The 71,815-nt window shown below is 44.9% G+C and overlaps 1 long non-coding RNA gene across 1 annotated transcript, besides 5 other annotated features; it reads left to right on the top strand.

Annotated features, from left to right (window-relative positions):
* Positions 1 to 250: 250 nt before the first annotated feature.
* LOC105377051 (uncharacterized) lies at positions 251 to 1,801 on the top strand. The gene is made up of 3 exons (XR_940777.3): positions 251 to 305; positions 791 to 848; positions 1,486 to 1,801. It is a non-coding gene; the product is annotated as an uncharacterized LOC105377051 (long non-coding RNA).
* Positions 27,729 to 28,023: an enhancer, noted in NCBI's record as "tiled region #6245; HepG2 Activating DNase unmatched - State 8:EnhW, and K562 Activating non-DNase unmatched - State 21:Repr". NCBI's record gives its function as "activates a minimal TATA promoter and a strong SV40 promoter by Sharpr-MPRA in HepG2 cells, with weaker activation in K562 cells {active_cell/tissue: HepG2 | K562}" and the evidence as "EXISTENCE:reporter gene assay evidence [ECO:0000049][PMID:27701403]".
* Positions 27,729 to 28,083: a biological region, named in NCBI's record as "Sharpr-MPRA regulatory regions 3209 and 6245".
* Positions 27,789 to 28,083: an enhancer, noted in NCBI's record as "tiled region #3209; HepG2 Activating DNase matched - State 8:EnhW". NCBI's record gives its function as "activates a minimal TATA promoter and a strong SV40 promoter by Sharpr-MPRA in HepG2 cells {active_cell/tissue: HepG2}" and the evidence as "EXISTENCE:reporter gene assay evidence [ECO:0000049][PMID:27701403]".
* Positions 28,790 to 28,849: an enhancer, noted in NCBI's record as "active region_19751". NCBI's record gives its function as "activates an Ori minimal core promoter by ATAC-STARR-seq in GM12878 lymphoblastoid cells {active_cell/tissue: GM12878}" and the evidence as "EXISTENCE:reporter gene assay evidence [ECO:0000049][PMID:35858748]".
* Positions 30,482 to 30,531: an enhancer, noted in NCBI's record as "active region_19752". NCBI's record gives its function as "activates an Ori minimal core promoter by ATAC-STARR-seq in GM12878 lymphoblastoid cells {active_cell/tissue: GM12878}" and the evidence as "EXISTENCE:reporter gene assay evidence [ECO:0000049][PMID:35858748]".

The raw sequence follows: 71,815 nt of genomic DNA on the forward strand, positions 1-71,815 counted from the left end.
CAAGGGGACAAATGGAAGGTTTTGGAGTCACGCAGACACAAATTCAAATCCTGTCTCAGAGATTTGTTGCTGAACCTCTCAGAGCCTCAGTCTCCTTGTCTGTAAAATGGAACTAATGCCCATCTCATGGATTATTGAGAAGACTCAATGGCTACTGTTAGGATTTTGTACAAGGGCAGTTACCTGGGAAACCATGATTCATTCATATAGAAGTGCAAGATTCTGAATTGTTATTGTTCTACTCAACTTCATTTTATCTGAACCCGATTACTCAGCTGGGACATCACTCTCATGTAGAAACTGCTGTGAGTGTCTCATCCCATACCCTCCTGGGCCACCTCTGAGTTTGCCTGCAGATGGGGAATAGAGAACCCTACATGCTGCTGGTTTTCCTCCCCAAGCATGTATATTCTTTGCTCTTCTATATGAGGTGTTTTTTCACCATTGTGGGTGTTTGCTCTATCAAGAAATGAAGGGGAGATTATCCCCTGGGCTACTCTCATCCAACAAGGAAGAGAATCAGTGGACAAATGCTGCATCTTCCCTGTCTTCCAATGGAACAGTTGTGTTCTTCATGGTTTCTCAGGGGTCTGCCACAGAATTGAGCCCCAGCTGCTCACAGTGGTTACCCACTCATGAGCATATATCTGCTGGTTTTTCTCCTTTTCCTGTCTCACTTCCCTACCTCCAAACTTGGGAGTCTTACTACTTCCTGGGCTTTACCCAAGAATAGGGGTCCAGATGCTATCTATCCCCAGATTCTCTCAAACCTGTCTTATTGTTGTCCCAGAACTCACCAGGGATGCAGGAGGCTGGATGCAGGACTCCCCAGCTCATGGACCAAGCAGGTCTGTAGAATCTTTCCTGCTCTGTTGCTCTTTCCTGCAGCCAGGGAAATCTCTAGTTTTAGAATCAGGATGATTTGCTCTTACATTATTGTTCTTCCAAATCTATTATCTTTTTCATATTCTTGCTGAGTTCTATTGGGTCTAAAACATTAAAAGTCAGGAAAAAATATCCTTTTTCTCTAATCTACACTGCTTCCCTGAGGCAAAGAAATGCAAAAATAAGCTAAACAAAGCCTGGCTGATTAAATAAGAGTAAGGGTTGGGGAAAGGGCTGAGTATAGGAAAATATGATAAGAAAAACTCAGTCGGTATTTCAGAATATTAACCCACCTCATAGAGACAAGAAAAGTGAGGTACAAAGAGATCAAATGTCATGGTCAAGGCTCACACAGTTAATAAAAGAGCTGGGACCAGGTCCCAATGATGTGCTACATTTAGCCAAAAGTGTGGCTTTCAGAAAGTGCGTTGAAATCCACAATACCACATAGAATTAGGGTCCCCGAAGAGTAAGGTCTTCAGTACTTGCTGCATTAAATCAAATTCTGTCTTGCAGATCTTCAGTGTCTGCTGCATTAAATCAAATTCTGTCTTGCGGGTCTTCAGTTCCTGCTGCATTAAATCAAATTCTGTCTTGCAGAGACTAACATTGGCAGGGATCCAAAAAAAGTCTTTGCAGCACAGGACTATCCATTGTGAACGGCAACCACAGTCAGCAAGGCTCTGTTCCTTTAACGTGAAGACATTTTCCTTGTGGCGCTTGGTATTGCACATTTGATCTGTGTTCCATGCACAGCTTAGGCACTGAAAAGTAACCAGCTAACTTAGAGATTTCACCAACAGGTCCAGAACCATCTCCAGCTTCAGCTTGCCTTGATTTAGCCTGCAGGGTCTGTGCTCAGTCACCGAGCCAACCTTCGAAGTTGCGGAACGGGAAATAAGGGTCATGGAGTCTGAATGCATATTGTATACTGGATTTTTCTTTGGCTTGCTAATGTATTCAGATCAGAAATGAATAATGATTCTGTGCAGCAAGGTTACCAGTCCTTTCAATCTTTTTGAGCATTATTTTTGTTCTTCACCTCTGAAGACAGCACAGAGAGGATGGGTTCAGAGGAAATAAATGTTCCCTATACTCCTGGGTGTGCTCTCGTGTTCAGCCTTGTGGCCTGCCCCTCTCTCTGGGTGTCAGATGTCCGTATTCACTGCAGCCCTGTGCAGCTGCGTGAGACACTGGGTGACTTGCAAAAAATCCATGACGCGGAATCCATAGACAAATAGCAATGGTAAATTTATGAGCTAGGTTTCTTATGCGTCGTTATTTCAAGCCACTAGAATCGTATAATATTGCCTTCCCTGACAAGGCTCTAATACCCACTTGGCACAATCCCTCTGTTACGCCTTTTCTTGTAGGAAGAAAAAGAAGAAACAGTAGATGATGCTAACAAGCAGCATGTGAGTCACTGTGTGACCTTGGGAGCGATTCAAGGTCTGAGCATCTTCAAGTGCTGCGGGATAAGGCCAACCGTGCCATGTGGGTGATGTCATGGGGTGGGGGAGGTGTCAAGGGATGCAACCCTTCTGGCCTTGCAGTTTTCTGCTCCATAGAGGCCTGACAGGGCTGTCCCTACAATAACTCCTGGGCTCTGAGCCACTTCCCCAGATCCCAGCCGCTCCCCCGGCCTTGCCAGCTGAGACTTTTGGAACAGGTCCGGACTGGGTTTCACTGTTTTCAGATTTCCAAGGGGAGCTAGGAGTGTATTACAGCTTCATGAGATCAGCCTCAGAAGGTCCGTGAGGGATGCGTTTGCATCTGGGGAAATTACACAAAGGAGGCCCTCTGCCGTCAGGAGGGGATTGTTCTGGTAAAGGAGCGTCTCCCACCCCAGGCAGCTCCCAGCTGACTGCTCTAATGGACAGTGGTGGTTGGGTGCACAAGCATTGTAAATGAGCTTATAAGCCAACGTTCATTTCTTTTTACTTTGAAATCTGTGAGATGGCAGCAGGTCCGTTTCCTTAATGGTATTTATTTTAGAGATAATCAAATGTATTTGAAAGGTGTGATCCCACAGCAATAAAGGTGTAGGGAGGCAGCCCTGAAAACTGAAGGAGACCATGATATCCATCAGCTCTACTGTGCACACCAGATGTACTGCCCAGGTACCCCCTCAGCAGTGGAGCACTTTTCCTGCAGCTGCAAAGAGCACTATCAGCAGCTCTTTCAGGAAAGCACTTCAGCTCAAGAAAACTGCCTTATCCAATGCCACACCTGCTTCCAACTCAGATGGGCCTCCTGGGTCAACCCAGAGGTAAAAAGGCCTTGGTCTTTTGCCCCAACTTAGGGCTCTAAATCTCTAAAGCTGAGGTCTTTATTGGTATTGCACTGCAGTTCAGTTCAACTTCTCCTGCTCAATCCTGCCTGCATCCCTTTCCTTCCACAGGTATTGATCCCAAGAACCCTCCCTAATACACCTCTTGCAAATGATTCTCTGTCTCAGAGTTTGTTGTGTTGCTCTCTGCCAGCCCCCTCAGTTTCCATTCCTCCTGTCCATCAGCACCTCGAGTTTATTTGGGAGTTGCCTGTCCCACATTGTGACAGAGTCTTGGAGGGGCTGTAAACCAGTCCACTGTCAGCCCAGGGCCAACTGCATGGCATGAGCCAATCACACTTTCTCTGGGCCTTTGCAGCTTGGCTGAGACACATAAGACAATGAATGGGGCTTGCCCATTCCAGGGACGCACCTAGACTGGACAGCCAGGTTGTTCTTCTCTCCTGTTCCCACATCCAATTATCTTACTTCCCAGCCACACTGAGAGATATCTTATGTCCCTGCAACAATTTCCCATTTTGCTTGTCAGCCAGATTAGGTTTTTGTTGTTTTAATGGAATCCGGATCTGAACACAGACTTGGGCAGGGGCAGGAAGGGGAGAACAGCCAAAAAGAGGAGGCCTCTGAAGCCGGGCCCTGCAGTGGGAGAAGGAGCTGGCAGGGGAAAGAAGGGCTGAGGGTCCTCCAGGGAGAGGAGCAGCATGTGCAGAGGCCTGGGGCTGACAGGAAGCCAGGCATGGTTCAGAAGTGCAAGCAGAGGATGAACAAAAAGGTTTCCTGTGCTTCTAAATAGGACCCCAGGGTCTGTTTGCTGAAACACCAGAGCACGAGGTATATGCAGAGCATGGCGTCCGTGGGTTTTTCTAGGCAGTACCTTTGAGTTTCCAGAAAGAAGATGTTGTGAGCCAACAGCTGAGGACCAGCCTTGGCCCACACTCCTTAGAAGCTGTGACTGCAACTGTTCACTCTCAGGGAGGCACAGTCATTTGTGTTCTCATTCCCATAGGGTGGAGGTGATGGTGGGGAAAAGGGTGGAGAAAGCAAGGCTGAAACAGAGTGTGAGGTGCTGGGATGGGAGGGCGTCGATGTGGGAATAAATGTTCAGGCAGGCAGGATGGCTGTTAGGCAGCACATGGTCTCCAGGGCCGAAACAGGGAAGAGGCCTGAAATACGGGCAGCCCTGTAGTTAACAAGGATGGTGGAATCTACAGGGATAGAGGACCATCAGGTATCAGAGGGCATAGGGATGGGGGGATGCCCCAGCCTACATTATCACAAGAGAAAGGAAGAGGAGTCATGGTGGCCACAGCCCTTCTTCTTCTGGAAATCCTTCCCTGCCTCAGAGATGCTCCTCACCCGAATTCCCGCAGCAGCGTCCGTTTACTGCCTGCTGCCCTCGCCTGGAATCTTAGGAAACTACCACCACTGCAACCACAGGCGTGTTCTTCAAAGAGTGAGTCAGCCATTGGCCAAGGCAGGAATCCAATGGAAGGGTGTCAGAGCTGGAAGGAACCGGAGGGATCATTTTTGTACAGCCACTCCATTTTACAAATAAAGAAACTGAGGCCCAGGAAGGGGTCTTAGGCCACATTAGTGGACTTGAGCTTCCTAATCTACAGTCACAGATGATCTCTGTGGCTCAAATTTCATCCAAACCTGGGAAATAGAGGATACCCCTACGAGCACACTCTTGTAGTTTAGGTACAGGTGTTACAGAAACGTGTCCACAGTCAACCACTAATGTAGCTGTTTATAATTCCAAACATGCTGAATTACAGAGCCCTTAAGGAAGGATTAAAAGACAAATAAAGAGAGACTTGGTTCCTTATCTCTCAGGGCAAATCTCCAATCATTGATACTCCTAGATTCAAGATATGCAGGGAGAAGGGATGGAACAGAAGCGCCTGAATGTCTTGTTGCTGGGTTCCACATGCTTTTGGTAACCAAGCTAATGTCCAGAAGCATGAGGTCTGAAAGCCCACCTGGATCCAAGCAGCTATGGTTCTCTTCTATTCTCAGGCATGAACCCAGGCTTTCTCTTTTGAAATCCAGCTACGCAAGGAAGTCTCTGACTCTCAGGAAGTGCCTGGATTGTCTTGTACATAAAATGAAGTATTCATCTTCTACGGGATGCTGAAGGTGAAACAAGATCCTATTTCTAGCCATCCTCTTCCTTTGGAAGAGCCAAAGTACTGGACGTGCATCAGGCCAGTAGGAATATACCTTCTTTCTGAAATGGTGATTATAAATTATAGACAGCAACAACAGCCCCAAAGTGGCAGGTGTTGACAGGAGTAAAAAGGGAGGAAATAAGAGCTCTCTGTGTTTAAATGCTGAGTTGGGAGCTTTGGGTACCACCTACCAGGTTGTAAAAATCTGTAGGAGAAACTTTGAAACCACAAATATACCTCATTGCCCCCATTAAGAACCCACTATGGTAAGGTGTGTCCTCCAGGCTGAGATACAGCAGGAATCCAGGAACTGGTCCATGAGCACGTGTGGGTAGTGTGAGGGGGCAGGGCAAGGGTGCCTGCCAAGAGTGGGCCTAGGGCAGGAGGAGGGGGTGAAGCACAGACAAAACCTGTGAAAGCCAGACTACTGAGGGAGTAGCTTCATGTCTTCACGATGACAGCTGTAAAATGCAGAGGTGTGGCAAAGCCTGCTCTCCCATCACTGAACCTTTTTCTTTCTCTTCTTGGGTCCACAGCTAGACCACACTTCCCAGCCTCCCGTGCAGCTGGATGTGGTCATGTGACTGACTTCCAGCCAATGGAACGGGAGCATGAAAGCCTTCTGTGCATGACCCTTTCTTTATTCCCCATCTGTCTGCTCAAGGTCAATGTGCATCGGGATGATCTTGGGTGACCTTGGAAGCTACATGATGAAGGTGGCAGAGCTTCTCTCAGCCTGGGTCTCTGAATGACTGGTTTGAGCTGATATCCCCATCTACTTTGTTCCCTTTCTCCAGCCAAGGGAACAAAGAACAACCTAGAAACATTTTGTACTGTTACATAAGTAAAAATATATTCCTTCACTGTGTAAAGGCACTGAAATTTGGGGTGTTACATGGTATAGCACATAGTAATGCACTAATATGAAGAGCAAGCCTCTGAATCCCTTAAAATTGCTTTGAGAACTAATAGAGAATGATCATGGTAGCATCATTAGCCATTTGTGCAACCCTCTGTAGCGAATCAGGGGCATCTTTAAACTAGTAAGGATACAAGTAGAGGAGATGTCATTATTCCTGGTTTCACAGCTGAGTATGTTGAGGCTTAAAGAGATTCAGTAACTTGCACAGGCTGGCACACCTGGTAAGTCCTTTGTCAAAACTCACATTTCTAGAAAGACTGTTGAGTACTGTGTGGGAAAGGACCTTCTTAAATCTCACATAAGAGACCATGTCAACACTCCACCCATATTGCGGTCGTTCCCTTTACCATTCCCACCCCAACAGGCAGCATTTGTGTCTTTATCTGAGGGCTGCCCGCAGCCTGCTGGAGTTCACTCTGCCTGTGCTTATGGAGGGCTGGAAATGCCTGGAATTTACAGCCCTCTAGGGATGCACTTGACCAAGGATGACAATGCAGGGGTACATGCTCCAGCCTCACCCTGACCAAGATACTCTGGGGTGTGACCTGCACTGTCGCCAGGGTTCCCTGCAAGATGTAGCCAAGGGGAAGCCTTCAGGGCACTTTGCCTGACACTGCACCCTTGCATGGCCTCCTCCTAGCTGGTCACACCCACCCTCCCACTCCCCTACTGGTTTTCTTTCCTAATCAACCACTTTTCTTTTAGTGCTTGCCTTGGGGATAGAAACCTACCCTAAGATATTTAGAGTCCATCTCACTTCTTTTTCTAAGTGAGGAAGCTGATGGGCAGAGAGGAAGGGACTTGCTGGAGGTCACAGAGGAGAAGGGGGCTAGAGCCCAGGTCCCTCAGTGTCATCCACTGCTGCTCTGACAGCGGACGCCTACTGCAATAACTAAAGAAGAAGTCAGGATTCTGACTGGAGTCAAACTGACTGAATACCCAACCAGCCCTTACCTGGACTCCTGAAGCTCTGATACGTACCCATCGTACTGTAAGAACAGGCAGACGTTCAACTAACATATATTTATTGAGCATGTTTTGGTGCCAGGTAGTGTTCTGGGTGCTGGAGAATCAAGGTGAACAGATGGTTCATGTCCCTGCCTATCATTAAGGAGAGAGGGAGAGAGAGACACCATGATATGAGGGAGTGATAAATGCTAAGAAGAAAAATAAACAGGGATCAGGGGTTTGACAGTGACACGGGATGCTGTGTTATATAGGGGGTCAGGGATAGCGCTCTGAGGAGTTGACACAAGAAGATGAGATAAAATGAAAGTGAATGTTTCTCTCTAGGTTCCCCCTCTGGCAGTAGGACAGTGTGGCGTCTGGTTGGCACTCAGTGGCCATCATCGGTGGGCAGCTGGCTCTGCTTGGAGGGGCTTCCTCTGGGTCCATGCCTTGTGCAGTGTTGTCACAGAGCTTGGAGGACTGGCTGGCTCTTGCTGCAAGAGGGCAAGGGACACAGGCTAGCAGCAAGGGGGCTGTGGCTTGTGACTGTGTCCACAGAGCCTGTACCCACCCCCAACCCCAGAATGGTCTTCCAGTCCCCAAAGGACAGAATCGGAGTTGTCTTCAGCCATTTCAGACACGCCATTATCTTGAAAAGAAGGAGATCTGGAGTTATGCATCAGATATTCTCCCCAAGACTTCAGATAGCACATACGTGCCAAGTTTAAGGCAGAAATCTTCCCTTCTTAAACTGTAACTATCTGAAAACCCTGTGAGAGCTCAAAGCTTGAGACTGTAGGTTTTGCAGTCAGGCAAATATTGGCCCTGCCCCAATGCTATGTGCTCTAGGGTTCCTCACAGGCCCTCTCTAAACTCAGACCTGAAAGATGATGCCAGTCTGAAGGAACAGATAGCCAGGGCAAAGCCCCTAGCAAAGAAACATGCTCAGGTTTTCAGGGACCATTTGTGAAAGGGGTAATTAAGGTGCTCCCTCCTCGGCCTGCTCTGATGTCATTGTGACCAGCTGTACCTCCTGCTTCCCCTGCAGCCACCCATGGCCCCACACATGGCTTGCCGCATCTGGAGGTCATGCAGCAAGCCCAGTGCTTCTTGGGAGAGACGCACCTGGCCCTACCCCAGGGGCTGTGTCACCTCCCAGGCAAGGCTCTCTCTCCCACAACCAAGACACGGTGTTCCCTACTCTGCTTTAACTCCCACTGTGACTGGTTTTGTCGGGGGAGAGAGGATGCTTTACAAAATACTTATCTTTATGCTTTGATTTTACAGCAGCAAAGAAAGTCACCTTTGGGCTCATCTTCCAAAGACAACCTTCCAAATTCTTGAGTGTATTTCATTATTGCCTTTTTTATAATAAATATTTTTCCATGGTTGAGAAATCACATTTTTTCCTCTTCCTACCAATTCATTTATTTTCTTGGCCTGCCACTTCCCATAAAAGGTGCAACATATGGTAGAGGAATTTTCCTCCACCTGGGGTTTTGGAAATAATTCAGAATGGTTCTTTGGCTTTTGCTGGCTAGAAGAATGTGTGTTTTCTTTTATGAAATCTGCTACTTAGAATCAAGGGTCATAAAACCGAATATAATCTGGGAAGACAGATTAATTTTTGTTATAGTAAAAACTGCTTCTCACAAAGGAATGCTGAAACATGGACACATGCGCTTCCGGAACCCAAAATGTTCACAGTAATTATGTCACGGTGCCTTTTCTTCCTTTTTTCCTTATTTGTATTTTTTCAGTCTTTTTTTTTTTTTTTTTTTGACGGAGTCTCGAACTGTTGCCCGGGCTGGAGTGCAAAAGCACGATCTCAGCTCACTGCAAACTCTGCCTCCCGGGTTCAAGCACTTCTCCTGCTTCAGCCTCCCAAGTAGCTGGGATTACAGGCACCCACCACCATGCTCATTTTTTGTATTTTTTTTTTTTTTTTTAGTAGAGATGGGGTTTCACTATGTTGGCCAGGCTGGTCTCGAACTCCTGACCACATGATCTGCCCTCCTTGGCCTCTCAAAGTGCTGGGAATACAGGCGTGAGCCACTGCCTCCGGCCCAGTCTTTCTACAAAACATGTCATACTTGTATAATAAAAATATTTTTAAAATTCACTAAAATAAGGGGGGAAAACAAATAAAAGGCAAATCCAGTTAAGTGTACTATATCTGGTATGTTACAGGATGATAATAGATGTTTCGTGAAGAACTAGTCCAGTGATGAAATAAGTTGGGAAACATTGAGTTAAACAAAGCTAATTGGATTTATTCCCTGCAGGACTTCTCAGAGCCTTTAATATCCTGGTGGGCCTTATGATCTTTAAGAGGGTGCTATACCTAGTGATGTTACCAGGCTTATCTCATCTCTGAATCCCCATTCTGAGGAATATCTCTCCAGACTGATTATCTGTGGAACACTCTGGAAAACCCTGTTGCCAAGCTCTGACCATGTGCAGAATCAGGGAAATGCTCAGGTCTCATTAGGCCAAGTTCTAATATGATCTGCAGAGTTGAATGAAGCCTTGTTAGGTTGGGAAATTTGAGACCACATCAGCTATTAAATGAGAAACACTGCTGAGATCTCACTGGCAAATTAAGACATGTGGCCAGGTCAATTATGGATTTTCCAATTACAAGATTTGGAAAGGTAGAAAGACATTCCTGGGCATTTGGTTAGTAGGATCACTGAGCTTTTGGTTCAGCACGGATGATAAGACTTGGATAAACAGAGGGAATTCCCTGAACCCCAAGGGAATGAAATATTGTGTTAGCTTATTTTGTGTTGTTATAAAGGAATACCTGAGACTGGGTAATTTATAAAGAAAAGAAGTTTATTTGACTCACAGTTCTGCAGACTGTACAAGAAGCATGGAGCCCACATCTGCTTGGTTTCTGATGAGGCGTCAAGAAGCTTTTAGTCATGGCAGGAGGGAAGGGAAGCCAGCATGTCACAGGGCGAGAGAGTGAGCAAGAGAGGGAGGAAGAGGTGCCAGCCTCCTTTAAATAGCCAGCTCTCCTGTGAACTAAGATTGAGAACTCATTCATTACCATGGGGAGGGCACCAAGCCATTCATCAGGGATCTGCCCCCTTGACCCCAACACCTTCCACTAGGCCCCACCTCTAACACTGCGGATTACATTTCAACATGAGATTTGGAGGGGACAAACATCCAAACCATATTAAATATACTTGCAAATAAAACAGTCCAAAGAAGCATAAAAGGGATAATGGAGAGTGGGATCAGTGGACAGATCAGGGCTCCCTATATGCACTCAAGCCTCACCAGCACAAGGGCTGGGCCTCCAACTGCCAAATCTGCATCTCTTTGCCTGAGGGCTCCCTCTGGCCATTGGAGCCCGCAATGAGCAGCAGGCCAGAAATGCATAAGCACTGATGTGCGGCAGCTTGAAACCAGTGACTGGTGGGAACTGGCGAACAAACACCCCAGAGCATCCCACCTTGTAGGCAGGATGGTCCTGATGTGCACTGGCTGCAATGGCTCCCGGAATTCCTCAAAGGCTAAATCTCCAGATGCCCATAGTGGCCCCTGGTTTGATAACACACCGTTGGTTGCCTGCCTTCCTGTCTCTGTCTTACTTTCCCTAGGAAACAAGGTAAGTTCTGCAGGAGTTTCTACTCTGGCTAGAAAGCCTGATTTCCTGGGTTTTCATGATTCTTCAAGGCGAGATTTGTACCACTGCAGTGAGTTAAGAACAGTTTCATTTTATTTCTGACAGAGGGCAGCATTTCGTTTTCTTTCACAGAGAGATGTATTCCTGGGCTTGCAAATGACTCTAGCTCAAAATAAAGAAAAACAAATTGAAATAAGGATTTTAATCACTGTGAAGGGAATGAAAGGCTGTGTCAGCGTTTCCATGGTAAGTGCCGTCTTTCAGGGATTTATCATCCCAGCTGTAAAAATATGCTTTATGCTAGGATTTGGCAAGAGCAACCCTCAGTCACTTAAAACCTATATATTATTAAAGATTCTACTTTCAGTCAAGTCAGAAACGTGACTCTGTATAAATGCCACAGAATGCTCCTCTGACCCTTGTGACTGCCAACTGCTGCCTGCCACATTCCCTGCCAAACCAGCTCAGCACTGAGAAGTGGCAAAGGCACAGCAGCTGGACCTCCCCAGAGGATGCTTTGCGTTCTGGAAATGGTTCCGCTGAGGAAGAGGGCCTGGTTCTTTGTGGAGGCTAAGTGCGGCCTTTTGGGGTCTCCTGCCTAGGGGTCTGTAGGTGGCTGTTCTCTGAGCACTGGCTCACTTGCTCCCTCTCCCGCATCCCAGGTCCCAGGGCTACTCAAGGGGAAGGGGATGTGTCAGCACAGCCACACATCACCCTTGGCCCCTTGGCTCGGGATGCCGAAGCCACTGCAGACAGCATAAGTGGAAGAAACTCAGGTTGAGCTGACAGGAAGTGTTAGACTTGTGCTGATTTTACCTGGCAACCCGAACTCCCGTGGTGTGAGGGGAAGAAAGGCAGCTAGGTCAAGTTAGCAGCCAAAAGAGAAAGCAAAACAGGGCTCAGTCTGAATTTTTATGTCACATCACATAAAAGCCACCTCTGCTTGGCTTTAAATAAGACCAAATTTGCAGAAACTGGTATGTCCTTTATTCGAAATAGGGTTGTGGAGGTGGGGCGGGGGGCTCTTTATGATAAGAGCAGAATGTCACTTTTTACGACCCAAGATGAATCCTTAGTGTGGTGCCAGTGGTGTTTATCAGGTCTTAGGCATTAGCAATTTAATCTTTCCCCTAACACAGCAAGTGGTGCATACTCTGATTTCCATTTTCAAAATGAACAAATCGACACCCAGAGCTTAAGGAATTCACCCTTATGAAGGTCTCATGGAGAGTCAATAAGGAGCAGGCACTTAAAGGCATATCTTTCTGACTCTAAGTCATGGGGCTCCATATATTGCACTTGGGAGCAGGCACAAATTCTTCTCCCAGGAAACAGTGCAGGAGCAGGGTTCCAGGGTTCCACCAGCCCATCTCCTCACCCATCCCCAGGTGGTGGGCATCCTGGCACAGTGCTCAGTGTGCCCCAGCCCTAGCAGATTTCCTGCTGTTGAGATAGACAATGGCTGCAGAGGGCAGGGCTAGGAGCAGTGGCTAAACTCTAAAGCGTTTTGATTGCTAACATTTTTTGAGTGGTTACTGTCTATCAGTCACAGTTGGAAGCACTGTATATCTGTTACCTCTCTTAGAACCACTCCCAGCAACTGTCTGAGGTAGGTAATAGCATTGTCCCCATTTTATAGGTGAGGAAACTGAGGAGCAGAGAGCTTAAATAACTTGCCCAAGGTCACATAGCCAGTAGAAAGTGGAGGTGGGATTCAAGCTCAGGCAGCTTGACTCCCCAGACCAAACTGAGGACTGGTGTCCTGTGTGGGTAGCAGGAGGTGAGGGTTGAGGAGGGTGCACTTCACCAACCTCTGAATATTCACGCAGGGGCTAGGTGTTCATTGGTAACCCAATCATAAGTGGCTGGGCTGGACAGGACTTCAAGCCAGCCAGTCCCGCCTCTCATCTTCCTGTTGACCGTGTTGATTCTGTAAGAGGCAAGGGCTGCCCGAGGGTATCCTCCTGTTCTCTAGGATGCGACACTCTAGGCAGAGCCAGAGTGGGATCCTGAGTCTCCTGGGCCCCCTGTTCCTGCAGGAGACACGATCTTGTGATGGAGTCTCCCATGAGCAGGGTAAGGCAAGTTCCTCCTGTACTTTGTCCCCATGGTGACTCAGGTGAGATGGCCCCTGAAAAGCTGTGACTGGGAGAGTTACATTCAAAGTCTGGGCAGGGCTCCTGCAGGCTATCCTGCACCCCTCGGACAAGCCAGGTTGACTTCCCTCCTCCATCTCTCAGTCTGGAGAAGGAAAGAGATAACAAATAGCTGGGGGTGAGATGGACGTAATTAGCGGTTCTAGAGTGCATCATAAAGCAGAAAAACCGATTCCTGTTAGGCTGGGAGTGCCGTCTGTGCTACCCCAGGAAAATGGGATCACACAAGCAATTGTACAAGGCAATAACACCCCTGATGCTGAAGCTGTAACATCTGTTACACCAAGACATTTTGGTTATGACTTCATCATGCATTTCTGAGTTGGTCTGAGACAGTTTTTCATTGGCACTTAGATATATTGGTTTATAAGGCAATAGTGGAATTGAACCTTTCAAAGAGTTCAGGCTCTTCATGGGGGATGTGGTGGGGGAGAATGAGGGAGATGGGAGGAGACAGGAATAGAGAAAAGCTATAATATAAACAAAAGAAGAGCAAATAGTGGCAAATATTGGAAAAGATATTTATTCTCACTAGTAATCAAGGACATGATAATTCAAACAAAAAATGATTCTTTTGCATATCAGACCAGCAAAGACGTAAAAGAATGATCAAACCCAATTCTGGAAAGGAGTTGAGCGTGTTATTGAAGGGACCACACTGTTATTACATTGCTGGGGTATAAAAATTTCAAGCATTATCTCCTTGATCCAGCATGAAAAATTTATTTAAGAGTAATCAGACAAATGCTTAAAGGACATGTGTACAAGAATGTCTACAGTGGTATTGTTAGACTAACAAAAAAGGATAAACTGCTGAATGTAAATTAATAGAGGACCAGAATGGCAGAGTGAGAACCTTCATAAATCTGTTTCTTCATAAAAGCAATGAAAACACTGGCAAAAAATTGTTAAAATTAACTTTTTCTTAACTCCAAAAATCAACCAAAAGCTTGCAACAATACAAGTTTACTTAAGAAGAACTACTGAACCTCCATAAGAGTAGCAATTTATGGCTTTACTTTGTTTTACTTTTTTAAAGACAGGGTCTCACTCTGTCACCCAGGCTGAAGGGCAGTGGTGCAATCATGGCTCACTGTAACCTCAAACTCCTAGGCTCAAGCAATCCCCCCACCTCAGCCTCCCAGGGAGCTGGGACTACAGGCCCATGCCACCACACTTGACTAATTTTTTTAATTTAATTTTGTTTTTATAGAGATGAGGTCTTGCTATATTGCCCAGGTTGGTCAGTTTATGGCTTTGCGACCTGACCTACTCCCAACAATCACTGCCTAGCTCTACTGTAACTACAAAAACTGGCAGCCTTGGAGCTACCAGCTGGGGTTTAGAACATCTAAAAAAAATCCCATCCCTAAAGCATCCACACTAAAGAGCAGGCCAAAAATTTAAAAGAAAGATTTAGGAAATGAGATGTCCATAACACATTTTGAAAAGTTTTGACAGATCCCTGGCAATCCAGAAAACCACATGCATATCCAGAACTATGCACATGCCTAGGAAAAAAAATGAAAGGGCCTCATCTCTCATCTCTGGCTTACCTCGAAGCTCTGCACAAGCAAAACAGGAAAGCTACGGCTGAGGGGTAAACTGCTTGTGTATTGGAAGCATGCCTCAACACACACACAGTCCCTTGGGAAGGATAGAAGACTTATTGGTTCAAGGAATTTAAACTAACTTCTGACCAATAATTAACTGACAACTAAGCTACTGAGTAGAAACTTCAGTGGCCACACACTACAAGGAATACAGACTTCAGAGAAGTAATCCGGGAAGGTCACTCAGTAAACAGTAATAACAACAATAAATCCTGGGAAGAGAATAAATCTGATTTTCAGACTATCACATCATATTATCTAAAATGTCTAGTTTTCAACAAAAATTATAAGACATGAAAGAAATGGAAAAGTATAGTTAATATCCAGGGAAAAAAGCAATTGGCAGAAACTATTCATAAAGGAGGCCTTATATTGGATCACCAAATGAAGACTTTAAATCAGCTATTATAAACATGTTCAAAGAACCATGTCTTAAGGAATAAAGAAAAATATTACAATGTCCTGCCCCAAATAGGTAATTTCAATAAAAAGACAAATATTATAAAAAAGAACCAGGTGGAAATTCTGGAGTCAAAAAGTACAATAGCTGAAATGAAAAATTCATTAGAGAGGCTCAACAGCAGGTTTTAGCTAGCAGAAGAATGAGTAAATTTGAAGATAAGTCCATTGAGACTATCCATTCTGATCAAGAGACCGAAAAAAGAATAAAGAGAAATGAACAGAGCTTCAAAAACCAGTAGGAGTCCATCAAGTGTACCAATATATGTATAATAGAATCCCAGAAGGAGAGAAGAAAAAAAGTGCAAAACACTATTTGAAGAAATCATGGCTAAAAACTCAAATTTGATGAAAAACTTTTAATCTACACATCCAAGAAGCCCAATAAACTCCAAGCAAGACAAATTCAAGTCAATATACACCAAGACGTAACACAGACAAATCTTGGAAACCGGAAAAAAAAAGGGATTCTTAATAAGACGAATAACGGACTTCTCATCAGAAATGAAGGTCAGAAGGCAGCACAATAACATATTCAAAATGCTGAAAGTAAAAAACTGTCAATTAGGAATTCTATAATCATCAACACTATTTTTCAAAAATGAAGTCAAAATTAAGATATTCCAAATTAACAAAAAGTGACAGAATTTATCACTAGCAGACCTGCCCTACAGAAAAATGAAATAATTCCTTGTCCATTTTTTTCACTATTAACCTTGATATCGTTTGGATTTATATCCCCACCCAAATCTCATGTCTAATTGCAATCCCCAGTGTTGGAGGAGGGGCCTGGTGGGAGGTGATTGGATCATGGGGGTAGACATCCCACTTGCTGTTCTTGTAATAGTGACTGAGTTCTCCAGCAAAAGAAACCACCACCAGAGTGAACAGGCAACCTACAGAATGGGAGAAAATTTTTGCAACCTACTCATCTGACAAAGGGCTAATATCCAGAATCTACAATGAACTCAAACAAATTTACAAGAAAAAAACAAACAACCCCATCAAAAAGTGGGCAAAGGATATGAACAGACACTTCTCAAAAGAAGACATTTATGCAGCCAAAAAACACATGAAAAAATGCTCACCATCACTGGCCATCAGAGAAATGCAAATCAAAACCACAATGAGATACCATCTCACACCAGTTAGAATGGCGATCATTAAAAAGTCAGGAAACAACAGGTGCTGGAGAGGATGTGGAGAAATAGGAACACTTTTACAGTGTTGGTGGGACTGTAAACTAGTTCAACCATTGTGGAAGTCGGTGTGGCAATTCCTCAGGGATCTAGAACTAGAAATACCATTTGACCCAGCCATCCCATTACTGGGTATATACCCAAAGGATTATAAATCATGCTGCTATAAAGACACATGCACACGTGTGTTTACTGCGGCACTATTCACAATAGCAAAGACTTGGAACCAACCCAAATGTCCAACAATGATAGACTGGATTAAGAAAATGTGGCACATATACACCATGGAATACTATGCAGCCATAAAAAATGGTGAGTTCATGTCCTTTGTAGGGACATGGATGAAGCTGGAAACCATCATTCTCAGCAAACTATCACAAGAACAAAAAACCAAACACCGCATGTTCTCACTCATAGGTGGGAGTTGAACAATGAGAACACATGGACACAGGAAGGGGAACATCACACACCGGGGACTGTTGTGGGGTTGGGGGAGAGGGGAGGGATAACATTAGGAGATATACCTAATGCTAAATGACGAGTTAATGGGTGCAGCACATCAACATGGCACATGTATACATATGTAAGAAACCTGCACGTTGTGCATGTGTACCCTAAAACTTAAAGTATAATAATTTAAAAAAAAATAGTGATTGAGTTCTCACGCGATCTGGTTGTTTAAAGGTGTGTAGCATCTCCCTGTTTGCTCTCTTCCTCCTGCTTGACCATGTAAGATATGTCTGCTTCCTCTTTGCCTTCTGCCATGATTGTAAGTTTCCTGAGGCCCCCCAGTAGTGCTTACCGTACAGTCTGTGGAACTGAGTCAATTAAACCTCTTTTCTTTATAAATTACCCAGTCTCAGGTATTTCTTTATAGCAGTGTGAGAATGACTAATACAAATCCTCCCAAATATGAAGAGAATTTGCAATTGACTGGGGACAGTACAGTGAGAATACATTTCCCAAGGGCTATGACTTAACTTGCTCACAGCCATCCTTCCCTGCTCTCCAATCCAGCCGTATATAGGCCTTTCTGCTTTGGACCACTTTGCTCACAGTACGTAGATGCTCTGAGAGCCCTCTGGGAACCTTTGGTAATGCTTTCCTAGAGCTTCTTGGGATATTGTACTTATACCTTGCAGAAACTTTAGAAACTACCTGGGTATGATGCCAGCTTCCCCCTTCCTAGCTGTGTGACTTTGAGCAAGTTACCTAATCTTTCTGTGCCTGTTTCCTATCTCACCAGCAGGAAGTCAAGGAATACTCAGCTCCCAGGTAGCACTCTCCTGTGCTAGCTGCACAGCCCTTCGGGGAGCAGAGGGAAAGGCCAACTGTGTCCAGATAGGGGCTAAGGGATGGGGGACTGAAGGGTCTCTTTGGTGAATGAATCCCTATTCTCCTTGAGGCATTCACCCATACCCTGCATCCTCCTTGACTTCTTCTTGTTTAGCCTCTGCAAGGCACTTCCCGATGGCCCCACCTACCTCCATCCAGCCCCCTTCCAGTTTGGTGGCCACCAGCCCCAGTGAAAGTGGAGCTAGGAAAGAGGAAGAAGGGAAGAGATCCTTAAACAGTGGTGGCTCTTACCGTGCAAAGGCCAGGTGCTGGTCAAGTTCATGCCCTGCACCTTGATTTTTTGTTTTTAATTTTTTACTGCTTACTAAAAATAAAATAAAACAATAAAATTAAAATAAGATTCTTTAGGCCTTGTGGTTGCCCTATAACTTTTCCTGTTACTTCTCCAAATGAGCTCTCCTCTTCCCTTCCCAGCCTACTTTGCCTCATCCACTCTGCCAGAACCTTGCCTCAATGACCTTTCATAGTGCTGGCCCTGGCTGACCATTGCACTGGGCCTGCCTTAATTCCAGAAGCTTTTCTCTCTGTCTCTTTGCCATTGAGTTGGTTTCTTTAAATATTCTCATCCTTATGCTTCCTAATACCCTGAGGTCATTGGCCCCCTGGGCCAGTGGCCTCAGAGTTTCCAGCGAGAGCTACCTCCAGCCCTTCTTATGGGCTGGGCATACAAGAAACACTCAGCTCCTGGCATCCTGGACTGGCATGTGGTGAAGGTTCAGACTGCCTCCCTGGAGTAGATTTGCTGGAGATTTCTTATTAAGAAGTTGTCAAATAGGAAAAGGAAGTTGTAAGAACAACACCCCAACTGAGGAAGATATTAAATTTCCGGAATTTGGCCCAGAATAAGGACCAGACATTTTCTCCCACAGTAGTTTATACCTGACAGATCTCAGAAAGAGGAATATATCTTGTAGCGACTCTGGAGCTAGAGGCAGGGGCTCAGGACCCTTCATTAAAATACCCCCAAGGATGAAAAAAGATTCTTTTCTGAACATTTCTAGGGGCTTTATAAATAATAGTGAATCTTCACAGAAGGCTTCACAGAAAGGCAGGTAGGAAGGGGGCTTCTTTCTTTGGAAATAGAGATACCAAGCTGGGAAGTGATTTATCTGAGAGCATGAAATGCCAGTGGCCGTGAAAGGGAATGGCTTCCCAAGCACCTGATTGAATCCACAATTTTTTGATGCTGACAAACCACTTATTTGAAAAAACGCTGACTCACACCATTTATCAAACACCTTTATAGGCTGGGTCCTGGTGAAGATGCTTGACACAATTTGTCCATACGGCATTCTTAAATGTTGGTTCCATTACCATCCCCGATTCACTGATGAGGAGACTGAGGTTCAGAGTGGTTCCCTAACTCAGGTTACACAACTGGCAAGTGAAGGAACTGAGATTGTAACCCAGCCATCTCCCTGCCAAAGCCACCGCCCTCCCTCTGTTCTACTACTCAGTCTAGCAAACAGTTTGTAAATATGTATCAACACCTTTAAGAATATTCCTGCTTTTTGATCCAGTAACCCTACTTCTGGCAACTTATTCTCATGAAATAATTCTAAATGTAGAATAAGTGTTTTACACTTCAACATAGCTAAGGACACAATGATGTTTGCCTCTTTTCTTCCCCAAATCTCACGGAAACGACAGAGGAAATACAAAAATAAAAATTGAGTGGTAGTGGTTGTGGACAGTCAGGAGTAGGGTCAATGTCTAGGAGATTAAGGAACTTCTGGGAAACAGGAAAGAACAGACTGATGATGAAGTGAAACAGAGGCTGTCATGCTGCAGAGCTGAATGCAAATCATCACAGAGTGAATCCTCCCTGCCCAGAATTCCAGAAGGAAGCAATAAGCGCTAGGAGAAAGGGCGAGTTAGGGGTGGTCTGCAGGATGGTTGTGCTAGTTCCCTTCCGCTGTCCATAACGGTTCCCCTGTACACACACAGGAACCCGAGGCTAGCTCCTATATAAGAAGCTACATTCCCTGCCACAGCAATAGCATTCTCACGTGGAGTAAGGAAATGTCCTCCAGCCACCAACACTCTTCAGTCCATATGTTCATCTACAAACATCAACAGACAGGCAGGAATTGCCAGATATTTCAGAAAAGCCAGAGCCTGAAAGAAGCACCAAACACAAAAATAGAACTGACTCTGAGAAAGTAGAATTTATACCTAAAACATAAGAAACTTTTAAGTAACTAAAATGAATATGCCAGAGAGAGTTAAGAGAATAGCACATCCATTTAAAAGTAAATAAAGTCTCTATGAAAAAGAGACAATCAGAATCCTTGGAAATTAAAACCAGGACTGCCATTAAAAAAAAAAAAAAAAAAAAAAAAAAAAAAAACTCAAGAAATGAGCTGACTAGACAAATGAAAACCAAATTAGTAAACTGGAAGATCAAGCTAAAGGATTCTTCCCAAATGTATTAGGAAAGAAAATAAAGAGATGCCATCTTGTTTAAAGTTAAGTGATATGAAGTATAGAAGCAAACATTGATATATGTTTCTTATAGGATTTCCAGAGGAGAGAACCAGAGAATGAATAGAAGGAAATAAAAAGGATACAGTAGAAGAAAATGTCCTAGTGCTAAAGAAAGATGTCAGATAGAAAAGGACCCATTGAGAGCTGAGAAAGAATACAAGGCAAGCTTCTAAAATTCATTTTTTAAAGGCAATAAATCTAATAGGAAAATGGATAAAGAGCACAGAAAATTTACGTAAGAGAATATGAATATGGTTAACAAATAGGTGAAAAGAGCTCAATCTTACATATTATTAGATAAATGCAAATTATACTTTTCACCCATCAAATTGACACAAAAGAAATGTGCCCTAAAATCCAGTGTTGTCTATGATATGATAAATCAGCAATTTCATAAATGTCATTTGTTACAGCCTTCCAGTGGGCATCTTGGCAGCCGCTATAAATAAAAAATTTAAATGCAATTTAGCATTAACATTTCTAGGAGTTGGGTGCGGTGACTCATGCCTGTAATCCCAGCACTTTGGGTGGATCACTTGAGGTCAGGAATTGGAGACCAGCCTGGCCAACATGGCAAAACTCTGTCTCTACAAAAAGACAAAAAATTAGCCGAGCATTATAGTGAGTGCCTGTAGTCCCAGCTGCTTGGGATATTGAGCCAGGAGAGTTGCTTGAACCCGAGAGGCGAAGGTTGGAGTGAGCCAAGATTGCACCACTGCACTCCAGCCTGGGCGACAGAGCAAGGCTCTATATTAAAGGAAAAACAAAACAAAACAAAACATTACTAGGAATCCATTCTGCAGAAATATTCACCCATATCCACAAAGATGTGGCCAGGCACGGTGGCTCATGCCTGTAATCCCAGCACTTTGGGAGGCCAAGGCAGGTGGATCGCTTGAGCCCAAGAATTCAAGACCAACCTGGGCAACATGGCAAAACCCCAACTCTACTAAAAATACAAAAATTAGCCCAGTGTGGTGGTGCACACCTATAGTCCCAGCTACTTGGGAGGCTGAGGCATGAGAATTCCTTGAGCCCAGGAGGCAGAGGTTATAGTGAGCCAAGATCATATCACTGCACTTCAGCCTGGATAACAGAGTGAGACTCTGCCTCAAAAAAAAAAGAAAAAAAATGTAGGTACAAGGGTATTCATTGGACCATTGTTTGTAACAGTGATAATTGGAAATCACGTGAGTGTTCATGAACAGAAAAATAATTAAATACATTATGAGGTGTGTATTTGTACATGCACACATTATGGACTTCTATGCAACCATCAGAAATAATGAGGTAGAATGATGTTTATATTCTAATATGAAAAGATTTTGAAGACAAAGTGAAAAAAATCAGTGTTGAAGTGTGGGTCTACTTTGATTTTTCTTGCCAGTGTTTCTTCAGTTCAGGGTAGTTTCCTTTTATTATTTCTTTGATTATTATTTTTTTCCTACTGAGAATCCTATTAGATGAATGTTCAAACTTCTAGACCTATGTCTATTAATTATCTTCTCACACCCTTTACATCTTTGTCCATTTGTGTGCCCTTTCTGGTAAAAACTTCAACCAGACTTTACAAGTTATCACTTGCTCTTCAGCAGTTTCATCTCAACTCTTAAGGTTTTTAAAAGTTTGAATAGTCAAACTTTTGTTTCTACTCCCTCTAATTGTTTCTAGTTTCATATCAGCCTACTTTTATATGGATGTAATGTCCTCCTTATTTCCTCTGGGGATATTAACTGCACTGCTTTTAAAGTCTTCTTCAGTTTGCTCTGTTAACCCTGTTTCCCTGAGAGTTGGGTCCAACTTGCCTGTTGGACCAGGGGCCTGCCTTTTGGGATGCTGCCTCTTAAATATTTTGCTCTCCTACCTCTCTTCACCCTCACTTTGAAACTGCCTTTATAAAAATTATATCACTGAGAAAATTATGGCAGTGGGGAAGATTTGATCTAGCCAGCCTTTAGTTTTTAAGCAGCTGAGCTAACTTTGGAAGACATTTAGTTTATAGTTTAAATGATAATAGCCCTTCCGCAAAACTCAATCACCTTTATAAAGCAAATGGAAGGCCACCAGGCTAGGAGGAGAAGAGGAGCCTGAATTCTGCTAAGGCAAGCTAGTTGGGTTGCATGTGGCCCAGGAAGGCTTTGAACGTGGCCCAATATAAATTATAAACTTCCTTAAAACAGTATGAGATTTTTTTTGTGACTTTTTTTTTTTTTTTTGCTCCTCAGCTATTGTTAGTGTTAGTGTATTTTATGTGTGGCCCAAGACAACTCCTCTTCTTTCAATGTGGCCCAGGGAAACCAAAAGATTGGACACCCCTGTGCTAAGGTGTAGATTGCCACCCATTATTCTGGAGGGCACAATATATGCAACTTCCCCAATTACTCCTGCAAATAATATCACTATTGTAGATTGGCCTTTTGAGATATCTTTTCAGGTTTTTTGCATATCTGATACTGATGGCTCCTGTGGCCCCACCCAGAAGCAACTTAGCACAAGAGAACAGCTTCAACTCCTCATTATTTCATCTCCAACCCAACCAAACAGCAGCAAGCACCCATTGCATAGCCACCCCAACCCCTTCCCCAAGACTACCTTTGAAAAACTCCTAACCTATGAATCTTGAGGAGATTGATTTGAGTAATAATTCCATCTCCCAGGTGGCATGACCAGCCTCACATCAATTAATCCTCTTTCTTCACTGCAATGCCATGCTCTTTATTTGTGCAGCAGGCAGGAAACTCATCAGGTGGTTACAACTTCACCAAATAATTTAAAATGTGATGATTCTAACAATTGTCTGGGATGTGGGGAAATGGGTTCTCTGTACTATTCTATGGGAGGGTAAATTGGTACAGTCATTTTGGAGGGCAATTTGGCAATATCTATAAAATTTAAATATGCATCACCTTTAATTTAATCATCCATATTGTGGTTCTGAACTATAGAGATATGCTCATCTGTGTACACAAAGACATTTACTACAAATTTGTTTGCAAATATGAAAATTGGAAACACTCTAAATGGTCATCAGTTAGCGAATGGTCAGATCAATATTAAGAAATTCCATGGCCTAGTTGAAAACAGAGTTACTGACATGTACTGATGTAAAAAGAGCTCTAAGACATCACGTTTTTTAAAAAGCTGCAGAAAAATACATACAATGTGCTACATTAAAAAAAACACACACAAAACAAAACCTGTATTTTCATAGGTACTTACACTGTGAATAAACTCATAGGAAGAAGTGGAGGTTGAAGTCCAGACTGATAATAGCTGTTATTTCTGGGCAGCCAATCAGATGTCAGGGAGATTTATTATTTTAAATGCTAATAAGTGTAGATTAATTCATAAAATTAAAAATCAAAAATATTTTAAAGATAAGCAAATGAGAGAGGGAGCTGTATTCAGGGCCTTCAGGACATGTAGCAGCAACAGGTTTTTGCTTAGAAAGCAAGTCCCCAGAGTCTGGCTTGAGCTCAGTGTTTGGGGATTTCAGATCCCTGCATCAATCAGATATCTGCTTGGGAACTGGTGGGGGTAGGGGCAGGTGCATGGTGGCCCTGCAGAGTGTACAGACACAGAGTACAGAGCTGGGGGTGGAGCAGGATGTCTAGTGTCCAAGGGGTTGAGAACTGTTTCCCAAAACCCCGCTTCTACCAGGGCTCTCAGGAAGAAGAGAAACTTCTAACTAGACTTAGAGAGAGATTTTCATGTATTTATCAGGACACTGAAAAAACATTTATCGAAATTCTCATCCTTCATAATAAGCTACAGAAAAGGGAGTCCCACAGTCAGAAGAGTTGAAAGATGCTGTATACTATGGATAATAGAGCACACATTATGGTACCAAAGGCTTGAAATCCATAGTTCAGATACCTGCCTAACTCAGCACTTATTTATTTGATAAAGGACCCCCTCTAGTAAAAGCAAAGTAACATCCTAGGAAACTACTTTAGGAAACACTGTGTTGCCTCTTCCCATTTTTTTCCACATACTAATGAACATAAATGAGACAAGGAAAGGAGGTTTGCACAGCTGCTTGAAAAGAGAAAGGAGTAGCAGGGATAAATGTTGCCTGTCTCAAATATTGATTCTTACCTCAGTCCTCCTAAAGGAGCTGTTTCCACTGTGAGTTTAGATTCAAACAACACCACTGGGGGGGCCCTGCTGACTTGGTGTGACAAGGAGTTAGGGAGCATGGCATTCTCCTCCTGCCCAGAGGTACATGGAGTAGCTTTGGTACAATGAGGACTCACAGGCTAAGGCCACTGGAGCACCTGGAAGAACACAGCCAATGTCCTGGGGGCAGTGCCGACACTCCCCAGAGGCTCTGGAAACAGCAGCTGAGGTGGGGTTCTGGCCTCAGAGCAGGAGACAAAGACACAAGAGTCCGGGACAAAGATCATTAAACTCATCTCTGGAAACGTCTCAGTGAGCTACGAGGGGGCATAGAGGTTTTCATGGCGAGAGAAGCAAGGGCAATGAAATATACATTGTTCATTAGCATGAACTCACTGTATCCGCTGAGTGGTGGAGGGTGGGCATCTGGTTGTTTAGAAAAAGCTAGCTATAGGTCTTTCTGCATTCTAGGGCCCTTCTGCCTGATATCGTAGCCACTAGCCACATGTGGCTACAGAACACTAGAAAAGCGGTTTGTGCGAAGGGGGATGTGCTGTTAAGTGCAAACTACGCACCAAATTTAAAATAGCTCATGATCTGCCAGAATGAAAATATCTCATTATAATTTTCTTTTGCATAAACATTGAAAAGATAACATTTTGTATGTATTGGGTTAAGTAGAATATATTAAAATTAATCTCACCTCTTCCTTTTAATGTTTTAAACATAGCTAGTGGAATATCTAGCATTACTTCTATGGCCCATGTTATGTTTCCAGTGGATAATGTGGATAGGGGTTTAGCAGGAATCAGCTAGAGAGAAAACAGCCCTTTGGTTTGAGAGAGCAAGTTAATTGCTGGGTGTGGTGGTGTACCCCTCTAATCTCAGCTACTCAGGAGGTGGAGGCAGGAAGAATGCTTGAGGCCAGGAGTTTGAGACCAGCCTGGGCAACATAATGAGACCCCATCTCTAAAATATAAACACATAACATTTTTAAAAAGAAGAAACAGAACAAGTTATTGGACTCATAGTTGTGGGAGACTGCGAGGCAAGTGGGAGCTCAGTTGCTTCGTATAAGACAGTAGAAGAAAGAGGCAGCAGCCGAACTGCAGGAGGACAGGCAGTGTGGCGTGGGGCTGGGTCTCCACGGAGAAAGGAAATGGAGGAAGGATGGGAGGGGAGGGCCCAGCAATGGCAGTAGCAGGAGCCCAGGGAAACAGATGGCCAAGAAAGAACTCCCTGGGGCAGGGCCAACAATGAATTTTGCCAGCAGTGAGGACTGTTGATAGATGTTAACTGTGTTCCTTCTCTGTGCCTTAATACCCTCTGCTGTCCATATGCCCCAAGGGCAGAGTGTTTCACATGTGCTATGGGTTGGAGGCACTGCATGGGGTGGGGAGAGCTCTGTCCATGCTCAGGCAAAGCCTGTGAGCCTGTGGTGTGCAAAGGAATGGCCCAAGAGCCAGAGGCAAGGAGGAGCAGGGAGGCGGTCAGGCGACTGCGAGGAGACTGTGACACCCTAACATTTCTTGGAAGTACCCAGAAGAGCACTGGCCTGCTGACAGGGATGTACAAGGGGGCCGGAGATCTATGTTTGGCTTTTGAAGGAAAGGATTACTCCAGCAGGCTGGTGGACACTGGGACCTAGGCCATGTGATGGCCGGATGGTGTAATACCCTCTGCAGTGGTGCGCAGCAGCTGTCCTGGGAGAAGTGCACTGGCAATGCTGGGCAGAAGGTGATCAAGTGGAACAGGAGCAATGTTAAAATCTAACTCATGAGTAATATGGAAAGATCTCCAGGATACACTGTCAGGTAATCAAAGGCAGTGTCCCTGGAGGGTGTGCTATGCATTCTCCACGGGACCCCTGAGCTGTCCATACCTGCCTCCATAATGCTCTGTGTCCGGAGGCTGACTTGTAAAGACTGCATCCACAGGCCTCCTTGCCAGGCCTCCTTGCCTTATGACTTCTGGTAGGGATTGGCCAATGGGGGCCCTGCGGAAGGCCCAGAGAGTGGAAAGGGAGCGAGGTGGGGGTATTTACTCCTTGGCACCCCCCCCCCTCTGACTCCCCTGCATTTGCCAGCCCTGTTCCTCATTGCCTCCTGCACACCTAGTCCACACACCCTTGTGAACAGTTAAACCTTCCTCAGTTATCCGGCTGGAGCATGCCGTTTGCTTCCTATTCAGATTCTGACAGATACACAGGGAATACCATATGCTAACTTTTGTGTGCTTAACGGTGGTGGCAGCATGAAAATACATATTTGAATCTGCATAAAGAAATACTAGAAGAATGCATAAGAAGCTAATAAAAGTAGCTTCCCATAGGGGTATGGCAGAGGGACTGGGTGAACCAGGGTAGAGGTGGGCAAGATTTCCCATCATATCTAATTTATATTATTTTGATTTTTGAACCATGTGAGTGACTACTTATCAAACGAACTTAAATTGGAAATAATCTGTTCTACCCCTAAGTCTGATGATTTGGAGGTAACCAGTTTGATGCTGTCCAGACCTTTTACCAAGGAAGCTCCCAATTTTCTTTTTCTTTCTTTCTTTCTTTCTTTCTTTCTTTCTTTCTTTCTTTCTTTCTTTCTTTCTTTCTTTCTTTCTTTCTTCTTTCTCGCTCTCTCTCTTTTTTTTTCACTCTGTCGCCCAGGCTGGAGTGCAGTGGTGCGATCTTAGCTCACTGCAGCCTCTGCCCTCCAAGTTCAAGTGATTCTCCTGCCTTAGCCTCCCGAGTAGCTGGGATTACAGGTGCCTGCCACCGCACCTGGCTAATTTTTTGTATTTTTAGTAGAGACGGGGTTTCACCATCTTGGACAGGCTAGTCTTGAAATCCTAACCTCGTGATCCACCCACCTCGGCCTCCCAAAGTGCTGGGATTACAGCTGTAACCACCACGCCCGGCCGGAAGCTCTCAATTTTAACTCAAAAAATCCACAGCACCGAGGGAAGCAGCTCCTCCAAGCTGGCTGCATGAAGCAGGGCCACAGCCGACTGTCCCATCTGCTTCCCTGCTCCTGCCCTCCTAGAGCTCTGGCCTCAGCCATGGCATCCTAGAGATGGTGTTGCGGGGTTTGTCAACTGACCAGAAGAGAGAGCAAAATTAAATTACATATGAAGGTTGACTGTGGAAAACAAGAGGAGCCAATGTTGAGTAGCAGCATCTCAGTGAGACAGATGATGGCATTGCTTATGGTAACCCTCATCTTGAGAGGGGCTGTTCAGTCTGTGAGGTGCACCACTGGAAGCTTCCAAAAGGCCCAGCAAGACCCATTTCTGTGGCTGACTTGCCATGTGAAACACCCCAGGCATGTGGCCTGCACCTGGAGATGCCACACCCATGCCACCACCACCGTCACCCCGTACACCTTTTGTAAGTGTGCCCCCTGGGGCCTGGCACCAGAGACACACAGATCATGAGCGCAGAACCATACCTGGAGAGGCGCCTCCTGCAACATGAATATTCAACCTCACAGAGAATTTTGACCTTTGCTATTTCTCATTGGCTTTGTGGAATAATCAGAGGAGCCAGCGTGAGAACAAGGCTGGCATTCACAAAGCTTAGCTCTCATTTCCTCATTAATCCTCCGAGTCAGCATTACGAGGCAGGGAGAGGTCAAACACGATTATTGCCTTCATCCAGAACGGTAGGGTAATGGCCTGCCCTGTGTCATGCATGAGTCACAAGCAGAGTGGGGTCTAACCGTGATCTTTGGACCTTGGCTCCTGATTGCAATGGGAAGGTAGAGGTCACAGATGCACAGATTGGCAGAACAGTTACCTGAGCAGTGTGACTTCAAGTTCAAGGCAAAGATCTTCCTCTATGGTTCTGTCTACTGTTGCCCAAGTGGCTACCATTGGTCCTCCTTTGGTGTTAAGCATAGTTTACAGCCAGTATTTCCTAAATGGCCAGAATAGTTCATGGCCAATATTTCCCAAGTGTCTTGGACCAGGGGCTTGCTTTTGGCACTCCTGGTCCAAAATATTTGGGAAATACAGGCCGAGCGGACAGCTGGAGCTGCCTGAAGCATCGCTCCTGGGCCTTGGTAAAAACATCACCTCAATCTGTTCAAATGTTCCCCAAGCTCAGTTCATCAGTCTGGCTGAGTCCTGGGCAGACACGTAGGAAAAGTCCATTTTACTTCGGTAGGAGGGAGTCGCAGATGGCTCTGTGGAGAGATGGGGCCCACCCATCTCAGAGGCAGAAATGAGAGCAGGATGAATCCATGTCTGGGGCAGAAGCCGTGGAGGGAGACAAATGGCATGCAGGTCCTCCAAAAGCCAGCCAGGGGCCCCCTAGGCCGCACCCTGCCTCCAACTCACACTTAGCTTTTGGTGAAAGGCTTTTCCCTGTCTCTTCCAATTATTGCTCTTTTACCTTGTGCTAGGCTCTGGGATAAATCATTTTCATGTATTCTCACAATTTCCAGTGAAAATCTGACACTCAGAGAGGTGAACTGCTCATGCTTGCATAGCTGGGAAATGGTTGAGGTGGAATTTGAACTCCTGTCTGGCTGGAGTCTAAATGTTCCTGCTTCTCAGAACATTCCTATACATTTATTCACGGACCTAAACAAGTTGTGGGGAGGGAGAGGAAGAGGAATGAAGGGGACCAGCTCCGAGGCAGAGAGGAAATGGTGAGGTGGAGACACAGGAAATCCTGACTGTGTATGTATATGCTGTCAGCACGTAAACTGAGCTATTTTAAGGTCAAGGCCAGGGTGCAGCCCAACAGAATTGCGAAAGCAAAATGTGTTTGCTTCTGCAGTTGGCTTTTTAAATACATTTTTCTTTATTAATTGGAGCACTGGTGAACATCTGGGTCATCCTAAATTAGGCCTTTGACATTTGAAAAAATAATCTCAGGTAACAGAGTAAATGGTTCAGGCTCTGTGGCCAGAAGTCTCCTGGTCTCTGACATCCAATCTGTTTCTGCTCACCTGGTCCCTCTTTTTAATAAACTTGCTGGAAAGAGCTCCAGAGAAAAGGGGACCGTCCTGAGAAACTGTGGCCGAGCAAATGCAGCAAAAGACAGGTCCAGCAGAAGTTGGTGGCCACAAATCCAGCAGCCCCTGCAGACAAAGTCCTTAGATAGTTGGGCTCATGTGACTCTTCTGCATACCCCATGGGCAGCATCTGCAAGGGGGTCGTGGGAGTTCTATAGCCCTGTGTGCCCTTTAGGGCGTAGGATCCCCCAACCCTCCACCAAAGCTTCCCATGCAAGTCGAGCTCAAATGCCCACCAATTACAGCCACTGTCACTCCCAGCTCTGGCATGCTAGGTGACCTTGAATAAGTTACTTAACTTCTCCATCCCTCTGTTTTCTTATCTGTAAGATGAGTGTGATAATAACATAAGTGACCTTATGGGGTTGTGATGGGATAAAATGAGACAATACAGGCAAGGCGCTTGAACAGTTCGGGGCACACTGAGCACCATGCAAGCATGTGCGATTCTTCCTTGTTCTGGCTGTGGAGAACATGGGGGAGGGAGGATTGATTGCACACCTTCTGTGTGTCAGAGGGTTTCCACAGATGACCTCTAATGCTTCCTATAATCCCTTAAGAAAGGGGTCATCACCAAAGTTTACAGTTAGGGCACCAAGTCTCGGAGGGGATCAGTAACTTTGCCTAAGGTCACAGGGTTTGGAGACACGTGTCAGGGTTTGTACTCACATAACCCTGACTTCAAAATCTATTATCTGAGTCATTCCACACCTCCTCCCTAAACCACACCTGGCCCGAATTACGTGTAACACCTGCTCAGATGGTTTGGTGATTAAACCGCAGCCTTGGGGGCAGGATCTGGGAAGCTGGACCATGCTCACTCATGACTCCCCGGGATGGGTCTTTTCTATCATTCACAGTTCCCGTTGGTGGCCCAGTGTGGAGTGACCAGAGATGTCACGTTAAGGGAACTGAAAAGTGAGAACAAAGCTAGAAGAGGAGATGGGATCTTGAGGGCAGGAAGGGACACATTCCAGCAGAAACATTCCTGTGTTTTTGGCCTGGCTTTTCACCTGTCCCCCAGGAAAGCTGGCCCCAGGCAGAGTGACACGTGTGAGGAGACTCCTAGGAAAGTCACTCCCTGTGACCGAGGCACCTCCCTGGGCTGGTCCTTGCACCTGTCATCTCATGCACTCTCTACGGGAACTAATGATGATGATTATGCATTTTATAGAGAGGTCACTGAAGCGCATTAAAGTGAAACAAGTTGCTCCAAGCCACACGGCGGAGGAAGATTCAACCTTGAGTCTGGGGTTCAAAGTCTCTGCATTTTCTATGACAGATCCCTTCGCGATAGCAATGGCGCTGCTCGTATAATAGATAATATGTGATAGGGCACTGGCCAAGGCTGGGCTTCTATCAGGGACAAACCCAGGGACAATAACCTATGGGTTATATTCTTTTTATTTTCATTTATTTATTTTTTAATTTTAATTTTTTTTTTTTTTTTTGAGAAGGAGTCTCGCCTTGTCACCCAGCCTGGAGTGCAGTGTCACAATCTCTGCTCACTGCAACCTCTGCCTTCCAGGTTCAAGCAATTCTCCTGTCTCAGCCTCCCAAGTGGCTGGGACTACAGGCGCACATCACCACACCCAGCTAACTTTTGTATTTTTAGTAGAGATGGGGTTTCACCATATTGGTCAGGCTGGTCTCGAACTCCTTACCTCAGGCGATCCACCTGCCTCTGCCTCCCACACTGCTAGGATTACAGGCTTGAGCCACTGTGCCTGGACATATTGTCTTTTTAGACTCTTGTCCCTGAGAGGGACAAGAGGAAACCAAGGGGGCTGGGCTTCTAGGAGGAAAGAGGACATGAAAGCACAGGAGACAGAGAGACAGATAAGTTAAGGAAGAGGAGAAAGGCAAGGAGAAAGAAGAAAATTGGGGAAACAAAGGGAATATATAGACTGTGGGAATGAGTGAGAGACAGCTAGAGCCTAACACAGCCTGCTTGCAAAGCGACAATCTGGGCCTCTGTACTTGATACCTGCCCTGTTCCTGCACCCAATGCTCCAGGAGCTTCATGGTCATCCCCGGAGAGAAGGTCATCTCCTGTCCTGGGAAGGCACTGGGCTGGCTCCGGGGGCTCACTGGAACATTAACAGCCACAGACAGGCACACACACTTGACCTAAGATTCCCAGCATATTACTTCAGTCACTGGCAACTGGAGTGCAAAACCTGCTTGCAATCCCTGAAATTGTGCGAGAGAAGGAAATGCGGCAGCTCATGAGATGCATATTAGGAAAAACATGGAAGAATTTCTCAGAGTCCAAGGTTACCCTTTTTTTTTTTTTGAGACAGAGTCTCACTCTGTCACCCAGGCTGGAGGGCAGTGGTGTGATCTCGGCTCACTGCAAGCTCTGCCTCCTGGGTTCAAGCAATTCTACTGCCTCAGCCTCTGGAGTAGCTGGGATTACAGGCGTGTGCCACCACGCCTGGCTAATTTTTGTATTTTTAGTAGAGACAGGGTTTCATATATTGGCCAGGCTGGTCTCAAACTCCTGACCTCAGGTGATCCACCTTCCTCATCCTCCCAAAGTGCTGGGATTATAGGCATAAGTCACCCCGCCTGATCGTCATTTCCCTTTTAAAGATACTGGCCAGGGAGGTCCTTTGACATCATCATCTTCATTATGGAGATCAAGGAGCCAGAAGATGAAGGAGCCAGAAGGTCACTGGGCTGGGCCTCTGGTCTCATTGAGGGTTTGAGAATGAGGGGAGAGGAGTAGCCATAGGCATGTCCTTTATGTTCTTGCCACTCATGTCTAGGCCCTGGTTTTCCTTACTTGTCAAATGGGAATAATAATGCCTTGCTTCCCTTTTTTACAGGGGGTTGTGAAAAAAATAAGTCAATGAATGTGGAACATTCGTTAACAAAGGCATTCATTAACAAAGGCATTATCATTGTCAACATGCTGACAAGTTAAACATATCCATCTTAAGGCTAAGTCAGATTCCAAAAGCAGAACTTTCTTTATTTGCAGTTTCAAAGAGCAGAAACAGCAAGACCTTTCTCCCTCTATCCTAAAGTGTTTCCAGAATGTTCTAACGAGCATGAGCCAATGATAAGCATCAGTTGTTTTTGTCTGTTCAACAGATGTTCTCCTTGTTTTCTATAACAGCAGTTCATCTGACATTAGAAAATGCTTTCAACATAGGTAGAAATGTTAACCCAGTCCCACTCCAACCCATAAGGCCAAGCAGATCCTTTCTTCCCAGGAATTTCAATCTTGGTGGAGCCACACAAGGATAAAAATCAATTGACCCTGACACATGCCTTTCTCTGGGGCTACTTGTGTGTCCTTTCATGCATTTCTCTTTTGCTCGAGTCAGCTGAGATCTGATTAATTTCTGTTGCTTGCAGTCAGAAATCCCAACCTGAGGGTCCTACTTTGTCCTTCCCTTAAGGACTCAGAGATAGGGAAGCTCAGGAGAGAAACAGGAACTGTGGAAAAATTTCCCAGATGATGGGGAGACGGGGTCAGGGAGACGGAGCAGCCCAGTGCAGAAGTAGATCAGATTAGATCAGAACCCAGGAGAGAACCTGTAAACACTGGCTGATGTGGTAGGGACATAATACACTCAAACAGGCCATAGGGATTGGGGTCTTCCTCCTAGCCCCTAGCTTGAGCCCTCCTCTCTGTGACACCAAGCTAGGCCCTATCATGCCTAGCTTTGATAGGGCTCCTGTATTTCCCTCTGGCTCACATTTCTATATTTGATCTTGATTAGGGCAATGAAAGGCTCTGGGATTGGCTTGTCCAACTCCCTCATTGTCTTCAGATAGAGAAAGTGAGGACCAAAGACAATAGGAGTCTTTTGGTCCTTTGTAAGCTTGCTTTTTGTTTCTATCTGAGCTTATCCCACAAACAGCTTAAGAACCCCCGAAGAGCTCCTTCTAGGGAGGGCCAGGCACTGGCAGGACCTCACCACCACCACTTAGACCCAGATGGAGACCAGGAATGGTTTCTACGGTGGCCTAGCTTAAGAGTGAAGTCACAGAGGGGCCTGCAGGATTGGCAAGGTCACCAGTCATTCCCACTAGCTGTACTTTTGGCAGATCAGCTTTTTGTTGGGCATGGGTCAGGCCTTCTCAAAGTGCTCCTCAAGATGAGGCTCAGAGAGGCAACATAAATCATGAAAGGGCCAGCCGTGGGCTCTTCACACAATCCCCTACCATCTTGCTAAAAGTTGAAGGGCAGCACAGCCATACCTCATACATGGTAGCTTATTTTTGGCTGATGAAAGGCCCCAGATACTCAGGCTCCTTAGCAGAGATGTGGGACTTAGGGAGGAAGAACTGTTCATTGGCAATGATGAGCGGCAAGTGATCCCTTTATGGCCCGGAAAGGTCCTTTGGACACTCACGCAGAGCACCAAGGAGATGGAACTCAGCCACCCAACTTGCCCAATTCTGGACTCCTCTCACCTGCCTCAGCCAGGACCAGGGATGGAACAGGGAAGCGGGGAGCAAAGGCCTTCAACCCAGAATGCTCTAGGAGGGGACACTGTGCAACCCAGGCATGATGAGTCCTCTCTGTGAAATAGGGAAAGTCAGAGAACCAGACCTACAGTCAGGCACTGTCAAAAGTTTATGATCCTAATTTCCCAGGGAGCCACAGCCCCTCTCAATTTTGGGGCCTTGCAGGTTCCGCTGCTCCCAGTGGACCAATCCTCTCTCTCCTGGGTGCCTGGGCCACATCCTAGTGGGAGCTGATGTGATTGGCTCAGCTCCAATGACCTTCACATCTCATGGGTCAGGTACCAACAATGGACGAGCTTCCTTGGGTCACCCTTCACCCAGCCAGTGTCATCCCTGAGGAAGGTCAGGACAGGCTGGCAGGTGTCATAGCTGACAAGTCTGGTCACACCCCAGGAGCTGGCCAAGACTCACGTTTGGCACTCACAGTCATAGTCCAAGCAAATTGGGGAGCAGGTGACCTCACTCATGTGGCACAGGGCTTGGTGACCCCTGCCAGGCCCCCCAGTATTTCCCCACTCGATCACCTTTGGCCATGTTAAGAGGACATTGTTAGTCCTGATATTTTTCTTGCTTGTCCTTTGTTAGGGGTAATAAAAATGCCCTAAGAAACTTCACATTAACAAAGTTGTATTCTAAGTCTTAAACAAACAAACAAAAAGGATAAACAGGTTTGTGGGCTAGAGAGCTTCAGATTTATAATAGCAATGCCATTCGTTTGCAGTAGGAATGTCAGTGATAAAGATCTTTTAAATAGCTGTGTGTTGTTTGTTATTCTACGTAAAATTACTCAGCTGGATGATGAAAATGGTGAAAACACAGTGCAACATGACCAAGCAGACCTTGAAGTGTACAATACATCAGGGCATTTTGGGATCATCTAATAAATGGCAGTGCAGTTCCCAACTCCAAACAGAAGAACATGTGAAGCTTCAGCAACCTGATCAGGCCACGTAGGAGCCGACTGTGGTGGCACCATGCACGTAACTGGCCTCAACCGAGTGACCACCCCGTATCCTGTCCTCATTCAGGAAATGCCTCCATCTGCCTTCAGCACTAAATTGAGTTCAATTTCCTTGCCCATTGTCACTTTAACCAAGCGGGAGGAGGCACTGCTCCACCACCTTCCTGCCCCAAGATCCAGACATAGACGCTGCTCCACTCTCTGTAACTGCATGAGATAGGGCAGGTTATGGGACCTCTCTGTGCTTCGGTTTCCTCCTAGGTAAAATGGAAGTGAAGCACCACCTTATAAGGGTGTTTTGAAGTTTAGCATCAGGCATGGAGTAACTGTTCTTAATTATTTGCTGCTTTATTAATAGTATAATCATCACAGGGATTTTCTTAGCTCCTCCAGAGATGAGCTCTTCACCCTCATTGCTACTTGCATGTCTGAGATGGCCTAGGACATACTGATTGATTCATTCATTCATTGAGTTTATCAAATATTTACCAAGTGCTAACTATGTGCTATGCCCTGGGGTCATAATGATGTTATATCTGAGAGATGTTCAATGGTCTTTTTATCCATTTCTTTGGCATTCTAGTGTGGCTTCCTGATTGCCTACACTTAGTGGTACTGATGCAGACTAACAGCTATCATCAATTGGGCACCTACCATAAACCAAGTAATTTATATACACATTATCCAATTAGTTCCTTACACAACCCTAAGTGCTATGTGTTGCTACCTTCACTTTCAGCCAAGAAAACTGAGGCATAGAGAGGTTAAGTAACTCGTTCACATTCCTACAGTGAGATAGCCTCAGCATCAGGATTTGAACAGACATCTGTTTGAGTCCTAACCTCTCCACCATGCTCTGGGAAGCCAAGGGAAGGTGGGAACCCCCTCCCTGTTCTGGAGGGCCATCTTCCTGGTCACAGCAAGACACTCCCTTAGTTTTATCCGTGAGAAGCTGAAAACCCTTCAGCAGCTTCTATTCCCACTACTACACAAATCGTCCTGTGACCAGGGGTGTAAGCAGCCAAGTTTTTTCATGGGGCTGTGTACAAGAATTCCCTTTTCTCTACATCCTTACCAACACTTTTATTTTATCTTTTTGATAACAGCCATCCTAACAGGTATGAGGTGATGCCTCATTGTGGTTTTAATTTGCATTTCTCTGATGATTAATAATGTTAAGCATTTTTTCCATATACTTGTTGGCCATTTATATGATTTTAAGAAAGGAGAAAGGAAGAAAGGAAGGAAGGAAAGAAAGGAAAGAAAGGAAAAGAAAGGATAGATTATTGATTTTGAAATGTTAATTTTGTATCCTGCAACTTTACTGAATTTATTAGTTCTAATAGTTTTTTGTGAAGTCTTCAGGGTTTTTTAATAGATGGTATCACCTGCAAACACAGACAATTTTGCTTCTTCCTTTCAATTTGGATGCCTTTTATTTCTTTTTCTTTCCTATTGCTCTGGCTAGGACTTCCAGTAAGTACTTTACTAAATAGAAGTGGTGAGAGTGGACATCCTTATCTTGTTTCCAATCTTAGAGGAAAAGCTTTCAACTTTTTCCATTGAGTATAATATTAGCTGTGGACTTGTCACATAGGGCATTTGCTATGTTGAGGTACATTTTTTCTATCTATAATTTTTGAGAGTTTTAATCATGAAAAGATGTTAAATTTTGTCAAATGCTTTTTCTGCATTTATTGAGATGCAGAAAATCTCATTATTTTAATTCTTCATTCTGTCAATGCGGTATGTCATTTATTAATTTGCGTATGTTGACCCATCCTTACATTCCAGAGATAAATACCACTTGATTGTGGTGTATGATCCTTTAACATGCTGTTGAATTTGGTTTGCTAGTATTTTGTTGAGGATTTTTGTTTCTATGTTCAGCAGAGATATTGGCCTGTAATTTTCTTTTCCTGTAGTATCCTTGTCTGGCTTGGTATTAGAGTACCAAACCAAATCACTCAGGCACAGAGAAACAGCATGGAATTCTGGCAAAAGAACCACCATGCTTGCCTCTACCCAGCTGGCAGAGGCCTCTACTCACTCTTGAAAATGCACTTGCCTTTGTCATATACAGAAAGCCCATATATAACCATCCCTTCCCATTAGTTCTCTTCAGTCCATCAGCTAACACACAATGAGATGAAGTTCTAAGGTACCCAGCATAGTCCCAGGGTTTGTGGGAGACACAGAGGTCCACTATGGGAGCTCATAGCCTGCAAGGTAAACTAACTTATTTGTCTATTCTCTTTGTCCTTTGCACATTGGACTACGTCAATGACATCTGTTACATAATTTTCAAAATGTAACCAGTGTTGAAAACCTGCCTGCCCTTTAAACCAGCAAATCCAATTCCAGGAATTTAGCTTAAGGAAATTGTAAAAAATATGAACCAATTTATCTAAAAGAAGGTTTAGGTATTTTTTTTAATAGTAGAAAAGGATTGGAAGCAAACCAGATAACCAACAATAAGAGACAGGTTATTAAAAGATGGGTATACCACACAATGGAATGACATTTGTCCATTAAGGCAATTTTAAAAGTATATGTATTAGAAGGAGAGTCTTGATGTTTTAGGTGAAAGGAGCAGTTATAAAATATGCTATAAGCATACTGTATAATCCATCTGTGTGTCTGTGTGTGCCCACATGTGCGTGCACATCTCTTTGCATATTGATATCTACACATGACATAGTGGTTTGTTTTTCATTGTCTTTGTAAGAGCTGTGCCAGGTTCCCCTTGTTCACCACTGGAAGAGTGAATCACCACTTCCAAGGATGCTAAAGGAGTCTTTTGTCTTTTAGAAGTTATGTTGATGAAGGTTTGAAAGTGAGGATAGCTTATCCCCATAAGATGTTTCCATCCAAGTGGAGACAGCACCCCTGATATGGCACTTCTGGACTCTCTCCACCCTCTTCAGTCCCCCTGCCCTGGAGGGAGAGGTTATTCTGATTGTGAGTTTGGGAGGAGAAGCTGGACAGCACAGCCCAGAACTTCTTGGGTCTACTCACCCATGTTGTACATCTCATAGGGACCGGATCCTTGGTCCAACTCTGCCATGTTTGGGTGGGTGAGATGCCTAATTCAGGGGTTCAGCACTTGGAAAGACATGAAGCCAACGATGAGCCTTTCTCCAACATCTGCTTTATCTGTATAAGTGGCATTCTGGCTTTCATCTGCCTTATTACTCCTTTGTTTTATTTCTTAACGGGTTCAGAATTGGTTCAATTATTTCTTAATTGGTTCAAGTGAGAAAGTGAGAAAGGGGATGTCATTCACTGGGCCCCCTTCAAACACCTTAACATTCAGGGTCTTCTCTTGGAGGTAACACTATACTGCAAGAAAGGGAGTGGAATCAACTCATTTTGTTTCAAGGTTTGAAAGCTAAGCTGACTGATCCCTGGGGGCTTATCCATGGTGAGGGGAAGGAAACTGAGAACTGGACATCCAAAGGATTCTGACTGTGCACTGCAAGAGCAGGTGGAGTTGTGTGGGGTTGGTCGTGCATGGGACTATGAATAGTGACCTTGAGATCCTAGCTTTGGGTGCCCTTGACCATCATGCACTGGAGGAATTTGGGCAACTTGAGCAGGAGGTACAAGGAGTGAGGTCATCAAGGAATACTCCTCAGCCATATCTATCTGACCACAAATGTTCATCTTTCATCTGTGATGTGAGGTGGTCACTAAAGGCAAGAGAAGCTTGCTGTAGTCAAATATTAAGGGTCAGAGCTCTTCCCACTTAAGAATGGAAATTGTACCATTTTTGTACAAACTCAGGGTCAGTTTCTGGGCCACCCAGGGATCTGGGGTTGCCCCAAGAAGAAGAGGTCATTCTTCCTTTTAATCTAGGACCCACTCCTTGAAACTTTTCTCTGTCTACATGCACGTCCTTAATAATCTTGTGGCTTTAAATATCAATATTTTGGTTTCAAAACTCAGATTTGTATCTCTAGCCTCAGCCTCTTCCCAAACCCCAGACTGCCTCTTGACATCCAATTTGGCTATGTATCATCTCAAACTTAAAATTTTAAGACCAACTTCTAATCTGTCTACTCAAGCCCCACACTCCCACAGTCTTTCCCATCTCAGAAAATGGCAGCTCCATTCCCTGGTTGCCTCAGGATAATCTTGGAGTCACCTCTGACCTTTCTTCCCTGTCTCATATTTCTACTAGGAAATCCCGTCAGTTCTACCTTCAAATATATCAAGACTCCATCTCATCTCGCACCTGTAATGTCCTCCTGGTCCAAGTAATCATTGTCCCTCACCTGGATTATTGCAATAGCCTCATAACGGGTCCCCCTGTTCCTACCTTTTCCTGCCTGTAGTTTATTCTTAGGGTTAAGTCATGTTACTGCTCTGCTCTAATCCTCCAATGCTTCCCTATCATGATCAGAGAAAAGTCAAATCCTTCTACCACCCCTCAAGGCCCTACACAGTCAGACTTGGTGACCTTCCTATCTCATCTCCAACTCCCTCCTACCACTGACACGCTCTCTTCCAGCCACCCTGATCTCCCTGTGCTTCCAAGGACATGCCAGGGCTTTTGCATGTGCTGTCCCTTCTGCTGGAACCCTCTTACCTCCGTCTCCAGATGGTTCAATCCTTTCTCTCCTTCAGGCCATTGCTTTCAGGCTTTTGCTGAGCACTCATCTTAAACTGAAGCCTGCTTGACACTCCCAAAGCCCTTCCCCTGCTGTGATATTTTTATTGCCCTTATCCCCAGCTGTTTTGCTATATTTCTTACTCGTTTGTTTATCGTCTGTCTCCCTCAACTAAGATAAAATGTCAGCTGGGCAAGGAAAGGACTTTTTATTCACTCTCCTTGCTGTATTCTCTGCAGCTGGAAGAGTGCCTGACGCAAAATAAGCACTCAATAAATACCTGTTGAGTGAGTGAATGAATCTAAAAAGCGGATGACTGAGATAGTTTTGATTTGACGTGGAAAAATAAAAAAGCATGACTACTATGCACAAAAATGTCATAAAGGAGTTCACACCAAATACACAGAAAAAATATGGCTGTATTAACATTAAAATGTCACAGTGGTTTTCACTGGGTGAGGAGCTACAATGGATTCTCCCTTTGTTTCTATCCATCTATTGTTTCTAATTAATATGCAATAAATATATTGTGTGTGTAATGAAGCCAAAGTAGAGAAATGGTTTTTAAACTGCTGCCTGCTATAAACCAGAGATCCCCATTCTCTGGGCCACGGACTGAGAGCAGTCCAAGGCCTGCTAGGAACCGGGCCACACAGCAGGAAGTGAGTGTTGGGCCAGTGAGCATTACTGCCTGAGCTCCGCCTCCTGTCAGATCGGCAGTGGCATTAGATGCTCATAGGAGCACGAACCCTATGGTGAACTGCACATGCGAGGGATCCAGGTTATGCACTCCTTATGAGAATCTAATGCCTGATGATCTGAGGTGGAACAGTTTCATCCCAAAACCATCCCCCACCACACCAAACCCCCAGTCCATGGAAAAATTGTCTTCCATGAGACCGGTCCCCGGTGCCAAAAGGTTGGGGACTGCTGCTGTAAACTATAAGGTTGTCAGAGGCAAGGATTGTGTGTAGGCATAGGGGCACTTTTAAATTCCCAAAACTGAAAATTTCCATAGCCTAAGATGTTCTATCTCTGGCAGGGCACTAGTCCCCTATTCACAGAGTTGTTCTTTATGTACCAACTGGAATAGCCTTGGATTGCACATGAGAAGGAAGCACCAGTGTGTGGACCAGAGCATCAGTAAGGCTGCTGTCATCAAGAAAGGAAGACACGTGAAGACTCAGGCAATCGATGCCACCTTGCTTGGTATCCTGGCCAGCACAGCCCCCTGCATAAACAATCATCACTTTCATGGAGCTTTGCAGCTGACAGAGGATATTTACATGCATCAGTCCTTGCAACAGCTTTGTACATTGCCTTTTATTCCCTTCCTCAAGGAGGCTTATAGGGGTTACATACTTTGTCCAGGATCTCATAGCCAACTTTCTTCTGTCTGCATTCCTACTGCAACACCACCTGCTTCCATGGTAAACACGTTTCCAAAGACAGCCAGGAAGAAACAAGGAGTTGGGTCAGCAACCTTTCCTAAAAGGAGTAGCATTTGGGGTGGGTCAAATAGCTAAACCCTTGGGGTGCTTAGGGGAAACTGAGGTGGAAAATTGCTGTAAGGGTTTGTCTAGAAAAGATGATGCAATGACTCTATTATCTTAGGGGTATGGGAGTTCCTCTTAGGAAGGGAACTATCTTTTTTTGGAAAAAAGAAAAAAAAAAGACCTTAGTATTAATAAATGCTTGGGAAAGAAAATGGGGCCTTGAAGTTGAAGCTACTCTGCCATAAAGAGTGGGGTACTATTTTCGAGCTTCTAAGAGAGTCTAGAGAGAGAAGAAAGGCGAGAAGAGAAAGGAGCAGGGAGAGGCAAAGGTGGAGAGAGGCTGGAAGAATGGTGTGGAGACACTAGCAGGGGATATTTTGTGGATATAAATCCTTTTCCTCTAATCCAGTGTTTTTGCTTGAGTTAAAAGCAGAGTTACTAAGGGCAAAGAACAACAAACTTGTTCCCTCCCTGATTTCCTGCCTTTCTTGGGGAAAAGACTTAATGGACCCTTTTTCTTTTCTTTTATAGACAGTGCCACATGATTAGTCACAGAGAGCCTCTGATGTTTTTTGCACTCGGGGCAGATTTTCAGACATCAAAGAACTTGAAGAATTCAGTACACTTGTTTAAGGTAGCATTGGGGTTTATCTGTCAGTCTCCTGTGAGTTTGGTCAGCATGGGTCAGCTTCCTTGTGTGCTCCCTGTTCGTTCTCTTAGACTGGTATCTGCCAACACTAGACATAAGCTAAGATTTTCCACTGTAAGGGTTTTCCTCTTCCTAGGGCTGGGCTTGGGCATGAGGTGACACAGAGCTCTGACCATAAAAGAAGGAACACAAGGTCCAGCTTTTCATATGGGGCATCCCCAGGAAGCAAGACCAGAGGCATCCTCCCCTCACCATTCTCATTTCACTCTCTCCTTGTCGCCACCCACCGAAAGGAGCCTGCAAGAAGGGTCTGTAAGCAGCCCTACTCCAAAAGGAGCCCTGGGACCATACTGGGGGAAACTACAACATAGCCTTTACAGCCTACCTAACACCATCACGGTCATTATATGGCTCCTTTATTAGCCAAGGAAGTTATCATCATGCCCATATGGAAGTGAAGATTGCAGGATCATGGAGGTTCAGAAACTTGGTCAAGACCGACAAGTAAGAGGCAGAGTCATGAGTTGAACCCAGGTTTTGTGGGTAGAATAGAGGGGGTCCAAGATTTGGCTTTTTTTTTTCTTTTTTTAGCATCACCTTTGCTCTCTGGATGCTCTAAGTGCTGGTTACTCTCTCTTTGTCCCTGGCTCCTGAGCTCTGCTGTTTGCTTCTTTGACCTGCTGAGCGCCCAGCTGGCTGGTTCCCTGGTGGTCTTGGGGCTGATGGCCTCTGCAGGGCTGGGGTTCTGACAGTGTGAGATGTGCAGCCACGCTCCTTAGACTCCTTTTTTTGTAGGGGGTGAGGTGGGGGAGATAGGAACTCACTGTGTTACCCAGGCTGGAGTGCAGTGGCATGATCTCAGCTCACTGCAATCTCTGCCTCCCCGGTTCAAGCGATTCTCCCACCTCAGCCTCCTGGGTAGCTGGGAATATAGGCGCCTGCCACCACGTCATGCTAATTTTTGTATTTTTAATAGAGATGGGGTGTCACCATGATGGCCAGGCTGGTCTCCAACTCCTGACCTCAGGTGATCTGCCCGCCTCGGCCTCCCAAAGTGCTGAAATTATAAGAGTGAGCCACCGTGCCTGGCCTCCTTAGACTCCTTAGCACTGGCCCTTCCTTTGTCTCTTCAGGGTGGTTACTGCTTCCTGCCATTGCTAGTCCCTGGCCAACTCTGTTCTCAAGGTTGGTTTCCTTCACCCTACCCACCCCCTGGATAAGTCACTTTCCAAAATTATTCTTCACTCCATCACTTTGAATGTACCCTCTGCTTCTGTGGGGCCCTTGGCTGATAAACCCAGCATGACACATGGGCAAAAATGCGGCTGCCCTGGGATCCTCTGCCTCCTCTCGTGGCCCCTGGAACTGCTGAGAAATCTGAGTTCCAGAAGCAGTTTGCAGCCACCGGCCTGCCTGCCGGGCAGTAGAACCACTGTGCCACTGTCAGGGTGTCTGCCAGCTCAGAGGTGCTGCCCTTCAGTGGGGCCCGAAGGGCTTGAGACCTGTGTCCCTCCCTCCCCTCCTTCCTGTCTATTCTGAAGGTGTTGACACCACCAGCTTCCCAGAACTTTAGGGGTACATCTCACACATTCCTGGAGACGACTGCTCTTCCAGGGTCTAATTTTCCTCTCACCCTCACAGTTTTGCAACCTGAGCAAGACCTAGGAGGAGCCAAGTTGTGAGGAAGGAAGAGAGGTTTCAAGAAGTGGACTTTGTCTTTTTGGAAGTGACTTGCCCTGCAGCTGCCCTGTGGTATTTGCTCCCCAGGCATAGGCAGGCGTAGGGGCTGGTCGGTGGTCCCCATGTGCCGGTCAGCACCCCAGGAGCAAGTGTTCTGCCATCCTGTTCCTCTCTCCAAGAGGTCTGAACACTTGCTCTGCTGAGTAGAAGAGCCACTGATTCAGTCACTTGTACCCTGTCCTTTGCAGGAAGCCGGAAGTCTCTGGGTGTGTTTACACACAGGCATGCATGCTCTCAAACACGCAGACACATCCTAAGCAGAGGAGCAAAAGGGTGGCCCTGAGCAGATAAGAAGTCACTTTCTCAAAGTCTCATTCCTCCTCCTGCAGGCCAGGAGCCTGAAGCATCTCAGACTGGGGGTGCCCAGAAGCTGAAGGCACCAGGGAGGCTGGCCAACCACCCTGGCCAAGGACACCAGCTTCACTTCCACAGTAATCAGTGCATCTGAGGGACAGCCTCACAGAATGCCCCAGAATGGGGGGAAATTCCCTCAAAGAAGAGAACCCACCGACCAGCCAGTTCATATCCCCCACTGTTTGCAAAGCTGCATTTCCCAGAACAAATCCACAAACTGGCATGTGAATTTGACCATCTGTCTCTAGTGATTTTGATTCCCATCAATCAGTCCCTCAAAGCCTTATCCAATAATAATAACTTCTTAAGAAGTGTTTGAATGTCTGTCCGTGCATGCATTCATTCTGCATTGAATTGCTTATGATTATGAGGCACATGGTGTAGCCTGGGAGGCAGAGACTGAGGAGCAAAAACAGCCCAAGCTCACCAGAAGCTGACGTTCTAGGGGAGGGCATAGGGCACCACACAGGCCTCTCAAACAAGCCTGGTGCAGGGAGATGCTGAGAGGGGCCATGATCCTTGTAGTTACCTGTCTGCACATATGAACATGGAGTTTCCTGAGGAGCCTGCCCGCCCCTCCGCATGACCCTCCCCACCTCTGTTTCCCTTGACAGCCTGTCCCCACATCCCAATCTCCCCCAGTACACACACAACATTTTGTCTCTTCTCTCTCCTCTCACCCTGCTCCCACCCACCTTTCCCTATGTTATCCCATCCCTTCAAACCAACAGGAATTCTCCCCTGTTGGAGGCAAGAAGGAGACAGCCATCCCAAAAGACAAGGCACCGAACTAGAATGAAACCAGAATCATGTCAAACAATTCCCAGGGGAGGGGGAAAGGCCACAGATGATAATGAAAATGTTGCTTGCTGCCGTGACAACCGCAATCATTCAGCCACAGTACCAAGGCTTTGGAGGCAACAATATCAATTGAATGTTTATTTCCCCAGCACAAGAAGCATCCCAAAGGAGGTGGAAGCCAAAAAGGAGACATCTTGGGGACTCCACCTGTCACCTGCTGGACAACTGGAGTGCCTGGCAAGGATTGGCTCTTCTTTTTCCAATCTGCCATTAACTATGACATCACTTTCAACTTTGCCTGTGTCTAACTCTTCATCTGTATCAACCAGTTTGGCTAAGGGCATTGGGAGTCCACTGGGATTTCTCCCAGGTGAGGAGGCTGGGCCACAGGCTAGGTTGAGTGGCCTCTGCCTCAAGGCAGAGGCAGAGCCACGGCCAGCATTAGGATGGCTTCAGGTCCCATGAAGGCTCCATGCAAACAAATTATTTCTGAGGATGAGAAGATGGGAGGTTGAAATCTACTTAACAAAACAGGAAGCAACCTCAATGTTAAGAAGAAAGCCTAAAACCAACAATGGGAAACAGAATAACTATCAGGGACCCTGTAGCTGAAGATTTACCAGGAGGCCAAGCTAAGCAAAGGTGGTGAGGGGGTCATTTGCATTTCTGTCGTCGGTACTTTATGAATATGAACACTAACATTCTATTATGGCTTTCCTCAAGCTGCCATGTGAGCTAAGCCAGCCGGCCTCAGAGTCTCAGGACTATGCTGTTTCTGAAGGAGGTGACTGCCATCTCCAGGGAAGCTGCCATCTCCTCCAAGGCCATCAGCAGGGGTGGGCTACACAGCACAAAAATCAGGTGATGGAGGCATCTGATAGACTGCCTGATCTTCCATTTCTTCTGCAGAGTTAGAATGACGGCGAGGCTGAAGAGTGAATCAGCACTCTCCTCCATACTATATTCCACCCCTACTCCCCCTTCCCCTGGCATTATGCAGCCTTCAAGGGTCTCTGCACTTCAATAATAATATTGCCAAGTGCCAGAAATCTCAAACTGTGTGAGATATTAGTGGAAGTATGAAAATATTGCCCGGTGTGTGTGGCTGTCGTAAGCAACTCCTTTAAGAGCGTCCATCTGCGCTGGGGCATCTTGGAGAGGGAAGGAGGTTGTTAGAAATAGATTGTGCTGCCGCTGCCCATTCTATAAAATATGTGCATGATTCAGAGCCAGGCGGGCATTTGTGAATCCCAGTCCTCTATTGGTTAAAAGGAACTCCATGCTTGATTTGTGTATGGATCAAAGCAAAGCTACTTATCTCTACTGGATATTTCCTTCACACTTACTGGCATTGTTCAGCAGGGAAAGGTGAAACAAAGGCTGAATTTATTCACAGACAGGAGATTCAAAGTCACAACATCAAGGAAACAGATCAAAACTTCAAAAACACCTCTGATCTAAGTTCTCAAACATTTCGTATTTTCAAAAATTCACAAAAAAGGATGAATTATCCAAAAAGAATAAATCTACTTTTATTTCCATTTAAATGCCTCAAAGCAAAAGGTCCAAGGGTTCTGACTCTTTTCTCACTGCTGTCAGGCAGACTGAGAGCCCCTCATATTCTCCCCCTGTCATTCCTCTGTTTTGGGGTAAAAGTCTGCTTGCCAAGCTGGTGGAGGCTGGCACTGCATTTATCAATGTGACAGTTGCCACAGCATGGTTAGTGCTTCAGAATAAAAGAAGTTGAACATTGACGACCAAATATCTCAAAGATTTGCCACACTACCACATGGATCTAAAAACAAATAAATATTATAAAAACTGGCTTTAAAACAAATGTCATTGGAAAAGTTTGGCAGGTTCTTTAAAAGTTACACATATATACCAACCATATGGTTCAGCCATTCCATTCCTAGGTATTTACCCAAGAAAAAGAAAGCATATGCCCATACTAAAACTTTTACATGAATATATACAGCAGCTTTATTCATAATAGCCAAAAACTGGAAAAATTCAAATGTCCATCAGTAATGAATAAATAAATATGGTATAAACCGAATGAATAAACAAAGTGAGGTACATTCATACAATGAAATACTACTAGGCAATGAAAAAGGGAGAAACTACTGATATAAAAAACATGAATAAATTAGAATAATTATGCTGAGTGAAAAAAGCCAGACAAAAAAGAGTAATATTGCATGATTCCATTAATACAAAACTTAAGAAAATGCAAACTGACCTGTTATGGCTAAAAGCAGATCAGTGGTTGCCTTGGGAGGTGGGGCAAGGGAGCCAGGAGGAGAGACTGCAAAGGGGCATGAGGAAACCTTCGGAGGTGATGGATATGTTCATTCTCTTGAATTTGGTGATGACTTCATGTGTATATACATATGTCAAAAGTTGTCAGTTGTACACTTTAAATAGATGCAAATATATCAATTAACCTCAATAAAGCTGTTTTAAAAAATTAAAGAAAAAAAATGCCATGATGCAGCAACAGGGATTAGATTTCTACCCCAGCCTTAAACAACTAGAAAACTAGACAAGGCATATGGAAGCAACAATTTTCAACCTTGTTTAAGAGTCAAGGCAAGATTGTGATCCCTGAAAGAAGGGAAATAAGTAAGGTGAGCCCTACAATGACACCAGCTCATTGCCTAGAGAGAACCACAATGAAGCCCAGTGGTCTTACAGAATTGAGGAGACACGGTTCAGAGTTCTGCAGAGCCAAGGCAGCTCAAATTTGCAGGGCAGGGAACCAGAGAGGAGGGAGTTCTACATGCAGAGAGAAAACTCCAGAGATTGTCAGGTAAAAACCTCAAGTCTTTGATCTCTGATCAGTGCGTGCGTGTGAGAAAATTCTTCAAGGCAGGGAAAAGAACCACCTAAAAGGTGCAGATAGAATAATTCCTGGAGTCTTTACAGGGCCAGGAATAATTGCTATTCTCACCAACCAAAATATATTTATACACCAGCCATGTAATACATGGATAACATTTTGAGAAGGGTATTGGCTTAAGAATAGGGCTAGCTTAGCCCTAGATTGGAGGTTTCCTGGACCTATGACACTGTGCCCCAAAGAGTTAAAGAAACTAATGACTGACAGAAATTCTTGAGTTTGTAGGATGATGGATGAGAAAAGAAACAACTTGTTAAAATGCTGAAACTCTCTCTGCTTTTGTAAGATAAAAAAACTGGCTGAAATTGGCTGGGACCACTGTGGTCAACTGGAGCCTGGGCAAAACAAGGTTACTGATGTCACAGTATAAATTTCCACCACATGATTCATACTCACTTCCCCCATATTTACACATACAATCCATAAAATAACATTTTTTGAAACTACACACGTCCAAAGACTTTCCAGACCTCCCCTTCCCTCCTACCAATCACCTACTAATCCCAAAATCTACCCCCTAAACCTTTTCTAATAAAAAAACTTTGCCTTAAAGCCAGCACAGGGAGACAGATTTGAGCTTAACTTCTGTCACCTTGTTGGTTGACTCACAGGAAAGGCTTTTCTTTTCTGAAAAAACCTGATGACATGGTGTTGGCTTCTCATACATCAGGTAGTGAGCTCTTTTGCTTGATAACACTACCATAACAAAATTTAAAAGCAAGTCCTGAAAGGATCAAACTGTTTCCAAGTAACTGTGTGCCAGAACAAAGCCCAACACTCTTCTGAGGAATAAAACAAAATCCAACACCCAACACGGTAAAATTCCCATTATCTAGCATCCAGTAGAAAATGACCAGGCATACAAAAGCGCAGGAGTATATGACTCATAACCAGGAGGAAAAATAGAAGAAGTCCCAGCAACAGCAGAGATGATGGAACTAGCAAAAGTGGACATTAAAATAGCTATTATAAATCTCATAAATATATGAAAGGATACTCAAGGAAAACACAAACTCAATTCTGAGAGAAGTAGAAGATATAAAAGAAAACTCAAATGGAACTTTTGGAGGTGGAGAATATAATATCTTAAAAAAAACAAAACTTGAACAAAAATCATTATCTCATTGATACTAGAACTCATTTTCAGGCTGTCAAGTGATAATTGAATCATCACTTCCTTGGAGAAGCCTCGCTGGCTGGAACAAACCTAATATTCTGGGCTGTCACAGTCTTCAGCCTCCTCTTCAAAGCACTTGTCATAGTCATAGTACTTCCATTATCTGTGGAACTATGCAACTCATGTCTGTTTTCCCCACTACACCACAAGGTCTAAGAGAGCAAGAGCATGTTTTTGCCTACCTCTGTACCAGTGCCCAGCCAATGCCAAATATGAAGTAAGCACTCCATAAATATATCTTGAATATATGAATGGACTTCTATAATCAGCTTTGCAGTGTATTCATTTGGCAACTCTTGTTTAATGCATCACGCCTGACTTCTTCCTTCCTTCTTCATCAGCATAGTGATGCTGTTTGACCATGAGGTCCAGCTCTCATATGGCCTCATAAAATGGGCTTCCTGCAGGCACTGTTGAATCCTGAATTAAGTGTGAACAGATGATTCACTAAGCGACCTGGAGCAAGTTGTTTAACCTCTCTGATCTTTGGGTTTTTCAGCTACTAAATAAGAATATTGAAACAGATTACCTCTAAGAACTCTCCCAGCTCTCATGTTCCAGGATGCTGGTTGTGGTCCAGTCTCCAAAAATGCTGCTCCTCCGGGCAGGATCCTCACTTACCTCCTGGTGGCCATACTCTTCCTGAATTGAACTTGGGCTTTCTGTGTGACCGATAGAGTATGGTGAAGAGAACGGTGAGTGGCTTCTGAAGGTAAGCCATAAAGGGCACGGCAGCTTCTGCTTTGGTCTTTTGGATTGTTTGCTCTAGGGGATGCCAGCCACTACGTCATGAGAACACTCAAGCCACCACAGGGAGAGGCTCTTGAAGAAAGTAATTAAGGTCTCGTGCTAATAGTGAACTATCTTGGAAATGGATCCTCTTGCTTCAGTCAGCCTTCAATTGGCTGTAATCTCAGCAAACATTTGACTTTAACCGCATGAGAGACCATAGCCACAACCTCCCAGCCACACCACCCCTGAATTCCTGACCCACAGACACTTTGAGAGACAATAATTGATTACTGTTCTTTTATTTATTTATTTATTTTTATTTTTTAGAGACAGTCTCACGTTGTCACCCAGGCTGGAGTGCAGTGGTGCAATCTCGGCTCGCTGCAACCTCCGCCTCCTGGGTTCAAACGATTCTTGTGCCTCAACCTCCCAAGTAGCTGGGATTACAGGCACGCACCACAACACCTGGCTAATTTTTGTATTTTTGGTAGAGATGGGGTTTCACCATGTTGGCCAGGCTGCTTTTGAACTCCTGGCCTCAAGTGATCTGCTCGCCTTGGCCTCCCAAAGTGCTGAGATTATAGGCATGAGCCACCACGCCCAGCTGATTATTGTTATTTTAAACCACTGAGTTGTGGAATAATTTGTCAGGCAATAATAGATAACTAATATACCGGTACTGAAAGCTTACCCTTCCTCATTCTTTAAAAACTTCTGCCACAAAGAAAACACAAAAGTGTTGTATAAGCTGAATCCCCAAAACAGAAATCTTTCCTAACTTGGTCACCAACTTGGATGCCTGGGATTTAACCTGAAAGTCTCAATACAAAAGCCCTCTTTGTTCATTTGGCACCCAAAGACCTGATGACACCCAATCTCCATTCTGCTCCTCCCTCTTTTCCTTCTTTTTCTCATCAGCCATGTTTCAGTCCTGTTTTAACAATTCTACTCCCATTCTGCTGCTGATTTCCTAGGTGCCCTGGGGACATGTTTCTTGCTCTTCTGAATGAGCTTTCCAAGTTCCATAATCAGTTTGAATATATCACAAGCACCTGTGGGCACTTGGCAGGTGCTGAACAAATATTATTTCCTGCCTTGGTCTAGGTCCTTCAGAAAGCAGAAACTGAGCAAGGATTGAGGTTCTAATTTGCTTAGAAGTTGCAAGCCCAGAGCAATGGAGATGAGGGGGCAGAAAATGAGGGAAGAGAAGTCATGAGAAGTAATGCAATGCACTACTGTGATGACCTATTTCACCCACCATAAGCTTGGATGGGACACCAGGTTGCATGTTTACTTAGTATAAAGAGTTCTCTGAAAAGGCTGCAGGAAGGATTAATGATGCAGAGGCACCCACAAGACAGAGTAGGATGGGGGAAGTTATCTGCCCTGCGCCCATCTGTCTTCTATCTCCTAGGTCAATGTCCACTTCCTGAATAGTTACTAACCTTGCATTATCCAGTCCCTGATGACTGCCCAAGAAACCAGATCCCATGCCCCATGGTGAGGTGTTTCACCCAGTCCAAAAGTGGAGGGCATCCGGGAGTGAATGGGCACTATCCAGAAGAGGGTACGAAGCCATAGAGGGAACCTAAGAAGATATATAAGGTATGTCTCCTTATAGTTATCCTCTTGGTACTGTTTCCAAATTCTCAGACACTAATTTGCTAGCAAGCACAACTATAGAAAGACCTGGATTCTTGTTGCCTTGACTGTACCCGTTCCTCAAACTTGTAACGTGGGTGGAAGATAGAGTGAGGCTGCATATTTTTGTAAGCTGACCCTTGCAGGCTCCAAGACAGATGGACACACTCAAATCTTGGCATGTAAAATGCAAGACTCGCTCTTTCTTCAGGTGGCTAGAAGGGAGATCTTATCTGTCAGTTGAGGGGGTCTCTGAGACAGTAACATTCGCCCAGCAGTTTAAGAAAAATGTAATTTAATAGAGTAAAACCAAAGCTTTTGAGCAGTCATTGGGCTGATTTTGACGAAAATTCCCCAAAGCTCTTGTTTTTTGCTAGGAAGAGAAATGTTTCCTCCTAAGAGTTTTTCAAACCTCTACTTAAATTCAACAGTGGCAAAGTGGCTGTGCTCAACAGATGGTGGATGCAGGAGTCCCTCAGAATTCCAGTGTACAAGCCGGGCATGGTGGGTCATGCCTGTAATCCCAGCACTTTGGGAGGCTGAGGTGGTTGGATCACTTGAGGCAGGAGTTTGAGACCTGCCTGGGCAACACGGTGAAACCCTATCTCTACTAAAAAATACAAAAATTGGCCAGGTGTGGTGGCACATGCCTGTAATCCCAGCTACTTGGGAAGCTGAGGTGCAAGAATTGCTTGAACTCAGGAGGTGGAGGTTGTAGTGAGCCAAGATCATGCCACTGCACTCCAGCCTGGGCGACAGAGCAAGATTCTGTCTGGAAAAAAAAAAAAAAAAAAAAAAAAAGAATTCCAGTGTACCAAGAGGCTCAGTCCAGCCCTCATTTACAGAGGAGGATGGGTGGGTGGGTGGATGCTTGGGTGGATGAATAGATGAGGTAGCTGCTTAGTTTTGGATATTCAAGAGGTATTGTCTGCACCCAACCCCTTAAACAGGCAAACAAGAAAAAGCATCAGTGTGGGTTTTTACTGTCTTGAATCATTCTCTCTGACATGTATTTCTTGTCCCTGACACAGCTACCCCCTCCGATCCCCCACCCTTCTGGTTTGTTATCAGCTCCATGCTGTCTCTTTGCATTAAAGTGACAAGAAGCAGCACAAAGCTGACGACAGGAGGCCAGAGCTGTAATTTGCACTGACATTCACTGGCGTTATCCACTTATTGCCTGGTAAGCCAAATAGGAGATTTGTCTGATTTTGATCCCAGGAAGAGAAATGACAACCCTGCTCCACTCTTGCCATTCTAAACAAGGCACCAAGCTGGTCCTCAGGTCTGAGTTCTGGCTGGCAGTGACCCCTCGCAAAATGTGGGTCTTCGCTATCATTCCTCCTTTCCTCCTCTGGCTGAAATTTCCTTTCAGGCCTGACATCCGGCAAACACTGAACTAGAGATTTTGGTTGCTGAAGAGTGAGTACTACTGTCATTTTCTCAGCTAGGGGTGGTACGGTTCACAGGTCACCATGAGGCCTCAAAAAACTATTTGGGGAAAGAGTCCTGACTTCCCCTTGGAAGTCAAACCCCAGCTGAAAAATACCTCAACAATTCTCTTTCTGCCTCCCAGACCCTGCCCAAGCTGTAAGAGAAACAAGGCTGAACAAGAGGCTCAAGAGAAGTGGCATGAAGGGAGTTAGCCTGCGAGCAGGGCTTGCTACATAATTGGCAAGGCCCAGTACAAAATAAAAAAGTAGGACCCTTGCTCAAAAAAGGGGGGGAAAGTGTTGTTAAAAGCACTAAAATGTAAAGCTTTTGTCTTTCTTCTGTGATCTCTCTCTGATGTCATGACATTTTTAAAAATCTGTTATGTAATGTTGTTCTTAGTATAAATAAATTATTTGCATGAATTCTACCATTAGTTTATATTATGCAATGCCAGTTTTAAATGCATGTATAAGAGTATGTAACTCAGATACACCAAAATGGCACAATCTGTTTTTTTTTTTTTTTTTTTTGAGACGGAGTCTCACTCTGTTGCCCAGGCTGGAGTGCAGTGGTGCAATTGGCTCACTGCAACCTCCACCTCCTGGGTTCAAGCAATTCTCCTGCCTCAGCCTCCTGAGTAGCTGGGATTACAGGTGCGCGCCACCACGCCCAGCTAATTTTTGTATTTTTAGTAGAGACGGGGTTTCACCATGTTGGCCAGGATGGTCTTGATCTCTTGACTTCATGATCTCCCCACCTCGGCCTCCCAAAGTGCTGGGATTACAGATGTAAGCCACCACTCTAGGCCCACAATTTGTATCTTACAGCTCATATTTGCTTACATGTCTCCTTCCTACAAGGACAATGGAAATGCTGCATAAAACTAACTGTTCTTATTTCCTTTCCTGATACATGTACATTCTACCAACTCTCTCCACCTTTATCTTACCGGTGAGTAAGGAAAGACTGAAAGGAAAAGGAACTGTGTTTGCCCTATTTTTTCCCTTTTCTTCTGCCATCATTTTCAGTGTAAGTGGCTGGTTAATACAGGGAAGTAACATAAATAAGAACATGATAGGGCTCCATGGCTGTTCTTAGAACCCCACTGTCCTCTTTCTGCATTCAAGGCAAGTTCTGGTTGGATGGAAAGCATGGCCTCTCTGGGTTACCCGCAGCTGTCAGTTATAGGGTAACATGGTTCCCTTGTACTCATTTTGAGTTTCACTGAACTCCCTTGCATTGTGGATCCCCTGGAATTCTGTGCTCATGTGGCATCATCAAAAATGCTATACACAAATAAAGCTTGCACATCTCTGTTCATGTGCATGCTTTATTGTCTTATTGACTTCACTTGTAAAACATAAGTTCAAAGATAAAATTATTAAGAATTTCAAGATGATGACAGCAAAGCAGTAAGCCAAATATGGAGCCCTTCTGAGCCAGGGCCCTGTGTTCATGAATTAGGCCCCGTCTGGGTGGTAGAATATGAGAGCTAATACTTAAGTAGCGTCTACAATAACCAAGCACTAGTTTAAGTACTTTGTATGTATTATTCATTGAATCTTCCTGACAACCCAATACAGCAGGTAAGTTACTACCCCATTTTTCAGATATGAAACTTGAGGTACTGGGAGATTAAATGTCTTGCCCGGGGTCACAGAACACGCCACTGGCAGGGCCAAGACACAGACCCAAGTAGTCTGGCCCCAAAGGCCATGGCCCTAACCACTATGCTAAACTGCTTCTCAGGGGAAATCGAAGAAAGACTTGGCGGGGAGAGGGTGTCACACATTTCTCTTTCCCCTTGTGCCTGTGGTTAGGTCTACACATCAGAGCCTGGGATGCCTTTTCCTCATCATGGGGATCAATAACTTTACTTCTTTAAAGTGGTGACTTTGCTCAAGCCTAGGTCAAGGGGCTTAGAGACACCTTAAACGTCAATGATGAAGGGCCGGGAGTGGTGGCTCACACCAGTAATCCCAGCACTTTGGGAGGCTGAGGAGTTCAAGACCAGCCTGAGCAACATGGTGAAACCCCGTTTCTCCGTTTCTACAAAAAATAAAAATAAAAATAAAAAGAATTTAGCCAGGCATGGTGGTGGGTGCCTGTAGTTCCAGCTACTCAGGAGGCTGAGGTGGGAGAATTGCTTGAGCCCAGGAGGCAGAGGTTGCAGTGAGCCAAGATTGTGCCACTGCACTCCAGCCTGGGCAACAGAGTGACAGCCTGTCTCAAAAAAATAATAATAATAAAGACAATGATGAGGGATGAATCTCATACTAGGAGGCCTTGGAGTTGGTTGGGTCCAAATTAGATGAGGGAGGGAAGGCAGGGGTCCAATGAAGCCTCTTCCTCCCATGTTTCTCTGTCAGCACAACTCAAAAGCATTCCCCACCCACTGGCCTGCAGAGGCATTGCCCATCACCTTCACGGGGTCAAAAGAAAAGACTTCTTCATCCTGGACACTGGCCTGCCTACGTCAGCAGGGAGAAAGGATGATGGGGGCGGAGGGAAGTGAAGGTTCTGTATTGGCACTTGTGCAGGCAGGAGACAGAAAGGGAGGCAGGGAGGAAGGAGGGCCACGGAAGGGATTGGAGGGCTTGGAGAGGGCACAGAGGAGGAGACTACGACAGCAGATAAGCACTTGATGCAAGGCTCCCAGGAAAGGAATGGATCCACGCATTTTACATCGACCCTGAACAGTTTATTATCCATCACCAAACAATCCAGTCCTATTCAGTCACGTTTATGATGGACTCACTGGCAGTGCACGCCCTCTGATTAGCCATGCAAACATGGGTAATGTTAAATAGGAGCTGTGTCTTCCTCAGCATGAAGGTTATGGGCAGACACCCCCGTCTCACCTACCAGAAAGACTTCTGTGCCATGGTGGATCAAAACAACAGTTTAAAGGGGTTTTGTTGTTCCTCATAAATATCCCCCCCTACACACATACAACTGAGACAGAAGACTGAAATATCTCATCATTTAGGATTTAAGAACAAAAAATATGACATGAGTCGGTAGTGACTACTCCAGATTGGATGCCTGGACACGAGGAAAGGACGGCCATGAAGGCAGGCAATGGCTTCAGGCCGTTGTTTTTATCATTCCGATAGCAGCAATTGCAGCTTCTCCCCATGGTTGTTTTTCCTTTTCCCAGAGCACAGAAGGCTTTTTCTGCTTTTCTCCAGCTTCCGTGGTACAGTGCCTTTAGGGGAGCTTTATTGATCAGCAACAGCAGGGGGCAGAGCTCCTTCTCCTCGCCCGCCTTTTTTGGGTCGTAATGCTCTACTTCTCTCTGGACAAATCATTTGGAAACCAACAGGCGTGTACTTGATGCATGACGCAAATGTCATATGGTGTTGCTAATGTCACACCGTTGACAAAAGAAGAAAAGGAAAAGGATCCCAGCAGATGGATGGGTTTTACATTTCATATAACACACTGTTGATTCCTGACAGCCCAGAGCAAACAGCAGCCGCATCGTTGTGAAAAGATGCAAAGTTTTATGTCATCTCCAGCAAGAATTGCCCCAATGGCTGTTTTGGGGCCCTTAATCCTCTTCTCAGAGAATTTTCTTTATGATGGTTCTTTTTTTCTCTCAAAAATATTGCTGGTCCCAGTGCATGGGGACAAAAACATGGCTACTCCCTTGGGTCCTTTGCTACAAAGTGGGTTTTGTGGCCCAGATAAAGCTCTGGAGACATGATTGGCTAAAGAGCAGTGGAAAATAAGGCGTTCCCCAAATGTCACATTTGGCCACTTTGAGGGAAGGAGGCTCACGGGCGTAAGAGTATCCAAAACCACATAATATGGTCTCTTACCTGTCTTTTTATTGACAGACAAAGGAGATCCCAAACTGCCAGCCAACCCTGAACCAAGAGGGGAAGTTCAGTCAAAACTTAGACATTTTTCTTCCTTGGGTCATAGTTTCCTGATAATAAAATATTTTAAGTCTCCAGTAAAAATTCGTATACTATAATGATACAATTTATGTTGGAGATAGAGAACCTACTTTAGTCCTGGATCTCAGAGTTCCAGATTTCTTCTGGCTTTAACACAGAAGGGCTGAGGTGTTGAATGCAAAACAGTTGGAGGTTGACCCCTGGCTGGCTGATCCCAACTCTGAGTTAATCATTGCCTGCCACCAATCAGGTAGGAAATATCACTTTACTGTATGGCCACCGAGAACCATTACTTTCAAATTGTTGTGGGTTGCCACGGAAACAAGGACATCTTAATGTTAAGAATAATTTACTCTGTAATGAAAATGGTCTATCTCTAAAGGAAAGTTAACTTGGAAACCTTTTGAGTCATCCCCAGTTGCTGTCCCCTCCCCACCCCCACCCTACTTTCTTCTGCTTGCCTAGAGGCCTTAATTTTGATGATCTATGAGGTGTCAGCCAGAAGGTCTTGTGCTCTGCCGCAAAGCACTATAAAAAGGCAGATGTATGACTGTGTCATCCACAAATACCCTAGAAAGTTAAGTGTTAAACCAGTGTTAATAATACATGTTTTCCTCTGAAGTAGGTTATAGAAGGATCACTGGGGCCCCTTAAAATATTACAAACCAATAAAATCTCAGGGAGCTCAGGGACACCTAACCCTGCCATCACCCTTTTAGTACTGTCAGAAAAGTTATTAAATGCCATTCCATCTTGTCTTCCTAAAACCCCTGGATGGAGACAGGGAAACAGCCCCTCCAAACAACTGAACTCGGTCTCTACAAATCGGAAGTCTTGGGACCAGAAAGACCCAGGGAATGCAGAAATTACTCTTTAAAATGTTTGAGGTGGTGGATATGCTAATTACTGTGATGTGATCATTATATGGTGTGTACCTGCATTGAAATACCATTCTGTATCCCATAAATGTGTAAAATTATTGGGTGTCAACTAAAAATAAAATGAAAAAAGTTGAATTGAATTTAAACAAATGTTTAAAGTCTTCCCAGGAAACATAGTGACGGGCCATTGCCATTGACTCAGTGTCCCGCCCCCACCATTTTGCTACCAAGCTCCCTGATCTGAATAAGAGGAAGCAAAAAAAACACTCTGATCCAGGTCCTGCCTGGCCTCCCATCAAAGAGCCCTCCCTCCATCTCTCAATCATCCCCATTGACTTCTGGTCCTTGCAGGGAGGTTTCTTAAGGCTCTCCCACCCCTTCGAGGGGAGCCTGTAAGAAGGGCTGCTGGCTTGTGTGCATAAGAATTTGAAGCTTACTTGACAGCCATCCATGGCTGTGCTGTCTTTGCTGAAGAAAATTCCATTTTGAAACTCTATAGAATTGTCCTGGTAGATATATAAAGTCCTGATTGTTCCTTGTCTTCTATTGCTTCTCACCCAATAGTAAGATTGGTTGTTGTTGTTTTCCATTGGAAGGTCCTTCCTCTTGCAGGAAAAAGAGTCAGCATGATTGGAAATATGAGCCATGGTCAAGAAATCCAAATGCACCCATTTTGGCCAGGTGCGGTAGCTCACACCTGTAATCCCAGCACTTGGAAAGTCCAAGGCAGGTGGAGATCACTTGAGGCCAGGAGTTCAAGACCAGCCTGGCCAACATGGTGAACCCCCATCTCTACTAAAAATACAAAAATTAGCTGGGCGTGGTGGTGGGCACCTGTAATCCCAGCAACTCGGGAGGCTGAAGCAGGAGAATCGCTTGAACCCGGGAGCGGGAAATGGAGGCGGCAGTGAGCTAAGATTGCACCACCGCACTCCGGCCTGGGCAACAAAATGAAACTTCATCTCAAACACACACACACGCACACACACACACACGCACACACACATCCAAATGCCCCCATTTCAATCAAGCTAGGTTCCGAGAAGCAGACCCTGAGAGAAGATTCTGGTGCAGGTGACTCACTAGGACGTATTCTCAAGGAAATCCTAAGTAGAGTGGGGAAAGGGGACTGAGAAGGGTAGGAAAACAAACAAAGGTTATGATGCCAAGCTGAGTCCCCTGAAGGATGATGTTGGCACAATCTCTCAGAGGGCACACCCAAGTGTCCCCATCAGGGATGAGGGAGAATTTCTGTCCCTGCATCCCCCAGCCATTGGTTCAGGTCTGCATCCCATGGTGCATGCAGGCAAAGGGGTTCTGGTAGCTGCTGGCCATCCTCCAACAAAGAAAGGCAGGTGCAGCTGGGGAGGAGGCACAGGGGAGCTGATGTGCCCAGAAGGGGCGAAAGGATCTGAGGATATAGGGACATGGGGCTGACAGCATCCTGCCTCACACTCCACCCACAAGAATATAAAGGAAAGAAGGAACCCAGAGTTTTCTTCCAGGTCCATCTATTTGTTCATCACTCATCCATTGATTTAAGCAAACATATACTCAGCACTGGTCATGTTCCAGTTATTGTGCTAAATACTGAGGGTTTCTAAAAAAAAAAACATGGTCAAGTGTGGGGAAGCCAGTACTAATCTTATACTTGAGAGGCTAGCACTCCAAAAAGGTGGGGTGGGGAATATGTACCCAAATGTCTATCACCCAGGTCAGGTTTGGACTTAAATATTTCTAACTTCTGTCTAGGTCTCTTCCATGAAGGGCCAAGCCTTCGATCTCAGAAAAAAAACCAAAACTCTCTGTACAATTATGTAATCCAAAGGTTCTAAGGCTATGCTGCCAAATGTTAATAAAGCACCTAGAGATCCCTGGATGAAAAGCACAACATGAGTGCAAGGTATTATTAGTAATCAAAGTGGTATTTAGTAATACCAAAATAAATAAGTTGACCCAGAAGTTTTGCTCCGCATTCAAGGGAGCGTTCTGGGTATCCTAGGCCCTTTATCTAAGAATCAAATGCTCCCACAGCTATAACACATTCCTGCCCTGGTTTGTCTTATGAACTGAGCATTTTGCTGGCATCACACTTTGGTAAGTACCCTGCTGATTCCAAGGGCAGCATTTCAGCAGCAGCCCTGGCAGGCGGGTTACTTAAGGTCACGTCCATCTATTGCCCATGACCCACATGCCAGGACCAGGAGAGAGTGAGAAGGGGCTGGAGTGAGTGGAGACTAATAGCAAAACATTCTCATTTGTAGGGTAAAACAGGTTAGGAAAAGTGCAGGTAGTCTTCCTGTTCCTCCTAGGGCCACAGACTGGCAGATAGGAGGGTGTGCCCAAGACTACGGCTGCTGGATTAAATAGGGGCCACACAGTTAAATCTGGACTGCAGATAAATAACACATACTCTTTTTTTAGTATGAGTATGTCCCAAACATCTCATGGGACATACTTACAGTGAAACTTTTTTTGTTGCTTATCTGAAATTCAAATGTAACTGGGCACCGTGTATTTTTATTTGCTAGCTCTGGCAAGCCTACCCCAAGGACTTCACCACAAGGACTTTTCTCCTTTAATTCCCTGCTCAGGTCAGAAGTGGGAGGCCAGATAGCTAAAGAGGACTTCATATCAGGCTGGATAGGGAGTTCGGATCTCCCTAAGCAAGCTATTGATCTGATGTCAAATAAAATTGCTTTTTAAGGTCTTCCCCTAACTGTCCCTGGGAAGTGTGTTCATGGGGCAGGAAATGAAGGCAAAAAAATGACCAAGGAAAGAATCCCTTGGCAGAGCCTCAAATTCTAGAATTCCTTTTTCCAATGTAACTCCTTAGATTTTTAGTCTGTCATGAACTTGCCTTAAGCTTATGAAGAAGTTAAACAACACTTTGCTTTTTAAACCACAACAAGAATGGAGAATTCGTCTAAAATTAAATGCCATGTGCAGATTTTAAAGCCATGGAGATGTACAAGCAGCCCAAAACTCAAATTTGCCCCACAGCTTTTTCCTAGCAGAGCACTTTCCCAGCAGCTACTGCCTTTGGGCCTTGACATAGCCTTGGGGATGGGCAACACAAATGTTATCCAACCCGTTGGCAGGTGAGGCAGGTCAGGCCAACACAAGTTGAGGGGCCCGTCCAGAGCAACAGGTGTGGGGACAGAAGCCTCACCTATGACCCTGGCTCTTCCCATCTGAACAAGTTGTTAGGAAGTGAACCTGGAGCCTGATCCTGGATTTCCGAGTCAAGATCTGGGGTATGTTATTTAAGCATTTCAGACCCTGCCTTCCATGGTATATCTGGCAGAGCCTACAAGTGTATTCTATAAATCTTAATGGAACATGTGCAATGTGCCAGGCATGTTCGAGATGCTGGGGCCACAGCTGAGGAAGGCAGACAAGGTTCCTGCCTTCGTGGGGCTCACATTCTGGAGGGGACAGGCAGGCAGATCATAAACAAGTAAACAGATTAGTAAGCATGTAGCAGATGGTGACAAGTACTGGGAAGCTAGGGACAGAAGGTACAGGTGGAAGGCGGGGCTGCTTTATGGAGGGTGAACTGAAGCTCTTTCTGGAGAGGAGATGCCTGAACAGCCAGCCTAGTGTCCCATGTGGGGTTCCAGCTTTTAGGCGGAGCAGCTGCGGTGCTCCAAGATGGGACAAGCCTGGTTTTTGAGGGACAGCAGTGAAGTTGACCAGTTGGAGAGCAGGGATGGTCAGAGCACCAGGCACCCTCAGGGCATGGTAAGGAGTTCAGATTTTATTTAACGTGTGATGATGATGCTGGTGGAAAGCAAGTCTTAGCCTAGGTTCTCAGCTTCTTCTATGAAGATCGAGGTCACAGACTGGGCAGAATGGAGAGGACACAGAGGCCCTCATGGACTACCATGAGCTGGGCCATCTCTTGAATGAGCTCTGGAAGGGGTCAGGTGAGACACCTGGCCACTGCCTTATATACAAAGTTGGGGTCCTAGAGCTTGGATTTTTCTCAGGATATAAAATTCTATCTTCCTTCAACTTTATGTGCTTCTATGGGAAGCTACTGAATACCCTGATAAGGTTTCAGACCCTGCAACAGTGATTTGCAGGCCCTGAAGGCCGTCTAACTCAGGCTTGGATGGCCCAGTCTACTTATGCCTTCCTGCCAAGAAAAGATAGCCCAGTCCTGACATGGGGATGAGCAGAGCTGGGCCCTGGCACAGTGGCCGAATATTCTATATACCTATTTTCTTGGATTTGGAAGGTCAGTCTGGCACCTTGTTCAGGGCCAGATGAAAACATTTGGACCAGTGGTTTTCAAACTGTGGTCCCAGGCCAGCAGCCACAGCACCAAGTGGGAACTTGTTAGAAATGATAAAATTAGAAACTTAGGGGTTTGAACTCAGCTCTCTGTATCTTAACAAGCCCTCCAGGTGATTCTGATTCTCAAGAAAGTTTGAGGACCACTGCGTTAGAAGAAAGCTGGGCAGGTGGTTAAAACAAAATCCTCCTTTTGATGAGACTTGGCTCTCAGTGCAAAGTCAAAGCAGGGCAAAAACAGAAAAACTCTTCAGGGCACCAGGATGCGTGATGCACTGTCTGCCAAATACCTGACCAACCACAGAACCTGATATCTGAGGTGTAACTTTTCCATCCAGCAAAACTCTGTGGTGAAACAGATTGATAAAGAATAAACTTTGGCTGTTTCTCCCAACTAGATGCTGAGGCCCTCGTTTACTCTTGGTGTACTCTAGATGCTACTGTGTCATTCATTCATTCTCACACTCATATCTGTTGAAGACACAGAGATAATAAAATCCTATCTCCACTCTCAAGTAGCTTGTATCAAGAGGAGGAGTGTAACTTGTGAATGAAAAAAGTGACAACGCAGGGGAATAAGCGATTGCAAGCGAACTCTGGTTTGGAGTTGAGGAGTCATGGGGAAGGAGAGAGGGGGTGTCAGCCATGCCTAGAGGAACAGAAACACAGGAGTGTGGCAGGGGCTAGTCTAGTTCAACCAGCTTGGTGGCTGAGTCATTTCACAACATCACCAGGTGGGAAAACTTGAGTTCACATTCCCACATCCTCCCTGAGAACAGACTTGCCTGTAGGTCCAAATACACCTGATGGTTCCCCATGGACCTCCACGAACTCTGGAGGTGCTACCACTGGCAGCCCCGGTCCCCAAAGAGCTGACCAGGGGCTTTTTTCCCAGCTCCTCTTTTGACGGGGGCTCTTACTGACTGATTGGCCAACTCCAAAGCCCAGCATCCCCTTCTCAGTCCTGTCTCACTTCTACATCAGAATTTTGTCCATCTGAAAGTACTTTCCATTGAGCAAGGCAGGACTGGGAATAAACTCCTGCCCATAAAGTCAACACTTGAACCATTCCAGTCCTTAGCATCTAGACTTAGCAATTCTATTCAAACCTGCAGCATGGCCACCTTTGATAATTCAATCATTCAAAGCTATTTATTAGCCAGGGCCTGACCCAAATGTCCATCTGAGTCATCCTGTTACTGATGGTTAATAATTATGCTGGAATTTTTAGCCTCACTAGTAATCAACAATGCAACAAAGAGCTACTCTTTTTCACCTGTCAAATTAGCAGTGCTTTTTTTTCCGGAGAATACTCAATGCCAGCCAGGAGGCTGTGAGATGGGTTCCTTCAACACTACCATTAGTAAAATAAATGGGACATCCTTTCTGGAAAGCAATTCAACAATATGTATCAAAAACTGCTTAAATATTAAAACTTATTAACTCTGCAAATTCATCTAAAAGTTTAAAGGAAATAGTCAGGGATTTAGGCAAATATTTATACTGCTACCATTTATTACGCTGAAGGGAGTACACCATGTGCCAAGCACTTAATACATAAATTATCTCCCACACCAACAAAGATGTCCACAAAAGCATTGTTTTTAATAGTAAAAAATCATAAACAAGCTACATTTACAAAAATAGAGAATGCTAACACAACTTAGAATTAGTCCATAGAACATAATACTACACATTAGAAACTAGGTCTTTAAAGAATGTTAAATGCCATGGGGAAAGTGCTTTTATATACAACATAATTCTAACTTATGAAAGATATATAACAAATATACATGCATTAAAATAAAGAGAAATAAATAAAAACACTAGTAGGTAGTATAGGACTTTTTCAATGCTTTCTACATTTTCCTATTTTTCTACGATTGACATACATCCCCTTTCATGATGAAAAAGTTATAAAAATGAAAACACGCACACACAAATGTGACTTCCCCCTGGGTGTAAGGAACTCCTTTATCTCATTCTCCCTTCAGACAGCTGCCTCCTCATCCAGCCCTGGTGAATCCCTCACTTTGTCTGAGTGTTTCATTTTCTCTTTGCGAAATGGGCACAATAATCCTGGCCTCTCTACCGCCTAAGACAGTTGTATGTCACAGTGACCTTCTGCTAATAAAACTCCAGGTAAACACTAATTACCGTTGCTACTAACACACTAATGCTTTCTGGGAGTGGTGAGTCACACTAGGCTCTCATAAGGAAGGAATGGTCTCCGGGGACAGGATTTGACATGAAGACTCCTCTTGCCAGAAGACTTCTGCCTGTATAGATATCCAAGAGAGACTGGAAGGTAGAGTGGTGTCTCCATCAGCTATTACTGAGCACCAAACAACCCAAAACCTCAGTAGCATACCCCTGAGCATTTGTTACTTGCTCACACATCACAGATCAGTGGGTATTTGGCTGATCTTGGCTTGGATCAGCAGGGTTGTGCCCCAGGCTGCAGTTTGGTCCAGATCTGTTCCACATGCTTGTCATCCTCCGAGGACCAGCAAGCTAGCTGGGGCATGCTCTTCTCATGGCAATGGCAGAGGTAGAAGAGGACACACACAGTCCCACAAGCACATTTCAACCCCTCTGTGCGTCACTTCTGCTAATATTCCATGGTCAAGCCCAAAGTCAAAGGGTGGGGAAGTATTCTTCCAAAGTTGTGAAAGGATCAGCAAAGTTCCATGGCAAAGGGTGTGGATGCAGCAAAATATGAAGAATTGCGGCCAAGAACTCAATGTATCACAAGGAGGGTGGAGAAGGTAACATGAGCCACAAACCTGTTATCTGACTATCCAGACCAAAGGAAAGGAGGAAAAGAGATGGAGAAGGGATGGGCTATGACCTGTTGGAGGCAGCTGGGAAATTTCTTCTGTAGGTTCATTCACTCATGCAGCCAACAGACATGTATTGGGGTTTGGGCTTAGAGCTTGGTGGGGCTCTAAGTGATACAGGTGAGAATGAAGGCAGGACTCTATTCCCTCTAATTGTTTTCCTAAAAAACTATATTTCCAAACCTGTAGCCTACAGCTATATTTAAATGCACTTTAGTTTTCAGCCTTCTTGTCTCTTGTGTTGCTATGGTTTTAAAAGGTTGAGTGTATTTTTATAATCTCAAGACCATATCTCAAGCACTTCTTCCATATGTAAATATCTTTATGATCTGAGTTCTCTCTGAGAAGAAAAAAAGGATGTGTCCCCAGTCTGGACCACAAGGAGGCATCTGACAGTGCTGTAGACTGGGATGGTGGGTTTGCTGAGTGCCTGGGTCCACTTACCAGGACAGCCCCTAAGGAAGGTGGCGGGTAGCAATCCTACAGATGTGCACATGCAGGAGTAACTGAGGAGATGCCTCTGCAAAGACAGCAGAAAAAAACAAGAAAGGTTACAGAGACAGCATCAAGGGTCCAGAGCTGGGAGGCAGCTAGCCATGTGCATGCTGCAGGCTGTCGCTCTGGGTTAAGTGGGGTAAGACAAAGGCATGAGGAAGAGTTGCTTACCAGGAAGCAAGTAGAACCAGATGACAGATAAGTGGGTAGGGCAGAGCCCTACAGTGCCGAGCCCCCAACAGTGTTCCTTTTACATTTTTCTGTGCCAGGGCCCAGTTTTAACAGGGATGAATGAACAGGGCCAGCCTAGGGCCGCGAAGGAGCTGAATGCAACCTGCAATCCTGAAATATGGAGGCTAACATAGACCAAGGGCCCTTTTGCCTCACAACAGCTGGAGAGTCTGTGTTAAGATTATTCTTTTTAAATGGAACCGGATGACCCAGAACAACTACAGAACAGGAATCTCTTTCTTCCTCCAAAAAGAAACAAGTATGTAAAACAACAACAAAAAAACAAAACTAGTGTGGAATTTTGCATTATACCCATCAAGAATCAAGGATTGAACCCCAGTCTAATCATGAGAAAAAGTCATCAGACACATTCCCAGACACCTGACCATCACTCCTCAAAATCATCAAGGTCATCAAAAACAAGGAAAGTTGGAGAAACTGTCACGGCCAAGAGAAGCCCAAGGACAAATTATGATTAAATGTAATGTTGAATCCTGGATCGGATCCTGGAACAGAAAAAAAGAATTAGGTAAAAATTAAGGAAATCCAAATGAACTATGGACTTTGGTTAATAATAGTTCATCAATAGTGCTTCATTAATTGTAACAAATGTGCCATACTAACATAAGATGTTTATAATAGCATAAACTAGGTAAGGAATATATTGGAACTCTCAATAGTGTCTTCTTAATTTTCTATAAATCTGTTCTAAAAAATAAAGTCTATTTTAAAAAATCTAAGTCAAGGGTCAAGAGCATAGATTTGGAAGCCAGGTTGCCTAGAGTCCAATCTCAGCTCCTCCTCATCAGTTGTATAACTGTGGGGACCAGTCACTCAACCGTTCTGTGCCTCCGTTTCCTCACAGTGCAATGGGAATAACCATACTAACTACTTCCGACTGTCATAGGGACTAAATGAGTTAAAACTTATGAAACTCTGGAAGAGTGCCTGGCGCCAAATAAATACATGTGTTTATTTCATATGTAAATGAAACTAAAGGTACAGGTTCACTTCAAATATTCTGTAAAACAGGAGGAAGTAAACATTAGCTGAGGTTTTTTTTTTTTCTTTCTCTCTCTCTCTTCTTTAAAAAAAAGGAGAATGCTTAGGGCTTGGTGTGGTCTCCACTGTGCTACAACTCCCCCAGCTCTGCCCTCCTCCCTTCAGCTTAGCTTGAGTTCCTCTCTTCCTGTGCTTTCTACGCTTTCTTCTTAAGGATTCTCATTCTCTGCTAGGGTCAGAGGAGATGACGCAGCCTGGAATCCTCTTGCCAGAGACCATATTAGCACAAGTAGATCTACTGCCTTCTCCCCGAGAGCATCTTTCCAAATCTAGGATCCAGCAATAACCCCCAGATACCTCCAATCCCACCATCTTCCTCCAGATGCCTAACCCCAGGCCTCAGACCATTCATCTGCCTCTCCTGCCTGCACTGACACCCTTTCAGCTGGAAGCACCTTGGTAAGGAAGGGAACGTTACCACCCAACAGGATGCTTGGGAAATGCACATGTTCCTCATTGCTCAGGAAGAGGTTCTCCCTAAAGAACAATCCTGAAACTTGCCCAAGTGGCCGAAAGCTTGACATGGGTCATCTCCCTGTGAACATCTGGAAAAGAGCCTCCATGCAGAATCTGACTAAGGCATCTGCGGTTTCCTTCAGGCAAGACCTTGAATTCCTGGAGCATTTCCTTTTGCTACTCCTACCGCACCCCCTTTCTGGGGTTGCTGGGTAAAATAAAAGCCAAACACTGCAACATGTGTCAGCAACTGAAAACCTAAAGCTACAGGATAAAGCTGAGTCTACCAACACTATTCCTCGCTGGCCGCCCCCCTTCTTCTAAAGAAGCATATTGTCAAAAATTCTAAAACACTAGTGAAGGAGGTCATTCTTATGACCCTCATTTTACAGGTGGGGAAACCAAGTCCTTCTTGGTTTCAAGACAAAAAAGAAAAGAGATTTCAGGTGTGTTTCTTATTTGGAGAATGGGGTTGCACTTCCTCATCCATGCTCTATCTGGGGTTATTGTGTTTGCTTTGTTTTTCTTTACTTTTCATCAGGCCAGTACTTGGCAATGACCTACATAGACCACATGCTTAATAATAATTCAAGCTTTATTAGCACCCAACCTTCAAGGGCCTCTGGGGATTTGGCAAAGAGCAATATTTATGAAATAATCTCCTTGTTGCAAACCAACATTCATGCCTCTGGGGTGGCCTTTGAAGAGAAGAAACTGCAGGCTGAGAATGTTTGACATGGCAGTCACATGTCTGGCTTTTTTTTCTTTTTCATTTTTGATATGGAAATGTCTGAGACTACAGCACATTTTCACAGGTTGATATTTAAGATTTATATCAACTAGTATGGCTCAGGTATCAACCAATTAAAAGAATGTTGGTCAGGGTACCCAATCAAAGCCCCACTGGCATCCTCCCACCCCCAGTTGGCCAGGCATTGCCCCTTAAGTTGCAGGATTAAGGGAAGGTCCAGAGAGTTCTGAGGAAGGGTCTAGGTGGTCATGGTGGTGGGAAGATGGCTATACCAAGTGATATGGAAATAATTCAGTATCTACCTAGCTATCAACCTCAAATTCATACATATTCTCAATTCCTACAAAGTACAGATCCACAGCACATGGCTGAACACAGACTTGTCCCTAGGTGTACATGATGGTTAACTGTGGCAGGTGTGTTTGGATTCAGGAGACTTGAAGATGTCGTTTTGCTACATCTCACCTCCCTTCTGGGCCGCTGGAACTGGAAATGAAACTACAGGTGGGTCAGGTGAGTGGATAATTGAAATGAACAGATGTAGGAAGAACAAGAGAGTAGGTGCAAGTCACAAATGACAGCCTGAAATGGTCCAAGCTGGGGAAGCCCAAGAGGGTCTACAAGCCCAAAGAATGAGTGAGGAATCAGACCTAAGAGATAGGGCAAAAAAAACAGGGCAGTTGCTGGCAAGATCCTAAGACAAGAGAGTTGAGAAGACCAGAGCACAGTGAAACAAGTGGGTCTAAAGCCACTGCTTCAAAAGCCCTACCATAGCATTGCCATGGGAAGTTTGGTTATGATTGAAAGTTATAGGGCTGGAGTAGAGTAGGGCTGGAGCTCCTCAATGCCTATTCAGCTCTTAGAACCTCCTTGTGAAAAGATTTCCCCAAGTGTTTGCAGTTCACACAGCAAGTTCTTTCTAGAAAAAGTGTCCCAGATGCCAACACTGATGCTTCAGAAGGACCTTCATCATTTGAAGGGCTGCTCCTTACTGGGAACAAGCATGATTTGGGTGAGTGGCCTTTTCAATCACGGAGTCCCAATTCTCTAGGACTTTGGCTATCTCACGGCAGAGTAGCTTATAAATTTTTGCCAATGCAGTAATTTTAACAGTCATTTTCAAAGCAGGCTTCAAAGCACTGGTGGGATACAAGAATTCTCCTGATGAGTGCAAACTGCTTTCCAAAGAGGTAAATTCCCTCTGCTCCTCTGAGTGAATGCCACACAGTCCTCCAACTGTCGCTTTTATGGAGAGTTCATTGCTTCTTACTAGTAACCTATTAAGAGAATCAGTAAGGATGGGTGAATTTGGAATTTGTGAACCAAAAGCACTGTGTGACCTGAATACTTTAATTCAGGCTTCTACTCCAAATTCTGTCATCCGTGCAGCAAGCGGCAACCAACAAAATTTCTGCTGTGCATCCATACCTGTAGATGTCTGGAAGTCCCACACTTAGAAGGAAGCAAAGTTTGTTCTCTCACTCATCAGTGGCTACTGCTGTGCTATCCACATAGCTGATTGCAGATAATCTGCTCTCCCTTGCAATGTTTAGGTTTCTACATTTACCACATCAGTATTAGGGTCTTCTAATTTTCTAATTAGATTGAAAGATATGCATCCATTGTGGTTCAAATAGGAATCACCAATACTCTTCATGCAAAAGCAAATGTTACACAATACCACTCCCTCCCAAAAGAGCCCTGCTCACACAGCAACATTTTGTTATTATACACAAGTCTCATGGTTTTTCCATAAGAATGTGTAAAAGGGTAGACTAGATGAACATTGAGTCTTTTGCTCCACTTAAGTGGGTGAAAGTAAAAAATATTTGAGGATTATTTTTCTTCTCAAGGAAAAATTTTTAGATGTAATTTTTTATTTTTTGAATAGCTTACATATTCTTACGATTCAAAAGTCAAAATAATATCAAAAGGAATCATTGAGAAGTTTTTCTCCACTGCTACCCTAGTCTATCAGGATCCTCGCCTCCATCCCCTGGAGGTCACCACTTTATTAGTTTCCCGTATATCCTTCCAGTGTTTCTTTATGCAAATAGAGATGTATTTCACTAATGCATAGAGCTCCCCTGCCCCCACATTAGCAGGTAAAGCTGAAAAAGGTAGATAAAAGCATAAGTGACCTCAGAAGACTGAAATTGCATCTGAAGTCTATCTCCCTATGATCCTCAGCAGCACAGGTATTTTTTTTTCTACACCTGATTCTTGGGAAAATGATGGAATAAAAAGAGTCTTTTTCCATCTCCCTAGCTCTGCTTTTATACTCTTCTGCCCCCTCCCATGTCAACACCCCATAAAGATCTCTGACAAAGTTTCGCTTTCTGTTCTACAATCCACCCCTACCTCCAATAAACACACCTGTTAAGGGTCCCATCACATCAGTGCCTGTGGGGATGGGCAAATGGATTCTAATGTATATGGTATTCAAGGAGGAGGTGGCTGGCTCATTCAAATCAAGGTGTCTTCCCACTGTAAATAGTCCTTCAAAATGGATCTCATGGGGAAACTTCATACTGGAGGATATCCCAAACATGCAATGTTCAACATATGTATGGAGTGCTTATGTGCCAGGTGCTATGGCCAAGTGCCAGGTGGAAGGGTGAATGGGACACAGATCCCACACTCGCAGACCTCACAGCCTCATGCGGAGAGTTACAACACGTTGTAATAAGAGTCATGAGGAAGCACAGAAGAAGGGCCCCTAACCGGGGTGGAGAGCTTGGAGAAGGCTTTGCAGGGGATGCCTCATTAAAGCTGAGGCCAGAGAGGTCAGCAGGATTCAGCCAGTCCGTGAGTGGGGCTCTGAGGCAGATTATGCACAAAGACCTTGGGTTGAGCAAGCTGTGGCTCATTCCTTTTCTCTTACAACTTTCTCTTCGACTGGCAGAGGACCTTCTGGAGATAATTCAGGTAATCAACAGAGTGACTTTAATAAAGGGATAACAGCAGCAGGAGTTGGAGCTTCTTGGGAGTGGGTGGAGGTGTGGAATCCCTCATATCACAACACATGGATGTGGGCCTCGCTCTGTGTATGGTCAGGTTGGGGGTGCTACCAGGCAAGACTCAGAAAATTAGAGGCCTTCTCTCCTCAGCCCCCCACATTTATTCTAGATACCATGCATGGCTTGGAAACCTCGGGAAAGCTCATGGCAATGGGAACTTCAGGGGGAAGGCCTTGAAATGTTAGTGAGTCAGGAAGTAAATCAATCAGATTCCCAATAGAAAACAGATGGCACGCTCAACATAGGATGACCTGGGGAGGGAATAGTTACAAAAGTGCAGGTGGGTAGGGGCACAACAAATAGTGCAGTTGCTAGGCACTTACCGTCCTTACATCTAAAGGAGGGAGGTAAGGGACAGTAAGCAGAGCGCGACAGGAGACAGCGTCTCATTAGGCTCCTGAGTCTCGAGAGGAGCAGTGATCTGCAACAAGGTGACCTTGCAGGGAGGGAGGCAGAGGAACAATTTCACTGACTTTACTCTCATTCCTTCTGCCAGGCCTTCCAAGTAGCCAAACCCAGTCATACAAGAGGGCACAGGGCCTGCTGATGAGGCTGCAGGCACAGAGCAGCACAGGGCATGGATCTGGAGGGCACGGGAGGCAAAAATACAGAAGGCAGCCCACCAAGTCCTCACTGTAACTCAGGGTGGTGGGAGACCAGACAAGCTTTCTTTTCTTCTTTATGCTTTTCTTCATTTTTCTAATCTTCTCAATCTTCTAATCTTCTCACACATATAACTCCTAGAATTGGAGAAAATATTGTTTATAAATTAAAAAGGAAAACAAACAAACAACAACAATAACATCAACAAAGAATATGCATCAAGGAGGTACCCCAGGGCAGTACAAAAGCCTTCATTAACAAGAGTGGGAAAAGGAGGCCTCAAAAAATTTTGTTCCACTCTGAATAACCAGCCAACCTTTTTCCACAGGACACTGACAACAACAAAGGCAAATGCAACTGGCAATCTCAACTAAGTTCTTGGGAAGAAGAATCATTGGGGCATAAGGAAAGTGGTGCCCAAGCCCCTCTTGTTTCTCTGAAGTGAATCTTGTGGGGAAGGAGGTAATCAGAGGGAAAGACACTCAGCATTCCAGGGGCATCTGTTCAAGTCCCAGCTCAGCCACTTCATCAAGGTGAAACCTCAAGCACATCACTTGCAGACTCTTGAAATCACTGTGAGGGTCCATGGTCCTGTAAACAATTAGACACTCTACAAGTCTTCCTTGTGAGTGTCAGAAGGGAGTGCACAAAAGATCAAAACCACCACAAAAGGCACTGAAAAACACCGCAACAGGCCTCCTCTGTTGCAGCCCGTAGCACCTGGAAAGCCTGTAGCACCGCCACTCCTTGAAGCAAAAGAAAACAGTCTTGGGTTAAACTGAGCAAAACACACATGGAGGGCCAGAGGCAGGTGTGATCAATTTCTCTATTTCCCATTTGATGGCTTCCGTCTCTAGAGTTCTCCTTTTTTTCTGCCTTTTCCATGCCTCAGCTCCCTGAGTTCCCTGTGCGTGGGACATGGCCAGGAATCTCTCATGGGGGTCTCTTCTTACTTAGAGGGTGGAGGTACACTCTCAGGTTTAGGAATTCCAGTGATTTTGAAGGTGCGTTTACTTAGTGAGTTGTA

The sequence above is a fragment of the Homo sapiens genome, chromosome 3 (assembly GCF_000001405.40).
Source record: "Homo sapiens chromosome 3, GRCh38.p14 Primary Assembly".
Taxonomy (NCBI): Eukaryota; Metazoa; Chordata; class Mammalia; order Primates; family Hominidae; genus Homo; species Homo sapiens.